The sequence below is a fragment of the Pinus tabuliformis genome, chromosome 2_2 (assembly GCF_031772625.1).
Source record: "Pinus tabuliformis cultivar Carrire ecotype Pingquan chromosome 2_2, CPIR1, whole genome shotgun sequence".
Classification (NCBI taxonomy): Eukaryota; Viridiplantae; Streptophyta; class Pinopsida; order Pinales; family Pinaceae; genus Pinus; species Pinus tabuliformis.
In genome coordinates this window covers 716,515,954-716,588,042 of record NC_142300.1, presented here as the reverse complement: position 1 = coordinate 716,588,042, position 72,089 = coordinate 716,515,954, and the positions used below count along the sequence as shown (strand labels likewise).

The following is a 72,089-nucleotide window of genomic DNA, read 5'->3' as shown; positions in this document are numbered from 1 at the left end:
TATTAATTTTAACTATAACATGAATAAACTCACACAAACCAAGGCAATACTAATTGAACCAACTTCTTAATCACATGTTGATATTCAGTCATACTATCTCAATGTGGAGCTATATATCATGATACCATGACAAAATAGCAAATAAGTTGGTTTATAGTTGAGAATCAGGTATCCTTGCTATATTAACAAATATTATCACCTTACCTGGCATGTATCCATAGTCAAATTCAACTTTCAAATTGAGGTTTGAAATACAACAATAAGATTCAAGAGGTGAAGGTTTAACCAGATATTAAAAAAATGAAGAATGCAAAAGAGTTATGCATCTCACACACATATAATTTTGCCTCTAGATTCAATGTGAAGTCTTTACAATGCCCTCTCCTTCATTCATACAAATCCTCATCTCGTAGGTCTATGGGTTCCAGGTCCTTACTTCTTTTACTAATGAAAAATGATCCTTTATTTTGCAGATGCTTGAGGTGGGAGTCCCTCTTTGAGCTAGGCTCATAGGCACAAGATTGTTCTTGGAGCAGCAAGAGGACATGCCCACCTTGACATTGGGCTTGAAACACCCATCATTCATGGCAACCTCAAATCCAAGAATTTTTTGGTGGATGAAAACTATGTGGTACATTTGACTGATTATAGTCTAGACTAGTTAATGACTTTGTCATCTACTGCTCAAATGATGAATGCAACTACACTTGAGGGCTACAAGGCTCCTGAGCTCTAGAAGATGAAGAAGATCAATACCAAGAAAGATATATACAACTTTGGCATCTTCCTATTGGAAATACCCATTAGAAACGAATCGGACAAGAATGCGAGATCTGATGAAGGTGAAGGATTTATTTTATTACAAACTTTAGATCTTAGTGGCCGGTCTTTTAATATGATCTAATTCTTGGAGGTTCAAACTCATGATTAAATTTAATGGGATTTTTTTACTTTTCTCTTCTTTGTGATTAACAATTTATCTGGAGTTCGTATAAGTGCTTTGTCATATCCATCTTATACACATTGTAATAGTAACGGGTTTATAATGTTTATTAGAAATTTAACTGTATTATTTCTTTCATAGTGTTGGTTCCCAATGATGAAATTTTTAAAGCAATTAAATTTTGTGATATGGTTTACAAGGTTTTTGGAAGTGGAGTGTATAACAGTGTGTATGGGAGACTTTCCCTTTTAAATTTTATAGAATTATATGATAAATATGTGCTTTGATTTGTTTTCTTCTACAATAAGCTTTACAAAACATTTGTTTCGTAGCAATGTTACTAGACTTAGAATTGACAAGAAATTGGTGAGGCAAAACAACAAAGTGTTTGAATTAGATGAGGAAAAACTTGGCAAGTACAAAAAAAATAAACACATACACATATATGTCCAACAATGTTGGCAGCTAGCCTTGCTTCATTCTCCTATATCTTTTTTTGTTACTTCTAATAAATAGGTAGGGAAGAAAGGATAAATGATACTAAAGATGATAAGAAATTAAAAAATGTTGAGATTGTTGCAAAGGTGCAAAAGGAACAAACAAAGGCTAACATTCCCAAGGTCCCAAACTTGGGGGTTCAGGTTGAAACGATGAAAAGGCAGACTTGGTTTCTAGTTTTAGTATACCTTTGATGGGAGTTGTTATGGCCTCAAGGGTTTTCACATTTGTTATAGGACTTATGTTTTTAATGATGTTGAGGAATTTCTTAGACAACCCTTTTCTCCATATTTTGTTTGAGAATCCTTTACTTTGTAAAATGTTATTTATTACTGATTTTTATATTAAAATTGAATTTTTGATGCAGTATTATACAAGTATCATTGATTTCTATGTTTTTTTCTCTATTGATTCATATAGTAAGTGAAATTTTAACTCTTAAAATGTGGTTTGATTTTCCTTAAAAAAAATATGCATTTAATGATTCACATCTAGAGCAATGATCACTTCTGAATTACCACTATTGAAATGGTATTTTATTGTCCTATTATAATGTTGTCCCAAGACCCTCATTATCGTACCTCGTTATATCACATGTTCTTTATTCTATGTTATTCTTTCCTATGCTACCGGCTTAACGACGTTTCCTTTGCAACATGTATGAAGGTTGTAGGGAAGAATGTTTCAAAGAAAAAAATCACTGAGCTTGAGAGAAAGCCTATTGCTAAGAATGGTAATAAATCCATAGAACTTATGCCAGAGAGTGATGATAAGGAGGAAGAGAGCGATGTTGATGAGAAAGACTTGAAGATAGATAAAGTGATAAGCATTCACAATAAGTTACTTGTTTATTTTAATGATTTTATTCAAAGGGGAAAATCTCCTAATCAATTGGCGGAGTACATGCAATATCTCAATGGTTCTCCTAGGGAAGCGATGAATGCATTGTTTAAGGCCATTTTTAAGGGTGTTGGTAAGGGATTTTTCAAGGAGGTTGAAAAGAGAAATATCTACTTGTCCAATGCTCTTTCAAATGAAGATTCTCAGATTTTGTTGTTGAATGCAATTAATGCTTTTTGCAAGCATGCTAGTGTAGACATAGTCAAGGAGGTTGTGTTGGTCCTGAAATTTTTATATGATGATGACATATTAAAAGAAGATGTTGTTTTCTAGTGGTATGATACACATACTTTGGATGCCAAAGGAAATAACTTGTCAATGTGGAAAAATGTTAAGCCATTTTTTGAGTGGCTCAAAAGTGTCGAGTTTGAATCTAAAGAAGATTAGTTAGCGAACTAAATATCTTTGACCATTTTAAGTGGTTTCACCGAATAGATTAGTGTAGTGTTTCCAAATTGCTGATGCTTTTATATCCTAAATTTATCTCTCTAAATTGTGTAGCCAAATTGAATGGAGGTATTTTTATTTCAAATATTTGTATTTCATGGTATTTATAACTCAACATTTATACTTCAACATTTAACATTAAAAAAAATCAAATAACAAATTCATAGAATTTTATTACACTTCATTTGTGTAAGTCCACGCACAATTAAAGAGGAGGATTAATTTATATAGAAGAATTTTTTTTGAGTTAGAAATTGTAATTATTAATAGAAAAATAATAATATTTGGTATATAGACGAGCATATTTTTTTTTTGTTAACAACGATATGGTGAACAGTTTACAACTTATTTTAATATGCTTTAAAACTTAGTATTGTTTTTTAAAAAAATTAAATTATTTTTTAGAAAGTTTCTATTGTTTGAATTTAAATTTATTAGAAAGAATATTGAAAATTTTGACAAATTTTCTTCATTCAAGCATGATTCTAAACAATAGGTATTGTTCCTTTTATCTTGGGACTTTTGGTTTGAATTAAAAAATGTTTGCCTCTTTTCCCTACGTTTCATAGGAGGCTTTTATTAATGTTTTCATTTTCAACCAAAATAATTATTAAAATTGGTTTTCTATTTTTCTTCAATAAGGTTTTAAATGTTGAATGTCTTTGTAGGAATTCTTTCATTTATATGTGTTAGAATTAGATATCATGATTCAAAATATTGTTATATTTGTATTGGCTCCAAATTGTTAGCATGTAAATCAACCTTACTGGAAAAGGTGGGTGTTCCCATCCCTTGAGGTGTACATGTTGTGTTGTTATCTAGGTTGTATCTATTGGCATGGTATCCTTTCTCTTTTGGTTTTCAAATGGCCTGAAAAATATTGGCATTCTCCCCTGAGCACCTTCTTTGACTAGAATCAAGTTATCCTTAAGTTGATTCTAAAAACCAATTGGGAATTCTTCTTCTCTCAGTTTTAGTTGAGTACTCTCAGTAAGGTCTGATATCTCATGCAGTTGGGAATTTTTAATTGTGAATAGAGTCTCCTCCGTCTGGGTAGTTTTGCCATATTTAAGGCCTCTAGTTGTTTAACGTCACAACTTCCAACACTCCTTCGACAATCATCCCTTGGAATTGCCTCTTTTGTGCATCTTTCCAGGATTTATGGAGTGTCTACATGTTGATCACTCTTATTATCAATATATTTGAAACCTCCATGATTGGTTTCAGTGGAAGCAAAATTCACCTCTCATTCCTTCACAATGGCTCCTTCTGTGCGACATCTTCTTTCTTTTATTCTACTCGTTCCTATGCTATTATTTACTTTGTTTCCTTTACAACATCTCGTGTCATTGTTAGTTATTTTGTATACATGATGATGAATGTATGAATCATCTTTTCAAATATTTTTAACGCCCGTATTGGGATGTAGTTCACATCCTTCTAGAGAAGGGTTGCAATTATTGTATGAGTTGATGATGTGGTAAGAATTAAAATTTGTTTTGGTTTTTATAATTTTGTTGTTATTATTGTTAATTTAATCTTAAATAGAAAACTTATCGCATATAATATTTTTTTAGAATTGGTTTAATTAATTAAGTTATAAGTACTTTTTTAGAAGGAAAGATTTTTTTATTTTTTTTAATATGAAATTAATATATAATATTTGAAAAGATACTAGTAATGAAAAAAAATTCAATCTAAATTAAAAACCAAGTGAATTTTATCTAAAAAAAATTAATCTAAAAACTTAAATATACATATTTCAATGTAGATTTGAGTGTTTTAAATGAAATTTTTTTATATAAAGTTTATTATTATTAATATAAAATTGAATTATACTAAATAAAAAAAATAAAATATAATATATATATATATTTTAAATAAATATAATAGTTAAAAGCATATATTTCCTCAAAAAAAATCACAATTATAAAAATATAATTTCTACATCATACAAATGGTCCACACCTCCAATGACCAAATTTAAATCACATTTTTAAATTTTATAAACTTCTCTTTTAAAACATATTTATATCTAGTTTCACTAACCTCTTCATCTGTTGGCGACATTCTCAATATTATTGTTAATTGTTATATATGTTTCTCTACCATGTCCCTTTGGAGATAGAACACTTACATTTTCCAAAATTATTAGTGTATATTGTTGTTTTCTTTTATTTAATGGTAATTTATCTAAATTTTTTTGATTAAAATAAAGGTTTCGTTTGTTTTATTTATTAATTTATTATTGGATAATGATTATAATAATTGCTCAACTATTTAATCTCAAATAAAAAGTAATTAAAGTTTATAAACATTTATTATATTTAAAGAAAACAAATTATATTATAATGATGAACTGGAGTTAATATTGAATATTTTCTTTGAGTTTATCTCATTTATATTTTAATGTTTACTAGCGTAGATCCATCTTAACCTTGAATTTGTCCATATCAACACTTGATAGATCTGGGATTAAGATCGATCTAGGTTGGTTTCAGTCGTGTGTGGTCACAAAAAAATTGTTGAACATCTAGTTATTCATATCATTTTAATTATGCTAAATATGTTTAAGATTAATCTGGTTATTTTAATTTTAAATTTTCTCAATTACCTTATTTTGTTGGGATGATAAGGAATGTCAATACCTTGAAAGATGAAAAATGATGAACTAAAAATTTTCAATGAAAAGTAGCAATATAACCATGTTGAATGATAGAAAAAAGTGAATAATAAGAATGTAGTGAATTATAAATAGTTTTAATTGTGATCAATCTCAAACTTTTTTGTTCTACTGTTCTTATTTCTAGACCTATTAGTTTTTCCATCTTTTTATATCGATCATATGAAAATGACAATTGAAATCTTAGATGATTCAAAATATTTAACTTAAGCCATTGTAGTAAACGTCATACCTTGTCTCTCTTACTCTCTAACATTAATAGTGTTTTCTCCAAAGTCAATCGTTTTGACTTATGGAGTGTTAAACCACAAGTAAGTTTCAATTGTAATAATTTTCTATTACCTACTTTGTATGGAAAGTGACTAATAATGTTGAATGATGGAAAAATTGAAACAATATGTATTCAATTACAAATAGTTTATAGTTTCAAGAAGAAAACATTTCAAGTAAGACTTCAGCAATTTATTTAGGATGAAAAATCAAGTATTTTAGTTTTTGTTAAAAATTATTGTAACACATAAATCAATGCATGTTGTGCTTACACTAAAATAAATGCACACAATTAATCTAATTACTTGGAAATTAATTTACATCATACATCTAGTTGCATCAAATCATAAATCAACATCTACATTGAAAATCAATGCATCTAGTGCAAGCAATCAAATGGGATTAGAAATAAACATCTATACTTAAATCAATGCATCTATTGCAAGAAATAAAATCTGATTGGAAATAAAAAAAACTACACTGAAATCAATGTATCTAGTGCAAGTAATCAAATAGGATTAGAAATCACCAACTACATTGAAATCAATGCATTTAGTGAAATCAATCAAATAGGATTCAGAATCAACATCTACATTGAAATCAATGCATGTATTTCAATGAAAAGAAAAAATATTCATGGCTTTTAAATCCAACTTCTTTTACCTTTTGTAAAAGTCTTACTTCCTTTTCATTTATGGATAATAATGTTCAATATTGTATAATACTATATAATATATGTATTTGTCTCCGTGTGTCTCTTTCTTCCTGGCCCTCTCTCCCCCCTCCATCTCTATGTCGATTTCCCTCTCTCTCTCTCCTCCTCTCTCCTCCCCTGTCTATATATCTCTCTCTCCTCCTCCTCTCCCTCCATCTCTCTATCTCTCTGTTCTTCTCTCTCTCTCTCTCTCTATCCCCTCCATCTATATCCATTTTTCCCTCCATCTCTCCTTATTTTCTCTCTATCTCACCCCCCAAACACACATGATCTTTCTCTCCATATGTATCTATCTCTCCCTCTCTCATTCTCCCTACTTTTCTCTTCTTCCCTCTCTCCCCCTTCCATATATATCACTATCTCCCTCTATCTCACCCCCAAACATACACAAACTCTTTCCATATCTATCTATCTATCTCTCTCCCTCCCTCTTCTTCTCCCTCTCTCTTTATCTCTTCCCCTTCTCTCTCTCGCTTTCTTCCCCTCCTATCCCTCTCTCTCATTCTCTTCTTATTCCCTCCAACTATCCTCTCTCCCTTACTCTTTCTACATCTCTCCCATGTTACTCCTTCTCTCTCTCTCCACCTTTTTTCTTCCCTCCCTCTCTCTCCCCCTCCAACTCCATGTGTCTCTACATCACTCTCTCCTTATCTTTCTCAAATCCTCTCTCTCTTCCTTCCTCTCTCTTTTTCTCTCCCACCTCCGTCTATCTCCCCCTCACCATCAATCTCTCCCTCTCTCTCTTTCTCTCTCTTCCCTCCAACTTTGTCACTATATCCCTCCCTCTCTAATTCTCTCTCTCCCCTTCTCTCCCCCCTCCATTTATGTGTCTCCCTTTCTCTAGTTCCCTCTCTCTCCTCTCTTTCTATCTCTTTTCCTTGCTTACCTCCTCTCTCCCTCTAATGCAGGAAACATGACTTTCCCTGCGAATTTATTCCCACATATCTACAATTCAACTAGGGCCAAAACATTATACCAAATTCACCTTGACAACTCTACTTTCCTTCATTCAAAAATTGAATCCTCAATGATTCTTTAACAATGAAATTGATGATCAATTAACTTGAATTTAACATGCACAACAAAGAGAATTGATATTGACATTAATGTCCTTCATTAAGTAATAAATTCCATATTAGTGATTCCACATTCAAAGAAATCTTCAGGTATCACTTTTCACAATAGAGGTTCACTTGCATATAAATGGTGATTTCATCAGTCCAATGCTTTCATTGATGAAATCTAGATTTCATTAATTTTCCAGAACTTCCACACACAAAATAGAATTTATCAATTAAATATACCCTGATAAAATATCAAATAACATGAAATTCTATTTCATTCTTTCAATCATGTACATGCATTTTTACTAAGAATCTCTCTTCCTCTCTATGGCTTGGTTCTACATTTATTTGGCCATTGTCTCATCTTTCGTAGGCTTACAGTAAGTAGAATTAAGGAATGCAATAGCTTTTCTAAATTCAGAAAGCACTACATAAATCACCCATAAATCACTCCATAGATCAAATTTTCCTAAATCCTAAAATCACTCCATAAATCATATTTTTCTAAAGTGTAATGTCACTCAATATATCCCTATAATCTCTCATTCTTTTCAAGATAGATTTACTTTTTCCTTATGGATAAAATCTCACCTATCGATAGTTTTTCTAAAACTCTGAATCATCTAGTTCTAAAACTCATAAAATATACCAAGTTGGAAAATATAATTTATTTACATATATTAATATAAGTTCTCCTAAAAAATCAAGACCCATTTTCGAATATTTTTCTCATCGATGAATCAATGAATTGGAACATCTAATTCTCCTACATCATACTCCCAAGGTAAAAAAATTTGATGACCTCCTGGTCATGTGTCATCAATTTTTGAATCCTCTAGGATCACATACTTTGCACTATAGTTGATCATTTGTCTCATCATGTTATTTCCTTTCCACATATGCTTATGGAAATTCACTATGATTCCACACTTTATCTTCTTGTTTCTTATAATCCTGCAAGATAACCATCGATATCTTTCCACTTCTCACCATGCTTCTATTCATGGTTTCAGGTAGAACTCTTTCAATTACAAGAACAATCGAAATAAGAGTATAGAACCAAACCAATGTACCTTCATATATGCCCTTGTCTTCATTTACTTGTACAATTGTTGCTTGAATTCTTTGTCCTGTTCCAATCTATTGATTAAACTTTGTTTCCAGGTTATTAGTAAATTCTTCAACCTTTGGATTCACTGCAGCCTTCTTTATAAGAACTTTTGGAAGTTGTCCATCCTCCATTTCTACTTCACTTTCATACATATAATCAACTTAAGAACTGAAAATCATTTCTGGTTCTGGTTGTGATTCTTCATTACCCTTCATGAGAATTGCATTTCAATATTGCTCTTAATCTTTTCTTAAAACAAAATTCAGATTATGTTCTCCTATAGTTTCCTCTATCTTCATGAGGAATTCAAAGGGTTGTTCTTCATCTGTATAAAAACCTACAATCACACAAAAATCATTAGATTTAAAGACATAAGGCTCCTTAGCCTCATTTTATGTGTCAAACATCAAGTCTCCATCAACATCAACACCATCCTTTCCAAGATTTCTCCTTTTTAATGTTCACATATCTGAACTAAGTCCTCAGTCTCAGCTATTATGAGTTCTTCCTTTAACTTGTGTCTTTATTTTCGTATCATATTTCTTGTAAATAACTTCTCATTGCTCAATAGGAAAGTTGACCATTTTTCTCATATTCCACTCGCTTCTCTAGTTCTCATCATCTTGTTATAACATCTCCATAAGCACATTCAACCATGCCTTCACCTCAGCAAGTTCCTTCTCAAGCTCTTCATCGCTCATCTTTCTCGTGCTAACTATTGTGGCATCTATGTGGCTTCCCTATGAATTCTTCAAATGACTATCCATAATCATCTTCATCTTCTCCTCTTCATCTATGAGCTTTCCATTTGCCACTATGAACTGCAAAAAACCTTTACAGTAACTAGTCACCTTACTACTACATACACCTCACCAAAGCTTCCCACTTGTGCTTCATCTTTTGGAATTCCTGGTTCCCTCCTTTGGAACCCTATAAGTACTCCTTTCTCGCCTAGGTTTCGGCACCTACATTTCCTCTTTCAATCACAACTATACAAGTTGTAATATTTATAGCCACAATTCACCTTCTATGCTACTACAATTTGCAAAACACTTTACGAGAGTTCAGATACAAACATTCAAATATGCCTCTTTCAAACATCAAGAACCAAGAACCAAAATCTCAACTTCAATTATGCAATCATCTAAAAGCATTTACCAACTAGGAAATAAACATAAACCTCTACATCAACCACAAATTCAACTTCAAAATTCCATCTCCAAAGAGATTTACTAGCTGTCATACCACTATGATGCAATAGAAATAAATTTTCCTGTAAATTCATTCCCACATATCGGTAGTTCAACTACATCGAAAACATTATACCAATTTCACCTTGTCAATTATGATATTCCTTCATTCAAGCATTGAATCCTCAATGATTCTTTAACAATGCAATTGACAATCAATTAACTGGAATTTAGCGTGCACAACATAGAGATTTCATATTAGCATTAATGTCCTTCATTGATTAACTAATTCTAGATTAGTGATTCCACATTCAACAAAATATTAATGTATCAATTTTCATAATATAGGTTCACTTGCATATAAATGGTGATTTCATCAGCCTAATGCTTTCATTAATGAAATCTTTAGATTTCATTAATTTGCCATGAGTTCCACACAAAAACTGGAATTGATCAATTAAATATACCCAAAGGAAATATCAAATAACATGAATTTCTATTTCATTCATTTAATCATGTACATGAAATTCTACTAAGAATATCTCTTCATCTTTATGGATTGATTCTACATTCATTTGGTGGTTCTCTCATTACCCATAGGCTTACAATAAGTAGAATTAAGATATGCAATAAATTTTCTAAATCCTAAAAGCACTACATAAATCACCCATAAATCACTTCATAAATTAGATTTTCCTAAATCCTAAAATCACTCCACAAATCATCCATAAATAATTCAATAAATCATATTTTTCGAAATTCGAAAGTCTCTCAATCTATCCCTAAAATCTCTCATGTTTTTCAAGGTAGATTTGTTTTTTCTTTATGAACAAAATTTGACCTATGCATAGATTTTCTAAAACTTTGAATCATCTAGATCTAAAAGTCATAAAATACGCCAACTTGGAAAATAGATTTGATTTACATATAAGAATAAAAATTATTCAAAAAAATCAAGACCCCTTTTAGAATTTTCTTCTCATCAGTGAATTAATGACTTATAACATCTAATGCTCCTGCATCACCCTCACTCTCTTTCCATCTCCCCCTTGTCACTTCCCCTCTCTCTCCACCTCTATCTATCTATGTCTTTATTCTTCTCTCCCTCTTTCTCCCCCTCAAACTCTATATTTCTCTCCCTCCCTCCCTCTCCTCGTCAAACTCCAACTCTCTCTCCATCCATATGATCGAGAATTATCACTTTGTGTAATCAATAATATATGTAAGGTCTAATATAATAATACTTATAATGGAGGTGATCATTATTCTAATATATTGGAATAATAATAATAATTAATATTATTGATTATTCAAATATATTTTGATTATTATACCAATAATAATTTATAAAGGAATAAGATGTTAAAGAAACAATAATATGTTGACAAAGCAATTTCTTCATCAAATTGGTAGCTTTATGCCTTACGTTTTGCATTTTATATTTTACATTATATTTTACGTTACATTACATTTTACATTTTGTATTTTACATTTTATATTTATATATGTTTTAATTTGAATATTAATTAAGACATATGAAACTAACATTTATTTTCTATATACATTTTTCCCGACATTTAAAAAATGTTGAAATACATATATAACACTTCAATATGTCCCCCATACTAGGTTGTAAAGTGCCTCTCGACACAATCATTTATATGTCATATTCTATATATGTCTTTATATGACATGAGATTCATACAAATTCAAATCATGAGGTTGTAAAGAACCTATCGGTACAATCATTTATGTGTCATAGTCTATATATGTCTTTATATGACATGAGATTCATACAGATTCAAGTCAATTGAATGAAAAATAGGTTGAAGGCATTCTATGTGGTAGAATTTGTTGGAATGATGAAAAAAAATCCACTTATTATGCAAGTTATTAGAAAAACAAAAATAATTTTGTTGTTTTATTAAAGCATGGGTGAGTAAACAAATAAACAAAATGAAGAAGCAATGCATACAAATATAAAATGGAAAGAAAATATTATTATATTGATTGTAGATTAAAAGAATAGTGTTCTATTAAATGAGATATATCAAAGGAATAGTCGAAGTAACCCTCTTCAATCCTCTAATGGAGGTTCTGTCGTTCTCCTTCTACAATTTCACTCTCTCCTTAAGAAGTTCTCAAGTTGCTTCAATGGTGAAGGCTTGCAGACTAGCAATGTGCATGCAATCATACGTTAAACAGGAATACAAGAATTTTCAAGTGCTAATGATGTCCAACGATGTTGTGAAACTTGGATCATAGATATGAAAGTATACTTTTCAATCCAATATAAAATATCTTGAAAGAGTCGTACTAGTCCAAACATTGTTTTCAAAGATAAATCCTTTATACAATGTTTGGTTCTGTTTTTAGTTGCATTAATGTGTGTTTTCCTTCAATGGATTTTGTTAACAATGGTGTGAGCCCCAAGAAGGTTGTTAGGTTATAAATTTAATTTTTTAATAATGTCAATGCTTTAGGCGAAATTATTATTAGACGATGGTTGAAATAATCTCTATAAAAAAAATCATATGCAATTTGAAGCTAATGTTTATTATTTTTTGAATTACTCTAGTCCTACTTCATTTTTTATCATTAGTACATCATATTCTATATTTTTATATAATAAATTTTTATATAATCACAAAATCATATATAACATGTATTAAAAAATTATCAAAAATATTAATATTAAATTGAAAAAAAAAAATATTACCAAAATTCAAAAACTTACCACTCAAAACCACCTTAAAATTTAACAATTATTTTAATATAAATAATATATTCTATTTCATTTCAATCTCATATTTATCGTACATATATACTTATTCACAATATACATTGAATAACTATTTATACCTAACATCAACTCCCAAAATAAAATCAAAGTACACCTAAAAGCAATATTTCCAAAAATTTATATTATATGTGACCACTTAGATTTTGGAGGCATTCATGTTAGTGATTATATAATATGAGTTAAAAGAGCACCCACCTTTCCTATGCAACACTTCCATCAATTGAAATCATTTTGTCCACTGCTCTCATTACCTTGAAATCATCTTGTCCACTGCTATTCTATTGAAATAATCTTCTCCACTACTAATAAAAGTTAAATATTTATCCCACAACTTTTTATAATTCACTTGCGTGCATTTTATTGATGAGTAGCATGCCAAGGAGGAGGGTCTCCATGATTCTCCAAGGAGGGCTTCCGTGATACTCACCTTTCCAATGATTTTCTTACATGTTAATCGAGAACGTAAAAAACTACGTGAGATTGAGTGCAAACACAATTATAGGGCTCCACATTCTCAAATTCTAACAGCAGGTTTTGTAGGTTAGCACATTTTGTAATATAAGATATATTAGATTTAAGAACATTTTTAAAATAAAATAATTTAAATTTTTGGTAAAATTTATTTAAAAAATAAATAAATTTGGAAAACAAATACTTTTAAATTTTTTATTTTATTTAAAATTTCTAAGAAAATAAATTTGGAAAACAAACGCTTTTAATTTTTTTTATTTTATTTAAAATTTAAAAATTATTAGATATAATCACAAATTTGAATTATATAAAATAATAATATTTTTCTTCAAAATACTAAATTCTTTTATATATATTTTTTTCAAAATACTAAATTCATTTATATAATTAAAAACATCTATTAAATAACCAAAAAAATCACAAGCTTATCTGCAATTATATCACCCGTCCAAAAAAACTTAAAATATACAACACCTAACACACTGATGATACCTTTAAATTGAAACAAATTCATAAAACTAGGTGCCAAAAATACGAATCATTGTCTTCCACTAAAAATATGATGTGAGAGAAGTTGGCATGGAAGTTCAATCATTCGAGAGCAGCCGACTTGTAGCTGCCTGCAAAACAGCTCAGGTCCACTAAATGATTGCCGAGAAGAATCCGAAAGGGTAACAGGGCCGCGGCCGGCGGGCATCAACCACGTACTTACCATACCTTGTGTCGAGATTCACGGGTTTGCGGCGACCACCTCCACCCCTCCACCTCATGTCACCGGAGATTTGTTTGTTGCTGGCAGGGATGAAATTTGCAAAACTTTCACAAGATATTTTTGTGGAAATGGTGAGACGAGTAGGGAGATGGGAAAACCATCAAATTAAAATTCCAATTTTGGTTGTGGGCAAGCCTCACTCCTTATTTCTGCCCACCTATTATGTAAATTTGTCCACCGCTTTGTTAGTTCATTCTGCTCATAGAATTCTTTATAGGAAAATGGTGTTTTCTTTTGGTAATTAGGCTTGAGTTTAGGTTAGGGTTAGTTTCTCTACTAGATGGAAAAAGGTCTATTTACAAGTAAAATGTTACAATTTTGATTATGTTAAATTATATTGAAATTGAGCTTGGGATTGGGCTTTTTTTGGATGATTTAATTTTCCAAAAACTAATTTTTATTTTCAACTTTTTCCATAAAAACTTGAACTCACTCAAATCAACTAGTTTACACCTCATGGATATAACTAAGACTACATCTTATAAAGATAAGTAAAAATTATTTCTTATTATTTGTCGAGTTAGTGTAGGTCTTGTGGTGTGTACGATCTGTGGTCTTCCATAGTTTACATCTCATAGATATAAGTAAGAATTAATTCTTATTATTTGTCCAGCAATAAATTTTTGTCTTCTACCCCACCCAAATTTGAAGCTTAAGCTATGACATGTTTGTCTATAATACAATTATCTACCTTGATTCCTTATAATACAATTATCTACCTTGATTCCTTGAAATAACAAGCAGATGTTATTCCATGTTACGCATAAACTTACTTAGTACCTGTTGAAAATGGCAACAAGAAATGCTAAATATCGAAGTGCTAAAAATAACAGTTTGAGTACCAGTGCTGGATTGGGCAACAAGTAATGAAAAATGGAAGTGCTAAAAATAACATTCTATTTTTAGCAGTTCAAGATGGATTCATATTTTAGTCAATCCCTTGACTAAGAATAGGAAATAAAATTCGAATTTGATATTAACAACAGTTTGTAAATTAATAAATTAATTCATCTTGAGTTAATTAGTTAAGGAAAATCAAACTTGAAGTCTATGTGAGGACATGCAACAGTTTATCCATTAATTGAGGAATTTATCCATCAGTTAAAGAGATAAGAATGAGTTGTAATATTGAATTGTAATTAGTTGGCTCAGTTAACTGAGTCAAATCCAGTTAGATTAATTTAACAGTTTGTTAAATTAATGAAAGTTCAATTAGTTAATGCTTGCATGCATGTAACTATTGTATTTCAGATAACTGAGTATTCACTCATGGATAACTCATGCATGTTAGTTCAGACAGACACCCAGTTGAGATCAGAGAAGGGACAATGTACTATCAGTTGAATGAATATTTTTCCTATAAAGGAAGCTCAACCATGTTGAGGATTTATCTCTTTCAGGACTGCGTAGTTGGATCAGAGGTTAGTGAGTGTGTGAAGAGGCCAATACACACAAGTTGCTACACTAGACCCCAATCATAATTGCGCAAAGAAATAGGAGGCTTGGAGGGCAAACCAGACGTTAGATAGAGGCCTTTGACTGCCTATGAGTAGCAGAGGTATTGCAGGAAGAGCATAATAGCTTTTGAGCCGATTATTTTTGTAATACTGGTTATATTTCCACTTGTATGATAATACAGAGTTGGGGTTTTAGGTTGAGTCTTTCCTCGGGGTATATCTTCTGTGTTTTGTGTGATTGATTCCTTCTTATCAGTTATATGTGTTCTTATTGATGTTGCTCATGTTCGATTAAGCTTCCACTAAATTGGTTGTATAAGTAGATCAAGTATTTTGCTTTAGTCTATTGCATTATCAGGTGATCTACAGGTGGGTAATCTACATGGTATCGGAGCTAGCGGATTTGTAGAAAAATTCTACATGGTGTCAGAGCACAGGTGATCAAGGAAGAACAGTATACAAGAAGGGAGAAGTTGAAGTTTATGGTTTTTGAATATTGAATTGAGTTCTTATCACATCTATTTCACCGATGGCGTTCAGTGATTTGAGACTCAAATATGCCCTTGATGGCAGTTCGAATTATATAGCCTGGAAGGATCGCATGAATGCAGTATTACAAGACAACGGTCTAAAGGACTTCATTGATCAAGAAGTCCAGAAGGCAACTAATGCTATTCAACTGGCAGAATGGAAAAAGTGTGTGGCTAGAGCAAGGAGAATCTTCCTGGATGGAGTTCGAGATCACATTGTCTCGAGCCTCCATGGGAAGGAGACTCCGTTTTGATGTGGAAAACATTGAAAGATCTTTATCAGAATAGCAGTGATCAGAGGAAGCTGGCACTTTTGGCCAAACTTCGAAAGATCAAGTGTGAAAAGGGTGACACGATCTCTATGTATCTGAACAAGCTCACCTCATGCAGGGATGAGCTTGGGAGTGTAGGGATTGCGACAGCTGATGATGACATGGTGAGTCTTGCACTCCTTGGTCTTCTTAAGAGCTGGCATAGCTACCAGGACTCGGTTAATGGAAGAGAGAAACTGCCAGATTGGGAACGACTTTGGTCGGATTTGAAGCAGGAGGAGATAAGAAGAAGCACCAGAGATGGTTCTTCATCCTCCATCTGTGCCTTAGTGAGTAAGGTGAAGAAGGGGAAGGACAAGGTTTCTCTTTCCGAATCCAGTTCTTCCCATGGTGGGAAGAAGTTTAACAAATCGAAAGTGCGATGCTTTTGTTGTCATGAGGTGGGCCATTTTGCTACAAATTTTCCACAGAGGAAATTCAAGAAGGGATCCGAGGAAGGATCAGAAGGTGAGGCACTTGCTTCACAATTTGAGTTGGATTTCACACTCTTCACATGCATGGTTTCATCCATGGTGGGAAGTGGTTGGTTTCTTGACAATGGAGCTTCTTTCCACATGACCGGTGACAAGAGTTTGTTCAGTACTTTGGAGGAGAAAGATCTCTAGATACTCATAGCGATGGGTAATGATGAAAAGTACAGTGTCTCAGGTGTAGGCACGGTTATTTTTTAGAGGGAGCATGGACCCCCTTGTTTGTGGGATAGGGGAATGAGACCCCCTTTTTGTGGGATAAGGGACCATATTGGTGTATGAGACCCCCTTGTTTGTGGGATAAGCGACCCACCTCAGCGATTGCTAAGTTTATGAAGGTATACATACTCTACCCCTTTTGATTTTGAACCTATAACCTCTTAAGATGAAACATGTACCCCTAACCATTAGGCCCACTCAAACTTTATTTTAAGAATTATAAAAAATATTTTAATAAATAAATAAATAATATTTTAAGAGATATAAAATATTTGGTTGAACAAAATAAATAAAGTAAAATTTATCTATGTTGATTTGATTATACTTTATCATTAACTAACCTAGTTTTTAATTTAATTTTGATTTAATTTTTAATATAGAGTTATATAAAACAAAATTATATATTAATTTAATGTGCAATTAAATTTCAAATTATATTATTATTATTATTAACACAAACTGAGAAAATAAAATTATCCGAAATAAAATACCTTTACATTGGCGAGACGTGGACATCAAGATTTTAATGGTTTTAGGTTTCAACGATGAGAGTGATTGCCAACGCTATGCAGCCATAACGATCAGAATATTATTTCCACCGTTTTTTGAATTTTATATCAGAGATTTAAAAACCTTTAGATATTGTTTGGCTATGGGAAAACTTACCGTTTGGATAAAGCTTTCACTACTCTTTACGCTTCGAAGTCGAGAGACATGGTAAGGACAGAGATTTAAGGAAGTAAAGTATTTACTTTGTTTGCGTTGATTGTTAAAGCAAACCCTGGTTGCAGTATATAATGCTTCTTTTTTAACCCAAAAAAAAAAATAGTTTACGCATTTTATTTAGGTAAAATATCGTAATATATATACATATAATAAGTAATTGATTATTTATGATTTATAATTTTAAAACTAGGAAATTTAACAAATACATCATACTATACAATATTATAAAAACAAATTACTTAATTTTTTATAATAAAATTATAAATTAAACAAGTGAAGCTGCGAGGCAGCAAGTCCCTGCATAAGGTTCAGCCTCCATTTTTGGGTTTCAGCATGCATTTCTGGTTTGACAGAACAAGCAGAAGTTTCAGCATGCATTTCTGGTTTGACAGAACAAGCAGAAGTTTCAACATGCATTTCTGGGTTGACAGAACAAGCAAAAGTTTCAGCAGAACAGAACAAGCAGAACAACAGAACAAGAGCGACATTAGTCGCAGGTTCAAATGGCTCCGCTTCTGTCCGTTGTTCTACCTCAAGCCACGAGTCGTGTACTCAGCATTCAATCTCATACTGTCCAGGTGCCTAAAATACACCTGCTTGAATTTTACAAACGACAATTTGTTTTTTCATTTCAGTAAGTTTCAGTTACATTATTTGTTCGACTTATAGGAACATGCTAACAGCTACCAGAAACTGTATATCGAAGAATAGACGGATCTTGGTTAATTGGTACAGCAAGGGAATTTCTTATCCACCAATGTTTAAATTCCTTCATAGACAAGTTTCACCCTTTTGTGGACTGTATATCTCACCAAGCAAAGTGCAAGCCGGTTGCATTTGGCCAAATAGATACTATAAGCCATTGTAATATTCCCAAAATGGGATAGGTCATATTCGACATTGACCCTGATAATAGGAATCATCTTGTAAAAAAAAATTGTATATCAAAGACAATTATACCATTTTAGTACTATGTTCATATGGTTTTAAGTTTTGTATTCCCAGGTCGCCATTCCTTGTTTGGGGTCAGCCAGATTGGTTTTGACTCTGCTTCAGAGTGACGCATTGGATATGGAGTTGTTTAGGCTACTTGCTTGACTAGTTATCCATTTCCAATATTAAGAAATTTAAATGTGACCTTTCATTCAAGGGTGAAAAATTCATTGTCCTTTACATCATGTTTAAATGGCATTTACAAGGCACTGAAGATTTTTAGTTTATTCCTGTCTGTGTCGCAGAGCATTCTTAGTGCAGACCTTTGGTTTTTGAAATGATGCCCAACTAGTGAAGGCCTGTGCCTTTGTTCTTTTTCCTTTCTTGCAAATGCTACTTCAATTAATTGGAAACGTTAACATTTTACAATTATGCAGTCATTATTGGGTTTAAGGAGGAAATGCAAACTCTGCGAAACTACTGAAGGAAGTCTTGTATAAAAAATTACATTAGCAATTTACAAATATGCAGCCACTCTCGGGTTCAAGGAGGAAATGCAAGTTCTGCAAAAGTACAGAGGAAAATCTCATATTCAAAATTCAACATGCTAAAACAAAATTGACGCTTGTAAATACTAAAGACTAACCCATCTAAACTTTAAAGATAGAAATGGTGTAACAAAAAACAAAAAAATGGAACTAAAGTCCAAAGTTTATGAGTCTAAATAATACTTATTAATGTATATCTATTAGTACAAGCACAAAAGCAAACAAGTATTTTATGAATAAAAAGATAATTGCCTTGCATATGCCAAAAATTCTTTATAGGAAGATACCAATAACTTTAATAGGCTACCCTAGTTAGATTCTATGCTTAGTAATAAATTGAAAAATGCAGAGAAATCTGCCCCGAACAAGTCTAAAAAAAGCAAATTCTTTCTAAAATGCATGCTGGATTATACATCCACAGGTAAACACCGCCACGCTTGATTTAATAAAATGGAAACTGCATTAAAAAGGCAACGAAAATGACGGCACGAGCACGGTGAAATCGTTTGAGTGTGAGAGACCATATTGAAGGTTATTGGATCCAAATATGCCCAGGTTTTAAAACTTTTACTTCGGCGACAATTGACTTGACGAAATATAACAGGAAAAAATATTAGTAGGAAAGAAACGATGCTAAAAATATATATAGTACATACATTATATGTCCAAAACTATAACCGTAAATTTATTTTATTTTTTGATTCTTTACTCCAGTCCCAGGATCCGAGGATTGAGCCATGTGGAACCAAATATTTAAACAATGAAACATGTTGAGAACCATCTGGGCTCCTCACGAGGGCACGAACTTATTTCCAGAACACGAAGGCCACTTGCCTCATGACCCTATTTTCCAGAAAACAAAATGCAATACGTGGATGAATACCATGCAATACGTGGATGGATTAGCAACGTTCCTTCCAGGTTTTCTATAGTTCAAATTGTGTTTAAGAATTTTTTTAGCATTGACCACTCCGTCCCTGGTGCCTGTTTCAGATTCAGCGAGCAATCATCTTTGCAGGCACTACAGCCTTCTCTTCTGCAGATTCAGCAAGCAATCATCTTTGTGGGCACTACAGCCTCCTCTTCTGCAATGGATTCCAAAGATCAAATTTTTCCAACATCTGAAGCCAGCACTTCCAAGTTGTAAGCAATCTGGCTCTCGAATTTGAAGATTTCACAATTAAAGAAATTGTGACGATGAAATTGATTTTTATTTCTTATTCTGAGTTTTTATTTCTTATTCTGAGCAAATTGATTTACTCGACAGAGAGATTTAGAGAAGGTTTGCTCAGCATGGATAGTGGGATGTTGGAATGGCAATGGGATTTTTGGTCATCACCGAACATGATATTGGATGCTCTCGGTTTGTGACTGAAACAACAACGGCTAAAGATGATTTCACTTGGTTAAAGGTGAGAATTCATCGTACAGACAAGCCTATTCAACTCTCATAGCTCGATGGCTATTTGACTGAGCTTGGCATGCTGGTAAGTAAGGTGGTTGGCCAGGATAGTGGCAATGGCTTGGCATGAGGTGCGACATGCATAATGCAGAGAAAGGCGAACTTATTATGTTGAAATAACAGAATGCCAACCCTTGTTATGTTGAAAGAACAGAATGCCAACCCGGTAGGGAACCCACTTGCTACTTTGCTGGCGCTTGAGAATAACTTCAATACAGGGGCAGTCGAACTTGCAACTTCTAGCCTAGCTGGGGCTAGTCAGTGCCAGAAGGGCAGTTGATAGTCAATCATAGCCAGTGCTCATTACCTTTGCCGAAAGGTAATAATCTAATAATCTGGTAATATTCTGCATGTAAGAATTTCCAAAAGCACAGTCATTAATAACCTCTTAATATTCTGCATGTAAGAACTTCCATACATTTTTTGTCTGCACAGGTATGTTTTTTCACAGTGAATCTAATTATATACTTCAGATTTAACATGGATACAATCTGAACATTGATACAATAGGTAGAGTTGAAGGAAAGAAAAACGTAATGAAAAGTAATTGGTTTGCACGAAACCTGTTACGGCCCCAAAACATAAACCCTAAAGAGTCGATTTTCAGGAAATTAATGACAGAAAAGCAATGAATTGAATACTGACCGCGAAATGGGAGAGATTGACAATGGTCCAGGCGGTGCCAGCAGTGCATCCGAATAGACAGAGTACGATGATCCATGTGAAGAAGAGTATGAGAATGTAATTTCGAAATCATACCAAGTCCTGTAGGGTCAAGAAAAACCAATACAAGGACAGAGGGGGATATGACCTAGAATAATTCATTCAAAACTGTCATAAAGTCGTAAACATGAGTACTGGAAAAAGGGAAACCCCAATACAGGTCGAGAACGAGTGTCACGAGCCGATAGGAAGGTAGCCTGTCACAGATAGACTAAAACGGAAGTAAATCTATGGAGGAAACTGGTCCTACCCCGACCATGGGCCACAAAATAAGAAATTAGAAACAACAGGTCAAAACCAGAGGCCGCTTTCACCACATCAAAGGAAAATCATTTCTGGTAACGCTATTCGCAAATGATGAAGGAGAAAAAAAACAATGAATAGAGAGATTCCTAATCAACAGTACCGCCCTCATTCTTAACGCAGACATTTAGCACTCGAATCGGAAAACCAAGCGATAAGAGTCAACGAGGTAATGTAGGCAAAGGGTTTCACATACCTATAGACAAATGAACCCATGACGCGACCAGGGCTTGCATCTCGTCACACCTGACCAGTCCCTCTTTCCTGTTAACATAAAGAAAAATGGAGATTAACATCCGAAACATATTCTACAGCTCAATTGGAAGCAAATAAACCCAAGACATCAAGGCAGTAAAACAAGCCGTGGAGTTACAGGACCCCCCAATTTTCCGGGACGAAGAGGCTTTTCGGGGGCGAGGAGGCGAGGGAGGGGAATCTGCAGCTTGACGGACCAAGCCGAAACCAGTGGCGGAGAGGCTCTTCTGACCAAATCGAACACCAACAAGCAGGTCAGTTGCTTTAATGCAACCGCTGCAGTGCATGCAGCCTGCATGCTGAACACTTGCCGCCCCCTGCATGCTGAACACTTGCCGCCGGAGAATATGCCAAACCTTAGCATATGCCTGTTTGCAGAAACCTTAGCATATGAATTGATGAATTAATGTTAGCATTAAAATCAGACCACTGATGGTCACAGCGAAACATACACGCCTATTTCCGAAATAACCTAAGTTTTGGCCTCTCCCGCCTCGGGAAGAGGCCAAATAAGATGGCAGTCCTTCGGCATCCTGGCGGGGAGGGCAGACATCCTTGAAACCTTGATCTAATCGCCAAACAGCACTCCAAATGACTAAAAATCGATTCCTAAAAGGGGTGAAGTAATGCTATCTAGGGGTCATATCGATTACTATAGTCCCTGCCGGATGCCAGATGGCAGGGACTAAAAAGATATGAGAAGTTGTGATTTTAGGGTAATTATTAATATATATATATATATTATAGATTTAGGTTAATTAGAAATCTAGTAAGTTATTGAAAGGATTAAAATAAAGTCTTATACGCTTTAGCACACTCTTTAAATATAAAAAGTTTTGGGGCGGGGACAATCCCCTCCCACAAGGAGAAGGCTGGGAGAGAAAGGATCAAATATTTTGAAGTACAAACATTTTTTTAGAGTGCACAACATAAAAAGATTTTAAACTTAAAAATATTTTATTTCTATGCTTTATAATTCCCATGGATCTATGTTAGTTTGTCTATGTGTGTGAGTGAGTGAATTTTTATTATTTAAATTATTTTTTTTGCTTTTTTGAATGCACAAACAGATTTAGCCTCTTGAAAATCTCTTGACACTTCAATTGACACTTGACTTGTGTACACTATATAACTTAAACTTACAATTCCAACAAATCTTTGTTGGATTTCTTATAAAATTGAGTGAAAAATATACAAGGACTAGAACATAGAATAATAACATTGTTTTGAAATGCTTTAACAATAAGCTTTTTGTTTTTCAATTGTTTTATATAATACATATAGTTTCTTTTTAAAGATATATAGTATATACATAATTTACATTAATATCTTTTACTTTACATGTGCATTGAAATATTTTATCTATGATCTACATTGAATATTATTATTATTATGATGATGATGATGTCACATATCAATTTTATATTAAGAATTGAATGATTTACAAATCTCCCTCATATTAACATCTCAAGAAGTAATTGAATTTTCTTACATTTTAATTACTTTTTTTTTAGCATTGAAATATTTTATTGTGTTTAACCTTATAAGAATTAATTATCTTCTTCATATTTGAAAATAAAATATAACATTTCTTTAAGTTTAATTAATTTATCTCTCTAAAGTGGATATAAAATTATTTTATTTATGGATGAGAGTGAGAGTGCAATATTTTGACCACATTTCCTTCATACTACTAGTAATATCAACTTGATATTAAGCCATGATGAATTCCACATCTCTCTCATATTAGTGAAGGAATTTACAGGGTAAGTTCCTCAGGCAGAACACCAAAGGACACCACTGATAAACAGATCACAGATCAATACACCAGTATTGTTGACATGGTTAAAACCCTCAAAGAGGGAAACAGTCCATGGCCTAAGCCAATGCGACCACTTCAGACAATTTATTAATAAAAGAATGAAAATTTACATAAGCTTCTCTCATGAATGGTTACCCTACAAATGACCCTCCATGCTCTTTAAATAGAGATCATGGACCAATCGGGTGTTAAACCATGGATCAAGTGTCGGTAATACCGAGGAGAGAATGAACCATTAGATCACTACATATCGTGACCGTCGGATTGTAAGTTACAAAAGTACATAGTAAAGAGACACACTTTACCTAACTCTAAACTAGACCAAGTTATACTTAACTATTTCCTGTGTGTCGGAATATCCTAACATCCCCCCTTAAGAACAACTTGGGATAGGATTGAAGGATGTACAAATATGACACAATAGGAGAAGGAAGGAGGCATTAGAGCCTATCCCCCCTTGGTGAAAACTTCCTGAACTCTAACCATAAATCGAAGTTTAGTGAGCTTCACCTTTGTGAGAGCCTTTGTAAAGATGTCTGCAACTTGATCATCTGTTGAAAAATATTGCACTTCAAGAACATGGTCATGAATGAGTTTTCTAATGAAGTGCATGTGCAGTTCAATGTGTTTGTTGCGTTGATGTTGGACTGGATCTTTGCATAGTTGAATGGCACTTTGATTATCACACCAAAGTGTAGTCGGATGCTACTGTTGAAATCCAAACTCTAACAAGATCTAACGAAGCCACAGGGATTCCTTACTAGCTTCTACAGCACCATGATACTCTGCTTCTGCTGAAGAAAGAGAAATGGCACTTTGTTTCTTGCAAGCCCATGTAATAGGTCTTGAACCAAGAGTGAACACATAACCTGCAATAGAATTTCGATCATCAGGGTCACCAGCCCAATCAGAATCAATGAAACCAACCAATTGAGGAGATGCTTCTGCACTATAATGAATCCCAAATTGAACTGTACCTCGAACATAAAGAAGTATTCTTTTAGTTGCTTTCCAATGACTTTCATATGGGTTTTGCATAAATCGAGCAATAAGGCCAATAGCAAAGGAAAGGTCAGGGCGAGTATGGGTTAGATACAAAAGTTTTCCTACAAGTTGACGGTATAAGGTATCATCAACTTCAGGGGAAGTACAAGTGACTGAAAGTTTGACTCCAGACTGAAAGGGACAAGGGGCTAGCTTACAGTCTTTCATGTGAAAATGGTGTAGAATATCACAGGTATACTTGGACCGGGAAACGGAAATACCTTCCTTGGATTGCAAGACTTGAAGACCAAGAAAATAATGCAAGTGTCCTAAGTCTGTCATTTCAAACTTCCTTTTAAGGCTAGACTTCACATGGTTTATAAGGTTGGGATCACTACTGGTAAGGATAAGATCATCAACATAAAGAACAAGAATGATAAGAGACTTTCCCACTTTCTTGGTGCAGATAGTATTGTTAGAATGACACCTAAAAAAGCCAGTTTCTAAAAGAAAGCTATCCATTTTGGCATACCAAGCCCGAGGAGCTTGCTTGAGACCATAAAGGGATTTCTTAAGCCGACATACAAGGCTGGAGTTTGTTTGTATAAAGCTAGTAGGTTGTTCCATATAGATTTCTTCATGCAAGTCCCCATGCAAGAAGGCAGATTTAACATCCATCTGATAGACTTCCCATTTGAAAGAGGCAGCAAGGGAAAGAACAAGGCAAATAGAGTTCATTTTGGCAACAGGGGAGAAGGTTTTAATATATTCAATGCATTCAACTTGTGAAAAACCCTTAGCAACAAGACGAGCTTTATGTTTATCAACTTTTCCATCTGGTCCATACTTGGTTCTGTAAACGCATTTGCATCTAACAAGTTTTCGTCCCTTTGGTAGAGGAACAAGATCCCGTGTATCATTTGCCAATAATGAACGATATTCTTCATTCATAACTGCGTCCCAATCTGGATGGCCTGAAGCTTCTGTAAAGGTGTCAGGATCATAATTCATTGAAGCTTGAACTAGTAAAGAAGAGGCTCTATCAAACTGAGAACGTGTATGTCATTGATCTGTAGGATCACTGGCAAGAGCACTGCATCCCAAGTAGCACAAGCCCATTTTGGAAGCTGAGGAGCTGAAGGAGGATCCTAAGAACGTGGGGGAGGATTGTCATCCTCGCTTTCATCATCTGAAGAAGAAATATTTTGAAAAGTAGAAGAGATAGCAAGAGGTGGCACATCCGCCGAACTAGGTTTGTAGGCCGATATATTTTCAGCAAACTTTACATGTCTTCTAATGATAATATTTTTGGACTTAAGTGGAATAAATCTATATCCTTTGACATCTGCAGAATATCCAACAAAAATACATTTTTCACTCTTAAGTTCTAAAGCTTTATGTTTCTCATCTAGAATATGGGCCCATGCTTCACTTCCAAAAACACGAAAGTGACTTACATCTAGTTTAATTGAGCTCCATGCTTCTTCTGGAGCGATATTCTTTAAAACCTTAGTAGGAGTGTGATTTATTATGCAATTCGCACAGTTAATTGCTTTTGCCCAAAAATTAAGACTAAGTCCTTTAGATTGAAGCATACAATTAGCCATTTCCTTTAAGGTGTGATTCTTCCTTTCAGCTACACCATTTTGTTGTGGAGTATATGGAATAGTATGTTGCATTTGAATTCCATTCTCAGTGCAAAAGTTGATGGATTTTTTGTTAACATATTCTCCGCCATTATCATATCTTAACTTAAGAATTTGATGTCCAGATTGTTTTTCAACAAAGGCCTTAAAGGCAAAGAACATGTTAAATACTTCACTCTTGAGTTTTAAGAAGTATACCCAAGTGCGTCTGGAGAAATCATCAATGAAAGTTAAGAAATACTTGTAGCCAGAGAATGAAACAACTGGAAGTGGACCACATAAATCACTATGCACAAGCTATAAAGGGGTTGAGGCGTGCCAAGAGGCATGTTTTTCAAAACAATCCCGATGATGTTTTCCGAGTACACATCTGGAACAAACACCATCTCTGCAAGATACCATTGGAATCCCTGTCACCATATTTTCTTTACATAGGTTCTGAAGGGAGCGATAGTTTAAGTGACCAAATCACTCATGCCAAAGTTTGCTCACTTCATCATTATGAGCAACAAATACTGAGGGAAGATTTTATAGCCCAAAGTTGTTAAACTTATACAACCTTGTATAATCATCAGCAATGCCAGTAGCTAAAATCTGTCTAGGATCTCTTAGGTCCTTAATTACAATATCGTGAGGTGAAAATTCAACGATTTTACCTTCACCTGAATGAGTTATCTGATATACAGATAGAAGGTTGCAGGATAAGGTTGGAACACATAATACATCATTAAATTGACCATTGTCTATATGAACAGTTCTAGTCCTTACAACACTAAGAGATAGATCATCACCAACATATATATTTTTGGTGTTACAATCATTTAAAGAAGAAAACATGGCTTTGTTTTTGGCCATGTGACAAGAAGCTCCAGAATAAATGAGCCACTCATGAGAATTAGGAGAAGAAGATACATTTAGTGCATATCCATACTGAGATGTTTGACAACCACATGCGGAAAGTGTTATTCTTGAAGATGAAGTTGAAGTTGAAGAGTGCTCCAAATGGATGTTATGCTTCTTCATTACTGCTTCCAAGGCTTCCATCTTCTTAAGGAATTTTGATTCTAAGTGGCCATCTTGATTACAAAAGTGGCAATGTCTATCAGTCTTCTTCCCTTTGTTTTTATTTGCCTTATCATTTTGTTGAAATGATTTTTCATTTTGAGGCTGAAATTTCTTAGGACACTTGTTTGGTTTAGGATCATTCTTTTTAGGATACAGCTTCTTAGGATTCTTTGAATTTGGTTGTTGTTGGGCGGCTAAGACTTTCTTAGAAGAGTTTCCAAGATTAAGAAGACTAAGGTGTAAGAATTTTTCTTGTTCTCTTATTAAAGAATCACAAAAGGAATCAAAGGAAGGGGACTTGTAGTCTTGTCCTTGAGAAATGAAGGCTTCTATTGTAGAATGGAAGGTGGAAACAAACATAGAGTAGGCTAGTCCCAACTTAGCAAGAATGGAATAGATAAGGTTACCATCTTCTTTCTTAACCTTAACACCTTCCAAGAGAAGTCTAAGGGTCATGAACTTGGACAGAAAATCTTCAATGGAAGAAAAATTATTGGGGTCCAATGTAAGCAACTCATTTTCGAGTTGATGGGCTCTAAGTTCATTTTTAATTCCAAAAACTTTAGTGATCTGTTTCATTTCTTCATTAGGAGTATCAATTTCTACGATATGGAATCTAAGGTCTGGAGAAACAGACATCCCTATCAACCCACATGCTTGATCTTGCCTATTTTCCTATTTGGCTTCCTTATCTTCACACTACAACAAAACCAGCGATTTGCGCCAGATTTAGCGCCAGATTTTAGTGCAATTTTTTTGTAATTGTGATGAGCAACCTGGCGCTAAATCTGGCTCTATTGTACAATTTTTAAAGCATCCTTTTTTGCACCTGATTTTGCATCCTTTTTCACGCTAGATTTTGCATCATTTTTTACACCAAACTATGCATCATCTTTTGCGTCAAATTTTGAACCAATATTTGCATCTTATTTTATGACAGGTTTTGCTTCTAGTTTTGTGTCATTTTTTGCATCTATTTTTCATTCTCTTTTGCTTCCTATTTTGTGTCATTCTTTGCTTCCATTTTTGCGCCATCATTCGCATCAAGTTTACACTGTATTTTGAATCCAATTTAACGTCTTTTTATGCATCCATTTTGTGTCAGTTTTTGCATCTAGTCTTACGCCAGATTTTGTATCTATGCTTACACTAGTTTTTGCTTCTATTTTTGCACCAGCTTTGGTGCCTATCTTTGCACCATCTGTTGAATTTGATTTAGCACCAAATTTTGCATCCATTTTTGTGCCCATTTTTGCATCTTTTTTTGGACCATTTTTTACATCCACATTTACGTTTGATTTGTCTCCATTTTTCCCATCTCATTTTGCACCATATTTTGTGTCATTTGTTTCATCCAATTTTGCATCATTTTTAACACCATCTCTTGCATATAATGTTACATCATTTTGAGCATCCAAATTTGCATTTATATTTGCATCTTATGTTGAGTTATGTGTTGTGTCCACCTTTGCATCTTATTTTGTGTCTAATGGTACATTCAATTTAGAGCCATTTTTTACGTCTACTTTTGTATTTGTTTTTGCACCAAGTTTTGCATCCAATTTTAAGATATTTTATGCCCCTTTTTGCACCATTTTTTGTGTCTACTTGTGTCCAATGTTCCACCATTATTTACACCCACTTTTTCATCCAATTTTGCATTTTTTTGGTGTCTAGTTTTACATCGTTTTCACCATCCAAATTTGCATCTTTTTTTGCCTCCTTTTGTGTCCACATTTGCATATAATTTTGTGTCTGAGTTTGAGCCTAAATTTGCATTTGATTAGGAATCATTTTTTACATCGAATATGGCATCCTTGGTTTCACCTTTTTTCAGCCCCATTTTGCATCTTGTTTTATGTCTTTTCTTACATATTTTTTTTCCTTTTTCGCGCCCAAGTTTGCATCCCAAATTTACACCATTATTTGCATCATCATTTGGCATATTAATTTGTAACATTTTTTGCTTCTTTTTAACGTTCAAATTTGCATCTTATTTTACATCTAGTTGTTGTCTTTTTTTGCATCTAATTTGGTGCCCATTTATGTGTCCTTGTTTTTGCCCAATTTGATATCTTTTTGTATGCCGTGTTTTGTTCCCTTCTTTGTGTCAACTATTGCACAATTTTTCACTTCTAATTTAAAACACTTTGTATGTCAATTGTTTGCATTTTGTATTAATTCCTAGTTTAACATCCAATTTTGCATCCATGGTTACATCCGCATTTGACTTCTTATATAGAGTATATTTTTCTTTACATTTATGACCCCCTTTATAGATTCATACTGAAATATATGATAGTTTCTAAATATCATTAAAGCAGATATCACAATTCAAAATCATTTGTAAAGAAATTTAAGAGAAATTGACAACATCCATCCAAAAAAATAACAATGTGTCATTAACAATTTTCAAAACATGTATACTAGCTATTGTCCCAAAAGGTACAAAGAGAGGCCGATAGGATTATTAAATTGGAATTGTTGAACTTTTATAGAAGAGTTAATTGGTTTGTGGAAAACCTTGTTTTCTTGCACTGGATCATTGTGCAATTACTTTTTTTAGATGTTTTGTTTATATCTATATTACAAAGAACACATTGAATGTCTTATTTCATTTTAGAGTAAGTTAATTACCCAAAATCAAGAAACCTCTATAGATAGCCAAGCATATACGAAGCTTGCTAGTGACCAAGGCAATAACCACCATGACTATCCCCTACCAATATATTTCATTGAAAACCATAATTGTATATTGCATTTAGAAAATCAAAACATAACATTAGAAAACATGTTGATATATTGCCATTAAAAAGTTAATTCCATTAGAAACCATGATATTATTATTATATTTTATAAAGAATAATATACATATATAGAATGATACTACATTGAAAACCATAATCGTATATTGCGATTAGAAAGTCAAAATATAATATTCGAAACCATGCTAAATATGACATTACAAACCTTAAATGTCAAAGGAAGAACTTAGAAGTTTGAAATTAAATGACCACAGCCATTCCGAAGACCATGTCTATAGAGACATTAAAAAACCATGGTCAATGCCAAATTAGGAGGCCGAAAGGCAAAAACAAAAATAAGAAAATACCAAATCATTGCTAACATTACATGTAGCAAGAATAAAAGAAGCACTTCTTCCCCATAGACGCCTTACAAAACGATGCGTGATACTATAATTTAAATGTGCAGATTCGCTGGGCTTCGCTTCCTCTCAAACAACCTAAAATTCGAGATTTTGCCTAAAATACGACATTCAAATCCAAAATTTGAAAAATGTTCTATCAGTTTAGTTCAAATACGATAGGAAGACTAAATATGGAACACTCATCCCATAAAAGTATCCAAACTGGAATTCATCAGAAACAAAGCATATTATAAATAGAGACTTTAGGATATAAGTATTTTTAATGAGGCTTTCTGACAAAGTTATCCAAGGGAATTGCTTCCTTGCAATAGTTGCAATCATGAAATTGTAATTCCAAAGGGAAATGTAATATGATAAAATATCATGAGTAACATTTTTTAAATTGTTGTCTAGCCTTTAGTGACTTTGAAGTATAAATCTCAAGATGAAGGTTGGAAATCAGAAAAAGAATATTTTGAATAAAATACTTGGTCTATGTCCATGAGAGCATGGTTTACCATGTATAAAGCCTCAAATAGGAAATGCAGTCAGCGCTTATATATTAAATGGGCAAGTGGCCTGTAATGCCTTTTGGGAGGAACCTCATTATGGTTAAAGTGGCTTTAAACATGGTCAATTTGGAGACAATTTCAAGCAAATGAATGTGAACAGGGAATCTCCGTTATAGCTTAAACACTGTTTTATAGAATTACTAACGTGTTATTAATAATTATTATAAATACGTTCATACAAGTGAATGTGAACATGCAATCTATACTATAGCTTAATGAGTATAAATATAATAGATGATACATACTGACAAGCTAGGCATAATGTTTTTCGATTTTGTTTCTCTATGATTACCCATGCAATGATTATAATAAATTAAGACTGATATTTGTATACCCAACAACATGCTATGCTTAAAACTTGCATCATTTTTGGCATACATAACAAAAAAATCCGATGTTTACTCAAACTCAATGTTACAATAAACAACTTACTGTTCTTGGTCTTTAGAACTATTACAAGAACAGTGCAATAACTTTTGATTGTGAAGAAGAATGAATACAAACACTCAAATTGTACAGAACAGGCAAAAAAACAAGGACGCATTCTCTGGTACAATGTCCTAAAGAGTAAAAAGGAAAATGTCAATACCAGGTAGATGAGATGCTATTTGAACTTGAATTTTAGACAAAAACACCCCAGCTGGCTTTGCTCTCAAGGAAAAATAATTTTCAAGCAATAATTTTCAATTTGTCAAGAATGCTCGCAATCGTAGATAGAAAAGCAATACTAAGAGCTAGTTCTGACGAGTTGCTCCAACCATGTAGCCACATCTGACATGGTTGGTCTTTCGTTTGGGTCTTGCCTCATAGAAAGCTATGCAATATCAGCCATTCTGAGCAAAGGTTACACATTTCGTGGTAAATCCACACTACGGTCTAGGATGACTGCTGCATTTCCCTGGCTGATCACGGGTGCTGCCCATTCGACAGTATTGGGTGGATCAAAATCTGTATCATGTGTTTTTATCCCACTCAGAATCTCTAACAAAACCACACCAAAGTTGTCTACGTCACTCTTCTCTGTAAAATTCTGAGACTTGTAGTAATCTGGATCAACATAGACAGCATCCCCTTTCTGGATAGGGGAAGGAAGACCTCTTTCTCCAGGTAAAGTTAACCCAAAATCTGCAACCCTGGCTCCCCATTCTCCATCCAAAAGAATATTGGAGGCCTTAATATCTTTATGGATGATCGGAGGCGATGCATCTTTGTGAATGTACTCAATGCCTCGTGCTGCTTGCATGGAGATTCTCAACCTCAATGTCCAAATGAGAGGATTGAGATCTCCATGCAAATGATCGTGAAGAGTTCCATGAGGCATTAATTCATACACAAGAAGCCTTTCCCCCATCTCCTCACAATAGCCCAACAAATTAACCAAGTTGCCGTGGCGGAGTTTTCATATAATTTCAAGCTCTGTTTCAAAATCTCTACTGTTGCTATGGATTCTTCGAGCTACATTAGCTCTTTTAACAGCAGCCTGTCTTCCATCTGGAAGAACAGCTTTATAGACAAATCCATAGCTTCCTCGACCCAATTCGTTGAACTCTTTGAACCCATTTGTAGCATCTCGAAGCTCTGCAAGACGGAAGGCTTGCATCTGTATTCAGTCATTTGCAGTAGGCCAAGAAGTGGTAATTCCAGACGAGGGTGTTTGGACATTAAGATTTGCTAATTTTCAATATCTGGTTGCCCTATGCAAAAGGCACATTCACTTTGCCCCCTTTTTCTCCTTATTATCAAACAGAGAACAAAGCCTCCAATGAAAGCGAAAACAAACCCACAGGAAATTGACACCCCTAGAATAGTAACAAGATCCATATGCCGCTCCTTTTGCTTTGCAATACTTATTTGTTGTTGCTCAGTTAAACTAGATGGAGAGACTGCAGAGACAGGTCCATGAAACCCATCTCCACAAGCTTCTTGACAAGAACTATTTCGACATAGAGAGCATGCCGTGCAGACACGATCAGCGTTTTCAGAACAAAGATCTGAGAGAAAAAATCCATTTGGGCAATTCTCCACACAAGGGGAACAGATCTGCTCTTCTTTCTGAAGGCACAAACTCATCAAATCAGGCAATCCCATACCGCTAGCATTGAAGAAAAACTCCCCACTATGACAAGGCTCCCTGCTGCACAATCCTGGGCTGAAAAGATGCAAAGGAGGATTATAACCCGATCCATTTCCCCAACAATCCACGATCAAGTTATCTTCCCTAATGCCACAAGTCACGATATTTGTGGAAGCTATGCCCAGAAACCCGACATCTTTTGGAACTGAAGACTGATTGAAACTTCCCCAGCATTACATGCAATGATTATCTTGGCGGATACCACAAGAATGTTTTGAGCCTCCTGCAAGGGCTATAAACCGAGTTTTCTCTGGTGGGCTTCCCTGGTTCATGGAATTATCCCCCCAGAATTTGACTTCTGAAGTTGTTTTCACAATTCCGCAGACATGATTTCCTCCAGATAAAAGGTTTTGAAATTTGTAGGGGGAGGGGCAGTCATATTGAACTGTGGAGATGGCGATCCCCAACAGAATGCCATTCCGTCCTGGTCTAATCCACAGGTGAGATCATCGCCTGCAACAATGGATTGCAGGGAGATATCAGGATGCGGCCAGAGTGATCGGTATAAGGATCGTTGTTTTGTTGTATTTTTCATAGACCAACAGTCCATCATACCGGGATATTGATCCAAATGACTACGGATTCCACAAGCATGGTTTTGCCCAGATTCAATATTTGAATAACGCCTGTTTTGGTTACTTGGGGGCACAAGATTAGTACCTGTTTCGTTGTTCATCCAGTAAAATGTTCTGAAAGTGTTAGCCTGTAGTCCACAAAGGAATCCACCTCCACCGGAGAGTGCAGCCAGAGATGGGCTTCAAGTAGCATCGGTAGCTGGTGAAGTGCTGTTTCTCCCCCAGCATGTTATATGCTGCTTCCCACTTGCATCAATGGTACAGAACACGTTCTCGTCTCTGAAGGATTCTGCTATGGGAGACATGGCTCCATTTCCACACACACCGTCAATGCAAATGAGCAGAAAACAGATCAATACTGGTCCATAGATACTGCTACATGACCACCCACATGACTGAAATTGCCCTGATAGGCCGAGCGATCGCTCAAAAAGAATGGGAAATAGCAGTAAAAATATGTTGCCATGCTAAGAGATGCTAAGAGGGCAACTCAATCGATATTTTGAAAAAGCAGTCACACTTCAAAATCAACGGTGGAAAGTGTCTCCCATGATCCAACGGAGCAGGGTAAAAGTGTTTTATATTGATAATGTGTTTTGGCAGTGTTTCAACAGGAAAAATCTGTAAAAATATCTTACAGGGTATGTAATTCATGTTTAAATAAGGACAATTATTATGTCCCATTTTGAAATGATTCATTTTTATTTGGTTGTAATAGTCATTTAATTACCATGTTTAGAACTCATAATCTAAATTGGTGTTTTGAATATTCTTATAGGTATACTCATTACTTGATGCAATTAATGTCATTAAAATGTATGTTAGGTAATATGGTTTGTTGGTTGGAAATAACAAGCTCAGTTAGTTATATAAGAGTTACTATGGTTAGTTTCATCTATTAGTTGAAAATGGTTAGAAATGATATGAAGTTATCACTGAGACAAAATGAAAATAATTTATGTGTGTATAAATTGTCACATATTGTGAATATAGACAAATATAGCTTAACACAAAAATATAACTTGTTAATTTGAATTTATGGAATTAATTAACACAAATATATTAAACTACACTACAATAAAAATTCGAATTATTAAGGATATTTGGATGGGTAATGAAGGTGATTCAAATTGTCTACTGAGTTTATTCATTTTTGTGATCAATAATAACTTTCCCACACGCAGGTAATATTTTCCCCATATAGGGAATCCCTAATGGCATAGGGTCCCTATCATTGTATTGTTGTCATCGTTATCATCATTTAATCATCATCCTCATTGCCATTGTCATCGTCATCATATTCACCATCGCCACCACTATCATAGGTCATTTTTTATGACGATTATCATCATATCTTCCTTGGTTTCTAATATATATATGTATATGATGATGATGAGAAAAAAAAAATCATTGGTCATAAAAGGTTTCCATACTAGACTATCTTTAAAGGTAGATCAAATTATTTTTTTGCACACTTCCAAAACATATGGTTTCTATTCCAAGGTAGATCTTGAACACATTGATGAAGGCAACTTTGTCTTGGATGTATCATCCAAGCATTCTGTATATTTACAAGTTCACTTGTCATTTTCATTGTTTTTTAAAATGTTAAATATTTTCACGCATGATATACTGAATAGTTAATGGACACTACAAATAGTTTCCACGGTTGATATTATTCTACTTATATGCTCTTTGTAACTGAACAAAATTATTAATTTTGTCTTGAAAATTAGACTTGTAGCACAAAGAAAATGGTTGGGAATTATTTAATGACTATATCAATTCACAACTACTAACAATTGTTTTTTCTTTCTCCTTAAGTTTTGCAACCCAATTTGACTTAAATTTGCTTAACAATGAAAAACCATTTGTCAATACTTCAGGTTTTACAAAATTCCTATAAACAACTATATCTACTTGGTAATCTAAAAAATATCAACAAATTCACAATCTCATATATTAGTCAGATCGTCAAAGTGAATCAAATACCAAGAATGATCTATGTCTGCCAAAACCTATAAACACATTGTTTCCCTAATAGCAACTAAAAACTTCTATACCCAGTTGTTGAACTTTTGCAACCAATTATAAACCTTCAACAAGAAGTAGTTTTCTAACGAGAATTATTGCCATATCTTCCTTGGTTTTACGAGGAAAAAGAAATAAAATTTCATTTGTTATCAAAGGTAAACCAAATTCATTATTGCATACTTCCAAACCTAGGGTTTCGTATCCAAAGTAGATCCTAACCACATCAATGAAACAAACTTTGTTTTTATGTATCATCCAAACATTATGTACAATTACAGACTCACCTCTAATCCATTGTTTATAAAAATGTTGAATATTTTCATACATGATATACTGAACAGTTGGACAATGAAAATAGTTGTCATCGCTATTCTTCCATTTATATGCTTTTTGCAACTTATTTGAAAGAGCAATTTTGTCCCAACAATTAGACTTGTAGCATAAAGAACATGGTTAATACATATGATTAGACCAAAAACTAGTTACTACCAAAATTCAACCAAAAAAATTATTACTGCATAAAAATAGAATTAAAAACAAAAAATATAAAAACAAAAATTTCCCAAATTAAAAATAAATAAATGATAAACTTTTTTTTACCAAAATTTAGTGATTTTTTTGGTGCTAATACTAACATCACCATTAAAACAAGACATTTTTCTAGTGCTAATATTGTCATTACAACAAGATATAAGAGGGATATAATGCAAAAAGTTTAATAATAATATGTATGTAGAAGATGGTCTTCAGACTGGTGAATTCATGATAATCAATGGGACTACAGTCAAAATAATTGGATGCTATTTACTTTTTTACATAGATTGTCAAAATAATTGCATAAATCGGTTTTTTTAACCAAAATTTAACAAAAACTTTGCTAGTGCTAACATTAGAACCACCATTACAACAAGATATCTTTCTAGTGTTGACAACACCATTATAGTAAGATACCTCAAGAGAGACAGAAAATCTAAAAAGTATGATATTAATACGTATCCAGAAGATGGTATTGAAACTAGTAATTGTTCACGAATCCATAAGATTGTAAGGTCATTCTCATTATCATAATCATTGTCATCATCATCACATCCTTGTCACTGTTATTGCCATCATTACATTATCATCATAATCACCATTCATGCCATCATCATCATCATTATGGACATTGTTTCCAATTGTTCATAAGTTGTAGATGTTGTAAGAAATATCATCAACCCAAAAAATGTGATCAGTGCTAGAAAAGGGTTGTTTAGAACACATTGATATACGTAAGAGAAATAACAACTCTATTTTTGAGAGATGATCGATGATGATCATCATCACCACCATTATCATCGTCATTGTCATTTTTATGATCCCCATCATCATCATTAATGTAATTTCTATCGACATTGTTGTAATCATCATCATCATTCATGCCATTATAGTTTTTGATGATGACCTAGATGAAAATGATGATGATGACACCAAATATAATGCTTATGATTATGACAATGACAACATCTAAAATTGGGAAGATTCGCCAACGTCATTAGCATCGTCATCATCATAATCATTGCCATCATCATCATTGTCATTGTAACCACTATCGTCTTTATCATCATAATCACAATTCATGTCATCGCCATCATCTTCATTTTCATCATTGTCAATATTATTGACATTGTCATCAATTGTTCATAATTGTCAATGCCATAAGGAATATCATCAATGCAGAAAATATGATGAGTGTTGGAAAATGGATGCAAAAGCGAACATAGAAATGGGGGAAACAATAGAAGTAAAATTGGATGAAAAGTGGATACAACATAAGTAGATGCACAACAACATGAAAAACCTGACACAAAAGTGGATGCAAAAGTAGATGCAGTTGTCAATGCAAACTTGGATGCAAACATGAAGGCAAAAGTGGAAGCAAACATGGGCCCAATGGTAGGTGTAAAACTTGGCACAAATTGTGGTGAAACAAATGTGGATGCAACAACAGACACAAAAGCAGATGCAAAAATGGATGAAACAAAAGTGGATGCAATAGGGGATGCAAACGTGGAAGCAAATGTGGTTGCAATGGTAGGCTTAAGATATGGTGCAACAAAAGTGGATGTAACAATAGACAAAAAATATGAAAAATAAGATGCAAAAATGGATGTAAAAGTGGAAGCAAACATTGATGCAACAGGCAAAACAAAATTGGATGCAAAAAATGGATACAATGTAAGTAGATGCAAAAGTAGATACAAAACGAGATGCAAAACCCAATGCATAAACCTGACACAAAAATGGATGCAAAAATAGATGCAATATTTGATGCAAAAGAGGATGTGAACATGGATGCAAAATTGGAAGCAAACGTGGATACAACATTGAGCGCAAAACATGGTGCAAATTGTGGCATAACAAAAGTGGATGTAATGATAGATGCAAAAAAAGAATCAAAGTATGATGCAAATGAAGATGTAAAAAGGGATGCAAAAAGTGAAATTTAAAATGGGTGCAACAGTGGATGCAAAATTTTGTGCAAAAGTGGATGCAATAGAAGTCGATGCAAAAGTAGATGCAAAACGAGACACAAAACCCGATGCAAATCCTGGTCCAAAATTGGATACAAAAAGGGATGCAAAAATAGATATAGTAGTTGATGAAAACCTAGACGCAAATGAGGATGCAAACGTGGATGCAAAATTATAATCAAAAGTGGGTGCAAAAGGAGGTGCCAAACTAGGCGCTAATTGTGGCACAAAAATATTAGATGCAATAGTGGGTACAATAATAGATGCAAAAGAGGATGTAAATATGGATGCCAAACAAGATGGAAAAGTGGATGCAACAAAAGTAGATGCAAAATTATATGAAAAACTAGACACAAAACTCGATGTAAAACTTGGCGCAAAAGGGATGCACAAATGGATGAAAAAATAGATGCAAAAAATGATTAAAAAAAGGATGCAAAAAAAGATGCAAAAGTCGATGCAAAAGTTGATGCAAGTGTAGGTGCAAAAAGTGGATGCAAATGAGGATACAAAAGTATTTCAAACAAAATTAGGTGCCAAATTTGATGCAAAACCTGGAACAAAACCTGGTGTAAAGGATGACACAAAACTTGGCATAAAATTTGGTGCAAAACTTATTGCAATACCTGGTGCTAAACTTGGTGTAAGATTTGGTGTAAAACTTGATGCAAATTTTGTGTCAAGTTTTGCACCATATTTGATAAATGGATGCAAATAGCACCAAAAATGGGCTCTAGATGCAAAAAAAGAAGTAAAAAGGGACGCTAATCGCTGGTTTTGTTGTAGTGTCATCTTTTGGTTTGGTTTCTTGGCCTGAGGCTATTCTGTAAAGACCTTTACTTCTAATTAAATCCACAATGTAGGACCACCATTGGAAGTAGTTGGTGCTGTCAAAAATAACTTGGCATGGGACTTTCTATTTTAATAAAAACTGAAACTATAGATGCTAAAAATAAGTGTTCCAATGGAAAGATCTCGAAAAAATACGCTGATTAAAAAAAAACGTTCTGAAAATGGCTTCCGGATGAAGAAGTTATGGCCTTTTGAAGAAAAGTTGTTGAAGATGCCAACGAAGTGCGAGAATGTGCGGAAATGAATGATAATGTTATATTAAAAAAAAATCCACCCCTTTCCAAACTTAATCTAATTAGCTCAACAAAAAGAAAGACTTGAACTCAAGACCTCTATTCTTGTAAAGTAACTTTGGACCAAGTGAGCTAGATTAAAAGGTTAGTAAATTTTGGAAAAGAGGAAGGGTTTTTGTTTTGTTAGTCATTGAAGCTTTGGGGTGAGTGCTTACTTGAGAAAGCTCTTTTTTCACTACAAAACAAAAAACAAAAAACCCAGCACGGACATACAAAAAAAAAAAAAACCTTATGGCTTGAAGTTAGCTTTAGCTGGAAACTAAATATTTTCCTCAATGTTTTTGATTTTCTGAGATCACACTAAGGCACAGTAGAAAAGAGCATACGCATGGGAAAAATACTTCCTTTCTGTTACTGATTTTCTCAGATCACACAGATTTGCGGGCAAAGAACATACGCTGAAATGAAAGGTATAGATCCGATAATAAAAAAAAAACAAAGAACTAAATAATCCGAAATAAACAGAGAGAAAATAACTAAAAACTACAAATAAACACTATATACCTCCAGATCTTAAAAATGACATAGCTAGGGCTACTGGAAACCTTTTCACGTGAAACGAAAGGGGTTTCTAACTGGAATAGATGCTCCTAACACAATAGAGCAGTCTTCTTGGCCTGAAAGTAGTCAGAAACAATAGATCTAGGAAACGACATTCGGATACAGTTTTATCAGCTTCAAATTTGGATCACCAACAGATGTGGCCTTCAACTTGGCTCTGATATTAACTTAAATATTTAAATATTTTATTGAATGTTTAATTAACTTGAATATTTAAATATTTTATTGAATGTCTACCCAGTTTATTTAATATCAGCAAATATTTTTAAAAACAAAAATATTACACATTTTCCTACATAAATATATATATATATATATTTTTCTTCAAAATGAAATATATTTTCAATATATCACGTTGTCGTGGTACACAATGCAGGCCAGAAAATGGAAGAGCCAAAACATTATGCTATCATTAGGATGTAAAGACAAGGCTTGTTTCATTTATTGTCGGACATAGTCGTGCCAAAGAAATTATATGCAGAGGAGAAGGTACATCCAAGACAAAATGAAGGTATTAAGATAGAAGTAATAGTAACCTCTAGCTAAATTTGGCTCGACTATTTTATAAGTCTTCAAGCAATGCAGTCTTGTTTGATAATGGAAGTGATTCACAATAGTCCATTTTTTAGGACAACAACATGACTTGTGAACGCCAAATTAATGGTCATAAATTTTGATTTTATTTGAGAATTTGATTGACACATGTGTGAAGCCCTTTCTCGATTTGTTCTTGAAATAAACAATCCAGATCTGTAATGTTGGAAACACTTACAAATCTACAAATTTTTGATGCCTTTCTCGATTTTTTCTTGAAATAAACAATCCAGGATCCGGAAGGTTGGAAAAACTTAGAGCTCTAGAACGTTTTGATGCTATGTTTGACCTTATTATAATAACACTCCTCACATTTTATTTGTCTACATTACAAATTACCTGCACACTACGTATCTTAAACCAAGAGTTGTAGTTGTTCGGAGGTAGTCTTTAGAGTGGTAGAACTCCATTGTGTTTGATTTCAATGTTGTTTCTTCTATGCTTCAACTTACCAACAAAATATCATTGACTTTCTCAGATTATAAACATCAACTGCACAATCAATATTGAAGATAAATGTAACTCTATAGTCATTGTAATTTGTAATTAATTATTTTGTATATTCAATTATTTTGTAGGCTTATCTGTATCTTTCTGAAATAAATTTGAATTGCATTACAAATGTGTGTTTTTAGTATAAGTTGACCATTTCATTTATTTAGTTTGAATTGATGAGAGAATAGATCGAATTGATTATTATAGTTATTAAATACTCTAATTCTCTCAAAAATATAGTTACAATTAACAAAACGTCTTTTAATGATGTTTTAACGTGTTTACAAGTTTTTGAAGACAAAATTGAATTTTTCCATCTTAAATCACAACTCTACCAAGATGAAATACAACAAAAGATCAATATTATAAAGTAGTCATTGTTCAAAACAATTATCTTTTTGAGAAAACATTTGATCAATAACCAACCCATGATCAAATTAGTAAAACCAATTTAGAAGAAAATTTAAATGAAAATGATTTTTTTCATAAACAAGTTCTTCTTGTACTTTCCCAAGCCATTATCAAAATTTGGGAAGAAACCATTAATAACAAGTGTGGAACAAACACTAGATATGAAGAGGAGGTGACCTTTCACATTCTAGATTATTCCAAATCAATCTAGTTCTAGAGTGATAAATTTCTTCAAGAAAAATCATAGTCATAAACTCCAAGTCAAAATTAGATTCCTAAACGCCAACATTGTGATTGAGTTGGCCACATTAAGAACCAAGTTTTTTATATTTATCCTTGTCAGCATTGCAAAAATCATTATCATCATTCAAATAGAGGTTCGAGACATAAAAAACTTGCAAGAGTAAAGATTCGTTATGGGTGGATATCTTTTGGAAATGGTTATAAACAACTAAGAAGATATATCGACCATATCAAAGAATTCATTTTTTATTATTGAAAAATATTGTTGTGAAGAGATGTATGTCTTCTCACCCTCAATTTGAAAGGGGGGAAGTAATATCAGTGATTGATAATCAAGCTTCATGTTTTGAAGTCTTATCAATAAAGTAGAAACAAGTGATCCTGAGCTATAAACAAAACCAAATCCTTGAGGAAGATTCAACGTCATATTGATATCCATGTTCAGTGAGCATGATTAAGTTTGCGGTCTTCCTTAAACCATTGTTTAATAGAAAACTTATAACTTCTACTAGACTTCATTTTGTGGATCATATTTAAACCATCATTTAAGAGCACTTCCAATTTGCAAAGGATGTCAACTTATAGATCAATTAAGAAATGATCCAGGAACTACTGAACCTTAGAGCCAAGTTATAGAGTTTATTATTGTCTCTAAATCACCAAATCCATCAAAAATAATTTATGGCTGTCCCAAAACTACAAGATTTGAGATCACATTCAACCATTGGCAATTGTCTACTTCCATATTTCATGTCCATACTTGGACACACACACACACACCTTTAAGTTGAAGTGGGAAATCTTAAAAGCATAATCCATTAGGGTTATGATATCTTCTTAAAAGAGAATATGATTAGCATTAAGGGAATAGGAATTGTATTTAGTCCAACAGGCCTCTTCGAAGGTGAACCCATGGGTCATACATCATGTACTTATATGTGTATTTTATTAATAAAAATTCAATCTCATGCTTATCTAATTTTAAGTTTCCAAAACTAAAAAAAATGTCATGAGTTCAAACTCAACAAAACAATAAAATATTATAAATATTCTTAAAATATAAAATATAGGGTATTTTATATCATTATCATTCACATATTAATTAAGATCATAACGAAATCTCATAGATATATATATATATATATATATATATATATATATATATATATATATATATATATATATATATATATATATATATATATATATATATATCTTTCCATTACATAACAATTTGATTTTTTAAAGTCTATGGATATATACATACACTACCCACTCTAAATTTGAGATTTTGAATTGGTAAAAAAAGCGTTGTTAACTAAGTGGGCCTACCCACGGGAGAAGGTTAATTTAGAAAATGTCATGTTATGAAGTATTATGTAAATTATGAAATTCAATATTCAAATCCCCCATGGGTCAAGCCAACAAAAAAAATGATAACTAATTAACAAATATATGCATAAACTTATTCTTATATATAATAAGTAATTAGGAATTATAATGAATTATATATTACATTGATTATATGTTATATGATATATATGTCAATTGGGTTTAGTTGGGGTTTTAAGCATAAATGTTGTTATTCTCCCCACCTCGCATCAATTCCTACATGTGACATGTTGAGCTTATAATGAGTATTTATTGTAATGGCTTAGGTTAGGTGCATAATCTATAAGGGTTAAAGGGAGGACCATGAATTGTCATTGGAGGTCGAAGAGACCTTGGAATATGAACCCAACAATTGTAAAACATTGTATTTATATGTATATCTGATTAATGAAATTTATTCTTATTTATTCTTTCAAATTATGGGTTGAAATCCAATAGTGGTATTAGATCCACCCAAGATTGGGCGCTCTTAGAAACTAAATGAAATTTGGTGTTCCTTCACTCTATCAATTTGATCTGCCATTTTGGTCTAACATCACAGCTTCTCTCAGACTTGCTACTATTTATCAAAGAAATGTCAATTCAAATTATTTCATGCACACTTGAATCGACTTTATCCCCAATACTTATCTCTCTAAACAATCATCTTGGTTTAACTTATTGGAATTTTTTTTATGAATTTCCTCATTCATCAACAATCTAGCTGAAAGAATCATATTCTTAGGGAATTTGGTCAAAACTCAACTCCTTTTGGGTTTGTGACAAAACTTTGGCTGAGGCTATGTTGTGTCGTCCTCAAAGGTGATTTTTATATCACATCAATGATTCAGTGTTTTGTGATACCTTCCTCTTCAACATTTTTACTGAGGAGTGATTCCATCGATGGATCGGGAGTATGGAAAGGCTTTCTCATTGACATTTTGGCTATGTGGAGCCTCTATCCATGTGTGTAGATGTATAATGCTACTACCACACTAAGAAAATGGCTTTCACTAATTGCTTGATGCATGATATTTATCATTGTTGGTGGGTTGACTACAGATCCCACTAACCCCTCATAGTGAAGAGATTCCATGGAAAGAGGATTGAACATACTACACTGGAATTTTTCACCTAAGAAATCAATGGCTATATTAAATCCCATGTTCATGTTTGGTGGTTGCACTATATGCTACAAAAGAAGTAGCTAGTATATTCCAAGGAGGGATGGTGTATTTATACGATGTATGGAATACAATGAGCTTTCATATTAAAATTTAAAGGATGGATGGTTATGAATAAAATATGGTTAGTATTGTAACAAACAATACTTGCGAAATAGATTTCTTTGGTCACTCACCACAATGGCATATTTTCTTTTGAGAGTAGTTTTTATCTTTTGAGGTTGCAAGTAATATTTTCTTTGATTTAAGATGTACTATAAATTTTGTCATTCAACTCTGAAATTAGAATAACAGTAACTTGAGGGTGGTGATTTGTGTTAGTTTTCTAGTTAAATTTCTTTATTAATGGTACAATTTTTATAAAAAGAAGAAATCCTCATAGAATTGGCCACATGTGTTGAAATTGGGCAGCTTCAAGATGGGGAAACCCTAAGCCCCATAGGAAGCCCAAGTGCCCCAAAGAAGAATCTAAAATAATATTATTATATGTTGCGTCAAAACCCTTAGGCAAGAAATTATTAAAAAGGACACTCGAAATTTATGTTTCCTTCCAAAAGACTAAATTTGGTCTCAGCAAGGGTTTCAAATGTCCTCCATCCATTTGTATAAATTGAGACCCTCGGATCTCATGTGGGATCATCAATCATCATTATTCCTTTTGCTCAAAAGGCTCACTTTCTTCTGAAATTCGATCATCTACTATGGTCTCACATCACTAAATGAATTTGCATCTCTGGCACAGGAATCTCTCGCTCTCTCACATATGATTGTCTTTCGCATGGCTACATGATTACAGTCTTTCGTATATGGATACATGCCTGCACTCTCGCACAGATGGAAAATTGTCTTGCTCTAGATTGATTAGCATAGTCTCAATGTAACTCATATCACTATTATAATTTTGGTTCATCGCAAGGCATTGTAAATGTATGTAGAGGATTCACATTGTCTCACAGCAATTGTATATGGTCTTGAAGACTCATTGTATATGCATGGTCTCACAGCCATATAAGTATAGCCTCATCTCATAGTATCTCTAATGATCCTACCATAATGTGACAAGTAATGATCTTGTTCCATCATGAATTAATGATCTCACTCTAGCATGACTACAATCTCACTCTCAGTAATATTGACCTTATGATTTCACTCTTTGAATGGCATCTCTAATCTCTCTCTCTGTTTCAGTATAATGACATTTGATTTCACTCTTTATGGCATCTCTATAACTCCAATACCCTCACATTGGTATATGGGCTCGCATTTCATGTCAGGGTCTCGATTATGATCTCATGACAATTATACACATCATTATGGTCTTGCGATTTCATATGCATATGATTTCAATCTCGTAGATGGAATTATACATATATCCTTTGCATGTTTTGTGTTGTGTACAAAATCCTATGCATCCTATGTGGCAATCATTCTCTGCGTTAAGTTTTACGCTATACATATTTGTATGACATCGTAGTATTGTTATAACATTTCTTCGTATATGCATATTGGTATATTGGTATAAAAGCATCATATTGGAATAATATGTAGATTGGTATATTGTAATGGTGTTGTATATGTTTGAAAAGAAATATTGGCATGGTGTTGCATATGTTTGTAGTACAAGATTCTCATGGCACTGTATATGTTTGCAGAGGAGTATAGATATGGCACCGTATTAGTATGGCATCATACATATATGCAGAAATATTGGTAGTATCATATTATTAGGGCCTAAATCTACCTCGAGCTAAGAAATGCAGGTCTAGGGTAACATCAAACCATGCTTAACTTGGTAGCTAGCCCTACCAGGTCGGGAGAGGGCTTTCTCCTTGTCAATCTCAAAGAAAATATGGCAAGTAAGGCTTGAGATGACTGGTATGAATACTAATTTTAGGCTAGGTATGCTTGCTCAGAGGAATTTGTTTGATTTTAATGGTTTGTTGCTAGATCAAATGAGGAAGGCAGCTTTCGGTCCGGGAAATCAACACAGATTTGCAGAGGTTTCTGTGGGACGAGGTAGGCAAGTGTTTTAGAACTTTTAAATGAGTGTAATGGTGAGTCTAAAGACTAGTGAGGAGATGGAGAGGGCATGAAAGTGTCATGGGTCCTCTTAAGACAGTAGAAAACATGTAAAACTAAATAAACCCTAAGGTAGAGCACTGAAACACCAATGGATTCCACCTTTACACTTGATTCACTTAGTTATGCAGAATAAAAGATATGATGGCTCACATAAACATAAGATCAACTGAATTATAGAGAAGAAAACAATGCTAATTCACATTACCACAAGAATCCCACAAAATGCTGCGAAACCCTGGTTTATTTCCTTGCCAAACTGCAGAAGTGATGTACAATAGTGCTTAATGCATCCACAAGAGTCCAACCTTGACAAATGACTAAGAAAGTACAAGATATAGGCATAAAACCACCTATGCTAGCCATCAGGGTCGAATCCATGAGTCAAAGAGCTGTTTCAACAAGATCTAAACTAGGAACTGAAAAATAGGCAATGGAACAGCTTGCCTCTAAAACTCTGGAAACTGATTCATTCATCCTTAAACCAACTCTATCCTGATGTATCTACCTCCTCAAGTCATATTTCATCATAGTACATCAAGTTACATCATATTACATCATTAATTGACCAAGAGAGAAGAAAAAGTCAAACTGACAGAAAACTAGGCAAAATTATGAGCAAACAGGTAAAACTGGCAAACTTTTCTCCTATGCGTAGCGCCATTGATTCTATGCATAGCACTTTTTCCAGGCAAATTTTGGAAGGCTTCCCGAAGTCCAAATCAGGTTCTTAATAGCTCATTGCAAGGCCTAGTGAGTCTACTTTCTGGGACAACTTGAATTTTTTGATTTGGAGTCCATTTTCCCCTCCAAAAATGGAATCTCCCAAGACTGCTTCCTGTGTGGCAAAAAAGTGGCAGAGAGGGCACGTTTTGGGTGCTTTTGGCCCTTTTGGAGGTCCAGAACTTGTCAAAACTTCTTAGCCATTTCTGAGCATTCTAAATTTTCATGGTGATTCCAAAAATGTAATTTTTTTTGCGAATGGAGGGCCCCACAAAAGTGTAGCGCCGGTGGCGCTACGCACTTGCTGCAAAAACCTGTTTTTTGCCTCAAAAAATTCAAAAATGACAAAAACTTCACCAAATTTCTTAAAATTTGGCATGAGTGATCCTTCTTATGTGCTATGCTGGGCAATAATGCTTTAGCCAAGATCTTGAGCTTATCTTGCTCCTTTTTGCTCCTCAAAGCTCTCTTTAGTTTGGCCTTTAACCTCTTCACCCTTGTTTTGCAAATTTTATTCTGGGTCAAGTAGTGATAGGCCATATGGCGCAACATTTTCTTCTCCTTGTTAGCTTTCTCAAGCAACTTCTCCAAGTGAATATTTTCCCTCTCTAACCATGATTCCTGGTCAGCCTCAATTTCTTGTTCAAGCGGTGTCATTTTGATTTTCCTTCTTTTTGCTGCTTGCCTGTTTTCTCTAATTGTTTGCAGCTCCATGATAGTTTGTTTGTCCTCCAGTTGCTTATTCTCTTGCTCAAGGAATTTAATGATCTATTTATTCCTCTCAAGGTCAAGTGACAAAGCTTGGATTCCAGCCTCTTTTTCTTTGATGACCATATCTTTGAGTTTTGAGCTTTGAGGGCCCAAATCAATGTCATCCTCCTCAACCAAGACAAAATCTCTGTCTTGCCCTTCAGAAGGCCCTTCATCATGCAATTGTTGCTTTCCTTTGTCCTATACCTATTCTGTTGAAGAAGAAGGAAAAGCCCCTTTCACCCCAGGTGAAGATAGCATTTGCCAGTCATCCGGTGAAGAAAACGAGACCCCTTCCACCCCTGGTGGAGATAATACTTGTTTGGCAGCTGCAAATAGTCTCCTTGTGCCTTTCTCATAAGTGACAAACACTGGCACACCTGTAGTTTCATTCTCATGAACATCTGGCTAGTTTGAAGGCCCTCCTTCCTCATGAAGCACCGATGGAGTCACCTGAGGGCTTTTGAAAACCTCATGTGCAATGAAAGTATCCCATGAAATATTCAGCAAGCTTAGCTGATGCAAAACAACAATTTTAATCAATGAGAAATGGTAAATGCTACTGAAATGTTGAGGAAGAGGTTTCCTTTGCACATATAGAGCCATCTTCTCAATATTCCTGCATATAAGGTATGGAAGGTTCATCATCCTCACTCTTGTGAAATGCATCAGCAATCTGACATGGTATGTATATAGACGGGAAAACCTCCCCTCACAAGTGAAATACTTGATGATGAGTTTCATGAGTGGAGCATAAGTATCTTGCAAGTATTTGAAAGGAAAGACCCTACTAATTTGCCTCTGATAACTAGCCTTGATGTAAGGCTCATAATGCTCTCTACCCACATGTTTCCCCTTATTCCACTGTTCACCCACATTAGGGATGCTTGTTGCTGCTGCAATGGTTTCAGGTGTCAAGGTTAAAGAGACACTAGCTAGGTTCACATGGCCATTGTGAAGATGAAGAACAAATAATCTAACAAGATCCTAATGATATTTCACCCTCTCCACCATTTCACAAAACTGGTAACAAGACTGATGTTTAAAACAGGTTACTGCAAGAGGGCAAGCAAGTAACTCTGTGAGAGTGGTGGGCTCCTCTCGAATATGTTTTCCTCCTTTATGTGGTTTTCTTGGTGCATGGGCCTCTTGGGAAATATCACTGACAGTTTCATCATCCCTCTCATATGCTGAGTTTGTCTCCATACTTGCAAATTTGGAGTGAAAAATGATGAGTATGAAGAGATTTTTTTAAAGTATGAGGGTGAGTAGGGTGACTACTATTTTTCTTTTGGGAAACGAGGGATTGACTGATAGTATGACTGTAAATGAGGGTTTTGATGGTGGAAGGAATGTAGAGGGAATTGGAAATGGGAATTAGGGTTTTGGGAATGTATAGCGTTAATGTTTAGGAATAATGTATAGGGCTTAGGTTTTGGTAATAGGGAGTGAGTGCCAATGATTTTGGGAGAGGAAAAGAGGAAGGGATTTAGGGAAATTTAGTGCAAGGGAAGGGAATGAAGGGTAGGAAGATAATTAAAGGGGAATTAAAACAGCAGAAGACAAAACCCTATGCAAATTTGGCAAGACAATGTTAGAGACAGCTAGGGTTTAGTTTTTAGACACACAAATCACCACCACAGATGAAAAAAATCCCTTGCTAGACTAGATGTGAGGCTTTACTTACTTGTTGAGAGGTTACTTGTGAATTTGGAGGTAGAGGAAGGCGATGAAATTTTATTTGGAGCTCAATAGGTAGGTTCATAGCGCTGCCTCCCAGGTGCATAGCACACTTTTTATGCATAGCACATGACCAAAATTCAGTGCAAAACCTGCGCCAGGTGTGTAGCGCCAATTCTATGCGTAGCGCCAGCTGACAAGTGTGTAGCGCTTTTTACAGGACACTTTTGGAGGCATTCCCAGTGTCCAAATTGGGCGTCTGATAGCTCGTTGAAATTATTATCGAATCTAATTTCTAGAACATCTTGAATTTTCCAATTTGGTGGTCATTCGCCCTATCGAAAGTCCAATTTCCCAAGACTAGTCAAAATGTGCAAAATGAGGCTACCTAAATGCAGAGTGTTGTTGCAGTAAACTTTTGAAGGTCTTCCTTAACTCCAAATTGAGCTCAAGATAGCTCATTGGAAATATCTATCTATATAGATATCATTTCACTCATCAAGCAAGTCATGTGACCAACCAAGCTAGGATAAATCTTGATTTTCCCAAGGCCACTCCAAAAGTGCAGCAACCCTCCTGAGGCAACTTTATTTTTTGACATTTCTCTAAAACCATGACACCTGTGTAAAAAGTGAAGGTGTGTTCTCTTCCTTGGACTATTTTGGAAAAAAAAGTCTCTCAGGTTTTCCAAATTCATTTTTTCTTGCTCAGAAACATCTTTTAAGTAAAACCTACCCCGATGTGTGGAACAGGGGATTTGTCAAAATGAAGGGAAATGAAGGGGATAAGGGGCTTATAAATTCTTGAGGAAATTTTAGAAAGTAGGGAGGGATGTTAGGAAATAGGGGAAAGTGGAATTTAAAAGCTTTAGTGAGGGGAAGGGGTCCAAAAGGGCTAAACACAGGCCTATTCTAGAAAATTGTCAAACTGTAGCAAGAAACTAGGGCTTGTGGAAAAATGAGGAATTTGAGGGATATCAGTGATGGGAAGTGTTTAATAAGGTACATTAAGGATAGGGGAAGGTGTATGAATATCAGGATACAATTTTTGTTGATGATTCGACCATCCAAGAGAAATTACCTTCAAAACCCTAGGAGAGGGAAATGAGCCTTACCCAAGTACAACTGAAGCACGAACAAGGTGTAAAATGACCCATTGGAACCAGAAATGATGATGAAAACTCTTTGCATGATGGTACACTCAGCTGAATGATGACATGGACCGACATTTGGACAACTTTGAAAGGAGTGAAAACAAATCCTAGACCTAATACCTAGTGACCAAATTTTACTTGAAACCTCTGAAATGACAAAATTTGACTTTGACACCCTAAGACCACTTTGTAAGAGCATATTTAATCACTGGTGGAAGGTTTCAAATACTGACACTAACATTGGATCTAATGGGGATGGTAGCTCCTTGGAGGTGCCAAGAACCGCAGATCTTTGGGAGAGCAGACCAGTGCCTTATCCATTGGGCATGGAGTCAAAAACTCAATCTGAAATTCATGAATGAAAATTGACTACTTGATGACACAAATTGACTTGAAACTAACTCAATACTAAAACACAACTGACAAACTAGAAAATATGCTCAAAATGGAGCTTATTCAATAAAGCCTAATCTGATTGTTCCATTCATCACCTGATCAAGTGAAATGAAACAACCAATGCAACCAAGTAAGCATTTTGGCTGCTGTTTGAATTCTTTGCAAGGGTTTTCTTATGAACCATAAGAGAGAAGTATTGAAAGGCAACTCCCATGAAAAATGGTAAACAGATCCGTTGAATAATAGGGATTCTCTATCTGACTCCAAAAACACTGCATAAGGATCTTGAAATTCATGCACACTGGGACTTAGCTCATCCAATGGATTACTTTTCTTCTCCTCATACCATGAATGCAAACTTTCATCTGAGCTTTGTGATAAGAATCCTGCTGAAAATGACAAAGAAACTGGCTACCGGATCAAGTTTGTATCAGTACACGTTTCAAGCTCACAGGTAGCTAATGGAGAAGGACTTTGACTGCAGACATCATCTAACACATCAGCTACTAGATTGTGAAAAACTTGAAAAGACTGTTGCAACCGATTTTCTATTGGTTCTAATGAGATTGTATGATTTTCTATAGGCTGCTCATTTGAAGATATACTATGCAATTTTCCCTTCAAAAACTGAAATGATTCAAAACAAAATGGTACGGAATAATCTTGTATCATTTGATCATATGGTCCAGCTTCCAAATCTTCATTTGCAACTTCACAATCAATGGCATTCAGCGGCTGCAAATCTGGATATGAAAAGTCTTGAACAAGGTTTTCATTGCCCTCAAGAAGGTCCAGATCAAGACTTGTCAACAGTTGATTTCTGATTGCATGAAATTTGTCTCTGATAAACTAAAACGAAGCAAAACAAAAAGGAAAAGATCCTTCACTTACTTAAAAAAAAATTTCACTTTCCTCCTCACTTCCATGGCTGATATGCAATGGTTGATCACTGTATTCGAGATGCTGAAAATGAACTTCCTCCTTCCACAAACCAGCTATTGATTTGTCTGCAAGATTAGCTTCTGTTTGGAGAACATAATCATCATCATCATACTGATCAAACTTAGGCAAATCATCAGTATAAAACACATCATCAAGCATACATGTCATATCAATAGATCTCTCTTCTCCAAGATGATCTATAAAACAATCATTATCAGATCTATGACAACTGGGATAAGAAAGAAAATGTTTTGGATTAGCAACTTGTTTTTCTTCAATCAGCGAGCCATGATCTTGAACATCATACTCATTCCTTGTAGTGATCTTCTGCATCATCTCTTCCACTGCACTTACCAAAATGTCAAGCTTTACCTCTAAATATGTCGATTCCTCTAGATCTATGTTCTTCAGCACTTCTTCCTTCAACATTGTCCTTCTGATTAACATATTAGCCTCTACATCTACTACACTGTTCTGCATTTCTTCAAGTGTTGCAAGGTTCCTTTCCCTCAGCTGAAACTCCATTTCCAAATCAAAGGCTTCCGGGTAGTGCAAGAGAGAAAATCTAGGAGGAGGTCTTATATTCACCGGCATTGAAAAATAGACTTGGTTAAACCTGGCAGAAAATTGTTGTACTGTCTCATTTGGCTATCTTTTTAGCTAGTTATACTCTTCTATAATCAAGAAAGGGTTCTATCTAACCACCCACTTGTCGAGGAAAACTTTGGCGAACTGTTGGTAATCTAAGATGCTCGCATCAAGCAAGGTTTTGAACCAACTCTTGACTTTGCCTTACAAAGAAAGAGAAAAAAGCCTAATATTGACATCTTCTTCATCAACTTCAAAAAGGTCAAGAAATGACTCAAAATTCAATACATGTCTATCAACAGTGATTTTGTTATAGTCATCATAAAATCTTGGTAGATATAGGTCATGATTTTTAGGGAAAGCATGGGATATAGGAGTTAAAATCAGAGGCCTGTATTGATCTGGAATTTTACAAGGTATAGGGGTATGTACAGAAGGTGTAGAATCAATCTTGGTCTCTTGAGGGTCATCAGTTTGAAGATGGTCATCACAAGCTTCAGAAAAAGGGTCTTTATCAAGATCAAAGGCATGCAAATCTTTGCTATTCACAATCTTCAAAGGGAAGGAATCAAATGCAGGTCGATGATCTTTTCTCAAATACAATATACTTTGCAAAGCCTTCTTGACATTCTCAGGAAAAGAGAAGAAATAATTTATAACAAAGAACATAATGTCTTGGATGAAATTCCAACTTGAATACCCGATCTTTCCATATTGTCCTTTCATGTTTCTATTGGTCAGGTTCATCCTCTAGTAGAGTCCTTGGATTTGATCTCGAAACTGATTTGGAGTCGCCATGTGAATGATTTCAGCCTTGTTGTGTCTGATCATTGTTCACCATCAACAATCAAATCTGAACTTGATTACATTTTGCTGAGGAACATAAAACTACGTTCCCAGTATAGTCGCCACTATGTTAGGGCCTAAATCTACCTCAAGCTGAGAAAGGCAGGTCTAGGGTAACATCAAACCATGCTTAACCTGGTAGCTAGCCCTACCAGGTCGGGAGAGGGCTCTCTCCTTGTCAATATCAAAGAAAGTATGGCAAGTACGGCTTGAGATGAATGGTATGAATACTAATTTTAGGCTAGGTATGCTTGCTTAGAGGAATTTGTTTGATTTTAATGGTTGGTTGCTAGATCAAATGAGGAAGGCAGCTTTGGGTCCGGGAAATCAACACAGATTTGCAGAGGTTTCTGTGGGGCGAGGTAGGCAAGTGTTTTAGCACTTTGAAATGAGTGTAATGGTGAGTCTAAAGACTAGTGAGGAGCTGGAGAGGGCATGCAAGTGTCATGAGTCCTCTTCAGACAGTAGAAAACATGTAAAACTAAATAAACCCTAAGGCAGAGCATTGAAACACCAACGGATTCCACCTTTACACTTGATTCACTTAGTTATGCAAAATAAAAGAGACGATGGCACACATAAACATAAGATCAACTGAATTACAGAGAATAAAACAATGCTAATTCACATTACCACAAGAATCCCACAAAATGCTGCAAAACCTTGGTTTATTTCCTTGCCAAACTACATAAGTGATGTACAATAGTGCTCAATGCATCCACAAGAGTCCAACCTTAACAAATGACTAAGAAAGTACAAGATATAGGCATCAAACCACCTATTATAGCCATCAGGGGTCGAATTCATGAGTCAAGGAGTTGTTTCAACAAGATCTAAAGTAGGAACTGAAAAATAGGCAGTGGAACAGCTTGCCTCTAAAACTATGGAAACTGATTCATTCATCCTTAAACCAACTCTATCCTGATGTATCTACCTCCTCAAGTCATATTTCATCATATTTACATCATAGTACATCAATTTACATCATATTACATCATTAATTGACCAAGAAAGAATAAAAATTCAAACTGATAGAACACTAGGCGAAATTATGAGAAAATAGGCAAATTTGGCAAATTTTTCTCCTATGCTTAGCGCCACTGATTCTATGCGTAGCACCTTTTCCATGCCAATTTTTGAAGGCTTCCCGAAGTCCAAATCAGGTGCAGAATAGCTCATTGAAATCTTGGTGAGTCTACTTTCTGGGACAGCTTGAATTTTTTGATTGGGAGTCCATTTTCCCCTCCAAAAATGCAATCTCCCAAGACTGCTTCCTGTGTGGCAAAAAAGTGGCAAAGAGGGCACTTTTTGGGTGTTTTGGCCCTTTTGGAGGTCCATAACTTGTCAAAACTTCTCAACCATTTTTTAGCATGCATAAATTTTCATGGTGATTCCAAAAATGTAATTTTTTTTGCAAATGGAGGCCCCCATCAAAAGCGTAGCGTTGGTGGTGCTACACACCTGCTAAAAAAACTTGTTTTTTGCCTCAAAAAATTCAAAAATGACAAAAACTTCACCAAATTTCTTGAAATTTGGCATAAGTGATCCTTTTTATGTGCTATGTTGGGCCAATGATGCTTCAGCCAAGATCTTGAGCTTATCTTGCTCCTTCTTTCTCCTCAAAGCTCTCTTTAGTTTGGCCTTTAACCTCTTCACCCTTGTTTTGAAAATTTTATTCAGGTCAAGTAGTCATAGGCCATATGGCGCAACATTTTCTTCTCCTTGTTAGATTTTTCAAGCAATTTCTCCAAGTGAATGTTTTCCCTCTCTAACCATGATTCCCGTTCAGCCTCAATTTCTTGCTCAAGGGGTGTCATTTTGATTTTCCTTCTCTTTTCTGCTTGCCTGCTTTCTCTAATTGTTTATAGCTCCATGATAGTTTGTTTGTCCTCTAGTCACTTGTTCTCTTGCTCAAGGAAGTTATTGATCCTTTTAGCCCTCTCAAGGTCAAGTGACAAGGCTTGGATTTCAGCCTCTTTTTCTTTGATGATCATATCTTTGAGTTTTGAGCTTTGAGGGACCAAATCAATGTCATCCTCCTCAACCAAGACAAAATCTCTATCTTGCCCTTCAGAAGGCCTTTCATCATGAAATTGTTGCTTTCTTTTGTCTTGTACCTATTCTGCTGAAGAAGAAGGCAAAGCCCCTTTCACCCCAGGTGAAGATAGAAGTTGCCTGTGATCCGGTGAAGAAAACGAGACCCCTTCCACCCTTGGTGGAGATAATACTCGTTTGGCAGCTGCAAATAGTCTCCTTGTGCCTTTCTCATAAGTGACAAAAACTGGCACACCTGTAGTTTCATTCTCATGAACATATGGCTAGTTTGAAGGCCCTCCTTCCTCATGAAGCACCGATGGTGTCACCTGAGGGCTTTTGAAAACCTCATGTGCAATGAAAGTATCCCATGAAATATTCAGCAAGCTTAGCTGATGCAAAAAAACAATTTTAATCAATGAGAAATGGTAAATGCTACTGAAATCATGAGGAAGAGGTTTCCTTTGCACATATAGAGCCATCTTCTCAATATTCTTGCATATAAAGTATGGGAGGTTCATCATCCTCACTCTTATGAAATGCATCAGTGATCTGACATGGTATGTATATAGACAGGAAAACCTCCCCTCACAGGTAAAATACTTGATGATGAGTTTCATCAGTGGAGCATAAGTATCTTGCAAGTATTTGAAAGGAAAGACCCTACTGATTTGCCTTTGATAACTAGCCTTGATGTAAGGCTCATAATGCTCTGTACCCACATGTTGCCCCTTATTCCACTGTTCACCCACATTAGGGATGCTTGTTGCTGCTGCAATGGTTTCAGGTGTCAAGGTGAAAGAGACACCAGCTAGGTTCACCTAGCCATTGTGAAGATGAAGAACAAATAATCTAGCAAGTTCCTTATGATATTTCATCCTCTCCACCATTTCACAAAACTGGTAACGAGTCTGATGTTTAAAACAGGTTACTGCAAGAGGGCAAGCAAGTAACTCTGTGAGAGTGGTGGGCGCCTCCCAGATATGTTTTCCTCCTTTATGTGGTTTTCTTGGTGCATCAACCTCTTGGGAAGAATCACTGACAGTTTCATCATCCCTCTCATATGCTGATCCTGTCTCCATATTTGCAAATTTGGAGTGAAAAATGATGAGTATGAAGAGATTTTTTTTAAGTATGAGGGTGAGTAGGGTGACTACTATTTTTCTTTTGGGAAATGAGGGATTGACTGATAGTATGACTGTAAGTGAGGGTTTTGATGGTGGAAGGAATGTAATGAGGGAATAGGAAATGGGAATTAGGGTTTTGGGAATGTATAGGGTTAATGTTTAGGAATAATGTATAGGGCTTAGGGTTTGGTAATAGGGAGTGAGTGCCAATGATTTTGGGAGAGGGAAAGAGGAAGGGATTTAGGGAAATTTAGTGCAAGGGAAGGGAATGGAGTGTAGGAAGGTAATCAAAGGGGAATTAAAACAACAGAAAATAAAACCCTATGCAAATTTGGAAAAACAATTTTAGAGATAGCTAGGGTTTATTTTTTAGACACACAAATCACCACCACAGATGAAAAAAATCCCTTGCTAGACTAGATGTGAGGCTTTACTTACTTGTTGAGAGGTTACTTGTGAATTTGGAGGCAGAGGAAGGCGATGAAATTTGATTTGGAGCTCAATAGGCAGGTGCGTAGCACTACCTCCCAAGTGCGTAGTGCACTTTGTATGCATACCGCATGACCAAAATTCAGTGCAAAACCTGCGCCAGGTGCATAGCGCCAATTCTATGCGTAGCGCCAACTGACAGGTGCGTAGCGCTTTTTGCAGGACATTTTTTGAGGCCTTCCTGGTGTCCAAATTGGATGTGTGATAGCTCGTTGGAAAGCTTATCGGGTCTACTTTCCAGAACATCTTGAATTTTTGAATTTGGAGGTCAGTTTCCCTATCAAAAGTACAATATCCCAAGACTAGTCAAAATGTGCAAAATGAAGCTGCCTAAATGCAGAGTGCTGTTGCAGTCAACTTTTTAAGATCTTTGTTAACTCCAAATTGAGCTCAGGATAGATCATTGGAAATCTCTCTCTATCTAGATATCATTTCACTCATCAATCAAGTCATTTGGCCAACCAAGCTAGGATAAATTTTGATTTTACCAAGTCCGCTCCTGAAGTGCAGCAACCCTCCTGAGGCAACTTTATTTTTTGACATTTCTCCAAAACCATGACACTTGTGTAAAAAGTGAAGGAATTTTTTCTTCCTTGGACTACTATGGACAAAACTTTCTCTAAGTTTTTCCAAATTCATTTTTTCTTGCTTAGAAACATCATTTGAGTAAAACTTACCCCAATGTGTGGAACAGGGGATTTGTCGAAATGAAGGGAAATGAAGGGGATGAGGGGCTTCTAAATTCTTGAGGAAATTTTTGGAAGTAGGGAGGGAAGTTAGGAAACATGGGAAAGTCAAATTTAAAATATTTAGTGAGGGGAAGGGGTCCAAAAGGGTTGAACACGGGCCTAGCCTAGAAATTGTCAAATTGTAGCAAGAAACTAGGGTTTGTGGAAAAATAAGGAATTTGAGTGATATCTGTGATGGGAAGTGTTTAATAAGGTACATTAAGGATAGGGGAAGGAGTATGAACATTAGGATACAATTTTTTTTGATGATTTGACCATCCAAGAGAAATTATCTTCAAAACCCTAGGAGAGGGAAATGAGTCTTACCCAAGTACAACTGAAGCACGAACAAGGTGTAAAATGACCCTATGGAACCTGAAATGATGATGAAAACTATCTGCATGATGGTACACTCAGCTGAATGATGACATGGACCAACATTTGGACAACTTTGAAAGGAGTGGGAACAAATCCTAGACCTAATACTTAGTGACCAAATTTTACTTGAAACCTCACTGAAATGACAAAATTTGACTGTGACACCCTAAGACCACTTTGTAAGAGCACATTTGATCATTGGTGGAAGGTTTCAAATACTGACACTAACACGTATGACATCATAGATGAATCACTTATTCTGTGGCACAATATTATGTATCTCTGAGATATATGCAGAGCCCTTGTCTCCAGTAACCCTAAAGAGAAACCATAATAAGATATTGCTTTAGATTTATGTAGAGGCCTTGTTGAGAAGTAAAATTGTTATATGGTTAATGTATCTCTCTATGTATGTACTTTGTATCTCAACTAAACAATATATGAATATCTAATAGAAGAAGAAAAATTGATTGCGGGTTTTCCCCCTTGTGGGGTTTTTCCCTGGTCTCCATCCAAATCTTGGTGTCCCTATTGTTCATGTTTTCCTTCTATTGTTCCATTATGTTCTTCTATGTTTCTAATATTATAATTTTTTCTACATAATTTTTTATTATGTCATGACATAATGGGGTGAATGCATATGAAAATGATGAAAAAGTTTGAAATGAAATTATCTACAACAAAGAATAATATAGCCCTCAGAAAAATTAACATGGTGTCAGAGATGGGATAGAAGAAAATCATTCAGAGAACCACCTTGAAGACAACAATGATGGAAGTGGTGAATATATTGGAGACTTAAAAGAAATCTAGGCTTTTAAGGAAACCCTAGACAACTTTTTTCTAGCAAGAGAAATTAGGGTTTGGTGGATATCATTAGGAAATCCCTGAAGTGTGCTTGGAAGAAGAGAATGGATGTGATAAAAGCTTGAGTAATACAAGTATTGAAACCCTAACATGATCAGTGAGAATTTGTTCCAACTCCTATAACAGATTAAGTGTAACCCTAAACGGGGTAGTCTCAATTGGGCTTGGTTGTTGATGAAGACAATTGAAAATATTGAAGGAAACATTGACATACAGATGATAGATAGTAATGACTCTTGAAGGCCAGTTCAAGAGAAATTTGATCATATATCATTAAAGATAAGTACCTTCTAAATTTATGTTATTTATTTATGACACTGCTCTTATTTAGATTTATTGTTTTGATAATTGTTTATCCTTCTTGCATGAATATTTGAGTATTTGAATACATCTAAATTCATGATGAAGATGTAGATCTTTCTTGAGGATAATCTAGATGCTAAAATGTGCAAGAAAAGAGAGCTAGTGTAGGAAGAGAAAAGTTGGAGTAGGAACAAGAAGCTAAAGCAAGAAAAGAAACTTTATGCAAATTTATTCTGGGAGCTAGTGAAAAGTATTATGGGCATATGCATATGTTATAAGTTTTTAAGGTATCTAAATATTACAGTTGTATGTTTCTATTTAGCTGCAACATTGGGATGGCAAGTTAAGCCCTGAGGTATGAAAAGAATATTACCTTCAAAAAAGTCTCAATTCATATACTACTCTTGGGTAATGGATTTCAGTCATATATATGTGTGAGTAAGTTTGATTCCTAGTACATGTGATATATAGGGGCACTTTATAGTTTAAATCTCATTAATATTTGGATATCCTGATTTTGTCTAAAGATAAAGCATAGCTATAAACATTGACTTTGATATATGGTAACTTGATACTATTGTCAATACTTGTAATGAGTATGATAACCTTGATTGCAATAGTGTGATTTTAATGTTGATACTTAGGATCTACTGACTATCTTGTTGTTGATCTTGATAATGCTTTGATAATCTATAAATGATATGATGACTTAAAAACATGGTAAATTTGACAATATGACAAAAATGGATGCCCTAATTTGATGATGTTAGGAATCTGATGGAAATGATTGTATAAGGTGATAGATATGTGATATTGAACGGAGGCACACTTGTCAGTTGTCCTAATTTTATGAAATTAATCGTTGATGTATGATTTATGACATATGTGATAGTGGAGCCAAATTGAATAGTTGATGATAGATAGATATATATATGAGAACATGATATAATTTGACTCCACAATCTCATAGATGACAATTGTGTATGAACTAATATGGCTATACCTTGAAGAATCAATTATATTGATGCATTGATGATGACTAAAGAAGCTTCCCATTTAGAGGGAGATACCCTTGATGAGATCCCAACAACTATTATTATTTGCGTAATGATTATAAACTTGGGGATAACTCAAAATTTCTAAGATAGACGAATATGAGACTCATGATTCCAAGACTTGGATTGATGTATATTTGATATTGTTAAAGGTATGTCTTTGTTAACTAATTTTATGTGCTAACAGTTCATTACTGATAGGAATGAATTACCCGAAGCAGTTTTAGGATCCACTTCGCATATAGAAGTGATTTCTCAGGATCATGGAATGTTGGATTGCATTGATGGATTATTATTGTTAGATTGCTCATATGGATCCTTATGTTGAAAGCATGCACCCTGAGCAAGATAAAATCTAGACATATATATCTAGGACAAAGACATATTCATGGATTAAGATGATGTTGTTATATAAGACAAGCTCAGGGTTATGGTGGCTACCTCCTTGCGTGAGAGGGAGAAAGGATGAATATGATATTTTTTCTTTATGCCATGAATTTTCCCTAACATAATATTTGATTTGATCTCCTGTATGAATATTAAGAAATAGAGGAATGCTACTCTAAAGTATTGCATATGGCAGTGTGATTGAACTCTTCATTGTGTTGTTTGATCTGGTGTCAGATATTAGCACTTTGACATGTTGCAGAGAGAAGTTGTGATGCTCCAATTTCTTGATCTTCGGAGTGTAGCTTGGATTGATGGATGTGACCCTCCCAGGTAAGGGTCTCAGTTAATTGATAACATTGAGGGTGCTCTCCCCCCCTATTGAGATCTCAGGGTGGGAATGTAGCAGTAAGGGCTCCTAGGGCTTAGGGACCTTTGAAAAATAAGATAGGGTGTGTATCCTTACCCCTGTGGTAATTTGATCCTGCCTATTATTACTTGGGCAAAAATATAACCCAGTTGGCATCCTACCCATAAAATAGACTTGTTAGGATTGGACTTCCCCATCTGGCCAATGGGTTGAGATGACTTGAGATAGGGTATGTATCCTTACCCATGTGAAATTCAATCTCACTCAATTCTTGGATACAAGTGTTCTACCACTTGAATCTTAGGGGTCTAGATGGAGGACTAGTGGACAATAACAAATTGTGATCCTTAAGCTGATAATTTCCTATGGTATAGGATAGAGTGTCATCCTTAATTCGATCTCGCCTATTGTCACAGGTCAATAGGACATAGTGTGATCCTTTCCCTTGTGCTAAGTAGATCTCACCTATTGGTAAAGGGTGGTAGTAGAGGCTCCTCGATGGTGAGGGTGGTATCAGAGGATCCCCAATGGTGAGGTTAGTAGAAGAGGATCCTTGATGGTGAGGATGGCAGCAAGGCTCCCCGATGACGATTCTTCTAAGTAATGGTTTCTTAGACTCATTGGTTGAGTATTGTTTTCTTAGCCCCTTAGCTAAGAAGATTCACATTCTTGGTATGTGGCATCCTTCCTATTGTCATTAGATATAGGGTGATAGTTGGGTTCCCTATGATGATTCTTACTCTTCTATTGGATTGATACGTTGGTAAAAACACTGAGAGGGGGGGGGGGGGGGGTTGAATCAGTATTTTAAACACACTTCAACTTTTCATTTCATATTATTATTTCCATACACTATTTTCATTCACGCAACCAGCATATGTACATGACTTCAATAAAGGAAAACAATGTATATCCAGATAACTAGATTTTCATATATTTCATCATGTTTTATCTTTAACCAGTGCATCATTACTTCATTAATCATTAATTAAATAGTAACCATGAGTATTAAGAAGTAGATAGATCATAAACACACAATAAACATATCAGCACACATGCACACTAGTATTTTAGGTGGAAATCTAATGTGGGAGAAAACCATTATTGTCGTCATCTTTGTCTTCTTCTTTTATTATAAATAAAAACATCTTACAATATTGTGTTGGTGAAAACTCATACCAATATGCAAGGACCCACCCACAGAAGGCTAAAACCTTCTCTCATTCTCTAGCACCCACTGGAAGGGAGCTCTACCCCCTTGGTCTCATTTACCGACTACTATTGGATGGGAGCACCTACCCCTTACACAAATTTACCATATAGCACTTGAAGGAAGCTCTAACTCCCTTACTGAAGGCTCCAACCCTCAGCTCTTCTTGTGGACCATGTTTCATAATATTTCATACTAGATCCACCTGACTGAAATCATCAAACCTATAGGCCACCTCTTATCATATTTTTAGACTAAACCCACTTCCATCATTTAGCCCAGTACCAAGTAACAAAATTTCTGAAACCAAACACTGAACCACCTCATCCAGTCATTGAACCAGCTAAAACATTATAACATCAACAAAACAATCACTGAATCTCAACCAACTATTGCAACCAAACCAAACCAATCATAACCACATCATATCAATACACAACCATTCACAAATATATGAATTCATACTTTGTTCATCACAAAAACCAATTTCTATCACTACAAAACTTGATCAGATACATTTCAAAAACTATACACTACTTCTTTGTAGCAAACCTGCTTATGTACGTTGTTCCTCTATAGAAGACCTGCGTACAGATCTCCATTCATTGACTACTGATATCTATGTCAAACTAAATCACTAGGTCAGTCACTGAATACTAAATTAACTTATTGAAAACCCAATCATAATGCAACACCATCACTGATAAATATTCCAAGTCTTATTCAACCCAACCAACATCGTCAAACAAATATTATCATGATAGAGACATCATTAATAGACAACAAGAAAAAGAACAAAAATGATCAAATATCATCAACAATCCATATTGCAAAAACCCCAGTATATGAGTGTATCAGTGTATGTACGCGCTTACCACACACAACACCGGCATATGAATCTACACAAATTGAAAACACTACGCAGAATATGTACACGAATACACAGAAGAAGATCCACATATGTACGTGACTAACCTGCGACAAACCTGTGTATGTTTCTGAAAACATTCATTGCAAACACAACTTTACTCTTTGCAACCCTTACTGTCAAAATTAAATACTCTTATAATACTTCATTCAGATCAAAACATCATTACGACCACATATCTATCATTCTTAGCTACTTAGAAATTTTCAACATGCAAATCAATCAAGCATATATGTTAACACATCTTCATATCTTTTAGATCTGAGTCTTCTCCTTGTTCCCTGGTGCACACCTGTTCGAGATCAGATCACATGTATATCACATTACTTGCACACCTAGAATTTTGATCTCCATCTCCTTATATAGATTTAGCCTTAGCAAGTACCTTAGGCCAATCCTTTGGTAATATCGTTAGTATTCTTTGACGGGATCAAATAACTGTTGTCACTCTCATTATTATGGACCAATACCATGGTAAAGACCTCTGGTATCCAGATTACCATGTTGTGGATTATGTACATGATTTTTCTTCACAATACCTGTGTATGTACATGATCCTTCTTCATAGGATCCATGTATACTTTCCCACACTTCATATTCAACATCCATCTATCTTTGATCCGTCATTTCTCTATTCATCACTTATGTTTCATTTATTCCATCTTGCATAATCATCATATTATTGTAATGTTGACATCTTTATCAAGTAGGTTTCCATTAAGGAGAATACATTAGCGATAATTCCAACACAATATTTTTCAATTGATGATCAATGGAGTCAAGTTGAGATGTGATATGATGAGATGGGTGTTTTTCTTATGTAGCTAAGATGAAGGTCATGAGATTGGACCTGGATACTAGCATGGTTTGATGATTGATCTCCCCTACCTTTGATTGTGCATTATTCTTCTTCTATGAGATAAGATGAGATGTAATGATGATGCAACTACCTACCTTTTTGTAATGAAACATGTCATTCAAGAAGAGACTTATGAAGCTAATGGAAATTCCTCCTTAGTTGAGAGGGATTGTTGAAATTGGGCAGCTTCAGGATGAGATTCCCTAGAGGGGAAACACTAATCCCCATAGGAAGCCCAAGTGACCCAAAGAAGAATTTAAAATAATATTATTATACCTTGTGAAACCCTTGGGCAAGAAATTATTAAAAGGAAACTCAAAATTTATGTTTCCCTCCAAAATACTAAAGTTGGCCTCAACAAGGGTTTCAAATTTCCTCCATCCATTTGTATAAATTGAGACCCTCAAATCTCATGTGGGATCATCAATCATCGTTATTCCTTTTTCTCAAAAGGCTCGATTTCTTCCGATGTTTGATCATCTACTATGGCCTTGTATCATTGAATTAATTCTCATCTATAGCAGAGGAATCTCTCTCTCTCTCTCACATATGAATCTCTCTCGCATGACTACATGATTACACTCTATCGTATGTGGTTACTAGTTTTCACTCTTGCATTGATGGTAAATGGTCTCGATCTTGATTGATTGATACAATATTACAATAATTTGTATCACTATAATATTTTTGGTTCATTGTAGAGGATTGTAAATATATGCAGAGTGTTTACATTGTCTCACTTCCATTTTATATGGTCTTGAAGACTCAATAGTCGATCCAGGTGGATATTGGTGGCCACCCTCCTACTCCACTTAGACCCCCGCCATTGTTTCTTCTCAATTTCCTTAATTCTAGCATAACTTACTATTTTTGGCATTTTTTTAGGTCCTAAACTTCCGGAGCTGTTTTTAGGGACTAAAAGATGTTTTTAGGGAAAATAGAGAGACCAAAAAAGTTCCAAATGTTTTAACCAATATGTTTTTGGCCTTCTCCTTGATTGAAACGAGGTATTATGATAGCCAAATGGAGATTGTATGTCAATGTTATGACCCCAGGAAGTTGATGTTCCAACTTACTCGAATGGGGCCCACAAGCTTTTGGCACTTCATCTCCTAGCGTTAGGTTTTTGGATGTTTATGGTTTCTCATTGCTTATTAATGATAAAAGGGCCACCGAGCTTCATTGTAACACAGTTTAGAGAAATGTCACCATGACATCTCTTCTCAAAGATAAAGCTACAATTGCCCGATCTAGTTTATTTCCATTTTGTATGTAAGCATATTTAAGTTCTTTGATATTAATGAAATGAAGGTTTATTTCTTCTAGATCTTTGTGTTATGTCTATATCTATATTCTGTTACGTTCCTGCATAAGTTTGGATCATTGGTATCAGAGTTGTCTCCTCTTTCTCTTTTTTTCTTTGGATGTCCCCAATGAGGTCAGGGTATAAGGAGTTAGGGCTCGAACTGGTTGAACCTTCGCAAGAAAAACCTCACAAACCCCGAAAACCTCCCATGGAAGAAGAAAATAAATATGAGGGAGAAGAAGATTCTTTCAAAATATTGCTTGAAGAATCCCTCGAGCAACAAAGGAATGTGATGATGGATAAATTTTGTCAGATCCTTCAGCGGCTACCCAGAGGCAACACATCTTCATCAAACATCCACTCTAGAGTCGCCACTCCCTTTAAGGTACAAGTCAACTTTGACATCCCCATATTTGAAGGCTAGATAGATGCAGATGTCATAGATAAATGGTTAAATTTGTTAAAAGAATAATTTTCAGTTCATTATTTTTTCAAACGAGAAAATATTACTTTTTCACTCCTCAAATCCACCCCCCACATCAAGGACTGGTGGGAAACCTATTATGATAAGAGGGACAAGATTTAACCGTCATTATTTTCAGCCACAACCACTTGGAAAGATAAATAGATAAAGTGGACCACTCTGCGGCAGGGAAGGGACCAAGGTGTGCTGGAGTTCACAAATATTTTTCATACTCTTCGCATGAAGTTGGGTATCAAGGATTTTGAGTGGCATTTGGTACTCAAGTACCGTGGCTATATACATAAGTACATCCAGGATGAGATGGAGTTCTTGGACATCTCCTCACTCAGCATCGCCTATTAGTATGTTGTCAAGAAGGAGTAGAAATTTAAACAGAAGAAGTGAGAATTTGGATCTGCGAATTCAAATAAAGAGAAAGTCACCCCAAACCACAGAACAAAGGAAAAATCCAAGGTAGGGTGAACCAGGACAACCAGTAGAAGCCGCAAGCAAAGAATAACACCACGAAGACAAGGAAGGACACAGGAAAATGTTGTAAGTTCCATAAGAGCCCCACTCACAACATGAGTGAGTGTTGAGCCAAGTAGTCACTAGTGGCCGAGATGAAGGCTTCTAAATTAGATGCATGTTCTGACTCTAATTCAAAACCTGACAAGGGGAATTACAAATGGAAGAATATTATTAACATGGAGCCCAGTGCCATTGTTTCCACCACTAAGATATAGAATATTGAGCCCAAATATCCAGAGGAGGGGGAGTGCCTCTTTTACTCACAGATGTGGGTGAAGGGTTCTCCACTGCAATTCATTATCGACAGTGGGGGCCAAAAGAATCTCATTTCATTAGAGGTTGTGAAGCAGCTGAGCCTGCCTAACACACCACACCTACACCCGTACACCATCGAGTGGCCTCACCAAGGATGAGATCTCCACATCATCCAACAATGTCACCTTCCCTACAACAACAAGCCCTTCACAGATGAGGTATTATGTGATGTTGCTCCTCTTGAAGTTTGTGATTTATTATTAGAACAACCATACTTGTGGAAGCGTCGTGTTGTGTATGAGTGTAGGCCTCACACTATTATTATTACTTTTTGTAATATGTTATATAGGAAACCAGAGGTAGCACCGCCTACCGCCATCTCTTTGATATCTACGAAGAAATATAGTAAGATCATTTCTCAGATGGGGATTTTATCTTCCTTATGATTTTCCCTCAGAGAAAGAAGAAGATTGTGGCCACCTCCATGACCTCCAGACAGTGCTCCTCCGCATGGCAGCAATAAATGGACAAGGTCATGGAAGAGTACAGGGACATCTTCACCTCACCCAAAGTGGTACCGCTACACTGTCAACTCAAGAAATCCATCGATCTGACCTCGAGCACATTTCTACCCATTGGACCAATCTATTAACGCTTCGTTCTAGAGAATGATGAGATCAGGGGCTAGATTCAGGAGTTGTTGCAAAAAGGGCATGTCAGACCAAGTCCATCACCCTGTGGGAGCCCGATCGTGTTAGTACAGAAGAAGGATGGAACCTAGAGGCTTTGTGTTGACTATTGGGCACTGAATAAGATCATTGTCTGGAATAGGTATCCAATCCCACAGATTGATGACTTTCTGGACTAGCTCAAGGGTGCAAAATATTTTAGTAAGATTGACTTCAAGTTTAGTTATCACCAAGAACCAATTGAACCCTCTGATGTGTGGAAGACTGCCTTCATATCCAAGGAGGGCCTTTTCGAATGGTTGGTCATGCCTTTTGGGTTGACGAGTGCCCCCACAACCTTCATGCAATTGATGGATGACATATTTAGGCCATTCACCAACTCATTTTTGGTAGTGTACCCAAATGAGATCCTAATCTTCAATTGGAGTTGGGAATAGCACATACACCATATCCGACAGATCCTCCAAACCCTACAACATCACAAATAGTGTGTCAATCTAGAGAAATACTCTTTTGGGATGACCGAGGTTCAATATCTCAGGTATATCATTGATGAGAGGGGTGTGCATGTGTACCCAACCAATTTAGGATTGACCAACCCCAACCACTCTAATAGATATCCACAGATTTCTTGGTCTTATCAATTTCTATCGCAGGTTCATGTTCGGATTCTCTCATATCACTTGGCCTTTGAGTCAAGTCACCAAGTGTAGAGCGAAAGAAAATTTATTTTGTTCAAAATCCCAATAGAAGGTGATTATCAAGTTGAAGCATCGCCTCTGCTTTGCATCAGTTCTCACATTACCAAACCTGTAACAACCATTTTAAATTGAGACAGATGCCTCTGAGTATGATATTGGTTTAGATCTTACCCAGTAGGGAAATCTAGTTGCATATCACAGTGATATACTTTCAGATATAGTCCAAAAGTAGCCAACTTATGACAAAGATATGTATTCCAATGTGTAAGCTTGGCGACAATGGAAGAATTACATTATGGGGAAGGAAACGGTCATCCACAAGGACCACCAACCCATGCAGTTCATACAGACAAAAGGAAAGTTACAGAACAATCACCCTAAAAAATGGTCCACATATCTGCAACTGTTCCATTTGAACATAAAGTACAACAAGGTCAACACCAATAATGTTGTAGATTGTCTCAGCCGACCACCGGTTATGGCACTGACCACTATGCTTGACTCTTGTGGACATGAGACTTTGATCTTTATAAAATCGATCCAGAATTCCACAACACATACCAGATGCTGACCTTCGATGGTTGGAGGTACATCAGATCCTGTATGCCCAAATTCCACATATACACATGCAAAGATTCTCTAAATTATTCCACTTCTATTTTCACCACAGTCCATTATCTCAGCCTGAGTACATTTTGGTCTATGGTCTATGTTGGATACCACTCACTAAGTCGACGAATTTCCTGATGGCCAAATAGAGCCTTCAACAGGATGATCGTTCCCATTCTACGCACGTACAAGCACATGGGATGAAATCCATGGCATAGCTACAATAGAGCTCTCCATATCTCAACTAGGGTGGTGTTGGCATTCCATCCACTATGTCATTGGTGTGTGACTGACGCAGATTCGGATCATGTACAATCTGAAGTTGACAGAGCTACCAACTTCATTGAACACATTAAACATCTGCCAGCAACATAATAGAGAAAATGCTAAGTACAAGTTGCATCATGCATCGGGTGCCACATAAGTTCCAGGTGGGAGATAGAGTTTGGTTACATTTCTAGAAGGAGCATCTCCTTGGGGCCCACCGCAAGCTTCACCTGCTCCGATATGGGCCTTACACCATCACTAATGTTGTGGGAGAAAATGATTTTGAGCTCAACATTTCCCCATTCCTTGGATTGCACCGAGTGTTGAATGTGGACCGTCTTTGGCCATACTTTCCACCATTACTGGACACATCAGACATTACATAACAACTCACACCAACAGAGCTAAATCCAGACAACATGGAAAAGGCCAAAACAGATCAGATCATGGACATGTATATCAAGAACACTCGTTAACAGAAGAACCAATTGTATCAGGTTGTCAAAGTTGTCCAACTCCTGCACCAAGGCAAGTGGCTCACCAGGGACCAAGTTCAATAGATGTTTCCCCATCTCATGGAGGCACTCAATGCAATGGGGACCATTGCTTCCTAAGGGGGGAGGACTGATCCAGGTGGATATCGATGGCCACCATCCTATTCCACTTGGACCCTAATCGTTGTTTCTTCTCAGTTTCCTTAATTGTAGCATAACTTAATTATTTTTGCAATTTTTCGAGTCTTCGACTTCTAGAGCCGTTTTGAGGGACTAAAAGGCCTTTTTATAGAAAACAGAGAGACCGCAAAAGTGCCAAACCAATTTCTTATATTATTTTCAGCCTCCTATTCAAGATCTTTGAAATGAGGTATTATGATAGCCAAACAGAGATCGTATGCCAAAGTTACGACCCTGAGAAGTTGATGTTCCAACTTACCCCAAAGGGGCCCACAAGCTATTGTCACTTTTTGTAGTTTCACTTGTGTGAGTGCTTTTTTGCTTGTTTCTCTTCATGGTTATCGAAGTTTCAACATATTTTAGCTTGTAAAATTGTTGTTTCAAGTTGTTTTTTGCCTTTCACAAGTGTCACATTGGTTTCTTTGTTTTCTCACTGATGGTCATCATTGTAGAGACTCTCCTCACCAATTTGATTCTATTCTCATTCATTCATTTTCCACACTTGATCTATCATGATTCATTTACACTTATTTTTATTTTCACTCAATGTTACACCATCATGTAGATCTGCTTGTTTTTCACACTTCCCTAAGGCAGATCTACACTTTCCTGAGTCGGTTTTACCTTTCCCAGTTGGGCACTGCGCAATCCTAATATTCAAGCCACAAGCTTGGCCTTTGGAACTGCATAGTTTGTAGTAGAGGTTGGCTCCAAATCCGCACTGTGCAGTTCCAACAGTCATCTTGTTACCATGGCCACTAAGACTAGGCAATGCACAATCTCTCACAATCTATGCCTAGGTTGGGACTGCACATTGCGCAGTCCCAAGCCTCAAGCTTTGTCCTTTGTTGTTGGGATTGCATAGTGCATAGATCCCATAGGTAGCCAGTTCCTCCTGCCAATGAAAACTACACAGTCCTTCCATGATGCTCGTCATGCCTCTTTGCTCCATGAGTGTCCTCTTTGTCTCATATGTACCACACTTGTGAAGCACTTCCCTCCAACAGTCATTGTTACCATGGCACCAAAGAGAGATGCTTCAAGAGAGACCACTAAAAGCAGTAATGGGGAAGCACTTTAGCAAGCTCCAGTTAACTTGCCAATATATGGACACTCAACTGTTTATAGAAAAGGAGTCAACACTAACATGGCAGCAAGTCCAGCAGTAGTAAGAGAAGGCAAAAATCTAGTACAAGATTTGGGAAACAAAAAGGTTGTTGAAAAATAGAGGGAGAACAAAGTTGTAGAGTGAAAGAGGATTTAATCCTTATGCAAGCATCTTTTGCAGAGGAAGCAAAGGAGACAGAGAGAAGAGAGGAGGAAGAGAGAAAAGCGGAGCTTGCAGGAAGCAGAACTGAGGGCACAGAAAGCAGAATAAGAAGTGAGGGAAGAACGGGATAAAACGAGGAAAGATCGGGAGGAAAAGCAAAAGCAGGAAGACAAAGAAAGGTAAGGTGCAATGCCAGGAGGAGAAACATCAATTAAAGTTGAAGAGGAAGGAAAAAACCAACAAGCAGTAGACGGGGAGAGAGAACACATGTAGGATCAGGATCTTGCTCAGCAGATTGAAGACGTGATTGAAGTTGCAAACATGGAGTTGGAATTGGAACCGCAGGATGAAGATGTTGGCCTAATTCCCAATGCATCACGGGTCACCGTTCAATCTACACCACATCTAGCCACAGAGTTAGCCCCGAGCGAGGAAGGGGACATAGTTCCTCTTGATGATGATCTGATAATGGATGTGTACAATTTGTCATATAATGAACTTCAGATGAGAATTGTACAAGCACAGAGAGACCATTTTCTGGATGTTCATGCATCACTTGTATTCATCAGAGAAAGGGTGATAGTGGTGGACACTAGTAGGAATCCAAATGCCATTTTTGAAGCCAACTTTGCCTTCATGGGTGTGAAAATATCAAACACTCAGTATTTGATGGCTGAGAGTAAGCAATTTGTAGAAAATCTATAGGTTTCGTAGTAAGAGATAGAACAGCTTCACGCAGTAGCATAGAATGTAGTCTCTGCACAGGTCTACTTGGGGGAAATGAGAGCAGTGATACTTGGTGAAGTATAAACACTTGGAGAGATCATGCGTGAACTCTATGAGGAGCTCAAGACCATCCATAAGGCTGTTTTTCTCTTGCATACCTTGCAACAGCAGAGCAAGGAATTTGTCAAGACTCTTAGGAATGTGCAAACTGCCATCGTCGTCATGCAAGAATGGACAATGTGATACAAAGGGGCATCACTTACTTTGCTAAAGAAGATGAAGCCACAGGCAGAGTTGGAGAAAGAAAGAGTTTGAATGTTGATTCAGAACAACAAGAAATTCACCTCATTCTTTGGAAACATTTAGACCTCACATGTACGGTTATAC

The 72,089-nt window shown here is 35.4% G+C and overlaps 2 pseudogenes; one reads left to right on the top strand and one right to left on the bottom strand.

The window, feature by feature from the left end:
• Nucleotides 1-2,101: 2,101 nt before the first annotated feature.
• Nucleotides 2,102-2,728, top strand: LOC149194676 (putative eukaryotic translation initiation factor 5-2; annotated as a pseudogene).
• A 29,061-nt stretch (nt 2,729-31,789) lies between these two features.
• Nucleotides 31,790-70,448, bottom strand: LOC149194675 (serine/threonine-protein kinase-like protein CCR1 pseudogene; annotated as a pseudogene).
• Nucleotides 70,449-72,089: the final 1,641 nt, after the last annotated feature.